Below are 72,089 nucleotides of genomic sequence, written 5' to 3' on the forward strand. Positions count from 1 at the left end.
GTATGTTAGGCAAACACTCCACTACTGAGCTACACACCTAGCCCTGGTTTGTTCATTTCCATAGCTCAACCTATTTTTGTACTTTTTATGTTACAAAAGGCAATCTTATTGTCTTGCTTTTAGCTCAGGCCGATCTGTTGTGTCTTTTACTATTACATGACACTTTTCTCTCCTGGCAATCATACTCTAGCTGCAGCAGTTATTTTTCTTTTTAATTTAAAAATATTTCAAGCATAAAAATAAGGGCAAGGAAGATATAACAGAAGCCCACATTAACTGTTATCCAGATGTAATGCACGTTAACATTTTGCCATAACTTCTTCAGATGCTTTTAATGATATGAAACACTGCAGATACAGCAAACCACAAATCTTCCCGGAAACAAGAATTATTTTAAAGTTAATACTTGCCCATTTCTTTATGTTATATCTCTACAACTGTGGTTTTTAAAATAATTTATGTAAATGGAATCATTACATATTAATCATTTGCTATTTTCCTTTTCTACACAAAATTGGTTTTGGATAATCCATACTTCTGTAGTTATTCATTTTCATTGATCCATAGAATATCCACCTGGACTGCTATGTATGATGCCATTCTATGAAAAATATTATAAGTTATCTCTTCCACCACTGATAGTCATTGAATTTGCGATCATTTTTTTCTATTATGGACTATCCTGCAGTGAACATCTTCATATATATTCTATAGGTAGTTATGTTGGAGATTCTATAAGATACCTACAAAAGAGTGGGAATTTTTGGTCCATAGAATATATAAAATTTTGTTCAATGTGCTAAATGACCCCCCAAAAGTGATTTTCCAATTTACAGGCTCCTTAGTAGTGGATGAGGGTTTACATTTCCTCACTTCCTTTCTAGAGTAGTAATTAAAGATTATTCACCAACTACTTCTAGTTCTCTGAATTCTAGACGTGTGGTGGCATTGCATTCTGTCATTGCCTTTGGAATCGGGCTTAGCCAAATAATTTGCTTTGGGTAATGAAATGTGAGCAGAGCCTTAAAAATCAGTGAGGAAAGTGGGGAATTCACCACATTCTCTCTTTGACTGCTTCAGCAAACTTAATGATCTAGATGATAACTTCTTCATCACCTAGGGCCTAAGTGAGGGTGATGTGAAGTAAAGCTAATGCCTCTGGTTGACTTGCAATAAACAAGTTATTTCAGGGATTGGAAAAATATCTGCTCCAATACCTGTTTTTGTGAAGTTTTATAGGAACACAATCATGCCCATTTGTTTCTATATAGTTAAGAAGAGCTGATTAGTTGAGACAGAAACCATGTGTCCTACAAGTTGAAAATATGTACTATTCCAACCTTTGCAGAAAAAGTTTGCTTAGCCCTATTTTAACACACTGCGATTTATGCATGCTTATTGCTATAGTTTAACATAGTACATCCTATCTGATATATCTCCACCACATGTAGAATTATTTTACTATAAAATTTTGTAAATCTGATGGGTCTTTTAAAGTATTTGTTCTCAGCTAAATAAATATTTTTCTTGAAAGCCATACATATATATCTCATTGAGCATCAGGAACTTCATAATTTAATGAGCCTTATTTTTTTACAGCAGTTTTTAATTTACAGAAAAAATTGAATAGCAAGTTCCCCCTTGCTATGATTTTGAAAGTCTATCACAATGGAGAAGGGATCTGGAATTTTTTACAAGTAACCCACTTCTTTTAAAAAATGATTGCACAAAACTATTTAAAAGATTGCTCTAATCAAGATATTTAAAACATATTCTGATTGTTTCATTCCTTGGTGAATAATTCTATCTACCTAGTCTAACTATTAAGATATTATTTATTCTTCATTAATTTTTAATGTCTATGTACTTATTATAAACATCACAGAATAAATTATTAAAAAGCATATATATCATGTAATATAAAACTGAAGACTCCACTGCTGCTTCCAGGATAGCTATTAAAGTATTATTAATATCAAGAGAAAAAGGGGAAAACACAAACCGTAGAGTATGATAAAGGAAATCCAAACAATCCAATTCATTTTTATGAAAATGGATCTCTCTTTCAGGGCTTTGGATTGAACACAAAGATGAGTGAGTTAACTTGGATATTTCTTGTGATAGCATGATGTATATGATTTGTGGTAGCATTTTATTACCTGAGACAACAAGATATGGTAGAAATACCTGATATTGAGGGTGATGAGTCCTGATCTGAGAGCCTGGTTGTGAGGACCTATCATTGCCCTGGCCCTGGCCCTGAGTCTTCAATGTCAAGGAAAGAAGCTGGAATTGATGAGTGGTTCCAATTTTGTTTTCCAGGATAACTCTTTTCTTTATTCTAATAAACTCTATAATAGTCTTCTGATATAAATAAAATATAGATAATCATTTCTTTATATGAAGTTCTTAGCTCAAATTTATAGTATTTATAGATCATATCATGGCAGTGAAGATCTTTTGATCATATAATACAAATTGAAACCATAGGTCACAATTACAGCAATAGCTCTAAGTATCCAGAAAATTATCATAAAGATTCCATTCCATCTCTGGGGAACATAGTTTTTGTGAGGCACATTTTGAAAACCACTAGACCCATTAGCCTTTTGAAGGGCTCATATGGCTTTAACATTGAGTTGGTGATGACCACTGCTACAGGAATTTGATCATTCTGTGGTTCTCATCATGAACTCTGAAGATAGCCTGTCTGCATTTGAATGCTGCTTCTCATTTATATGACTTTAGGAAAGCTGCTTAGTATCTCTGGGCTTCAGTTTTCTTTCCCGTAACATAAGGATGATGAAGTATCTAAGAAGAATATTGTGAGTTTTAAACAAGGCAGTGCATGTAAAATGCCCAGCACACAGTAATTTCATAGAAATACTAGTTTGTGATATCAGTGGCCTGAAAAAACGCTTTTGCCCCCAGTATCCTATATCCCATTAGTCACTAACTTTGTCAATTTAACAGCCATCTGAATTCAACATTCAAATCACTGCTATCGGCAACTTTTCATAGAGCCTCATAGATGTATTTCCATTCAGTAGAATAGATGTTGAGGGTAAACTGCAATCAAAGTGCCCCTTGATAGGTAGAGTGGAGACTACAAGGGCAAACTGAGTCATTTTTGGCATGTTGACCCAGGTATAGATATAAAGTATTATAGAAGTGCAAAGGATTCAGGACCTTGCACGGAATTGAGGGATTATTAAGTAAGTGAATTTTAAGAGACAGATGGTACATGCATAAATATAAATATTGACTGATATGTTTTCTTAATATTCTAATAAAAAATAGCACTTACCAAGATGGTAAATTTTCAGAGTTTATACAGCAGTAAGTAGCAGAGGTAAACCTTGGTGTGTAGTTTGTACACTTAACAATCCAGTTAATTTTATGTTTATTTGCAATATTTGATCACTTCACTGTGAGATGATTATATACTTCCATTATTTGACTATGCCATATAGATATGCTTTGGCCAAGGTTCTTTTTATTGGTTCTTTTTATTTATAAATGACAGTAGAATCTAAAAGCATAGGATATATCTTGTTCTAATTCCATCCCTGGTAGCTCTCCTCCTTCCCTCACTACTCCCTTCCGTCTAATCTACTTATGTTTCTGCCATTTACCCTAGTTATTTTTTTTAATTAATTTCCTGTGAATGTACAAGATGGTGAGATTCACTGTGATATATTCTTTTATACACACACACACACACACACACACACACAGAGGAAAGTTAAGTCAGGTTCATTCCACTGTCTTTCCTTTTCTCATTCCCTTAACTTCTCTTCATTCCCCTTTGTCTATTTCACTGAAATTCTATTCTCCCCCAACTGCCTTATTGTGGATTAGTTTCCACATATCAGAGAAAGCATATAAACTTCGGCTTTTTGGGAATTGGCTTATTTCACTTACCATGATAGTCTCCAATTCCATGCATTTACTGGCAAATGCCATAATTTCATTCTTCTTTGTGATTGAATAATATTCCATCGTGTGTATATACCTATATACCACATTTTATTTATATTCACTGGTTGAAGGGCACCTAGGTTGGTTCCATAGCTTAGCTTTTCAGAGTAGTTATACCAATTTGCAGTCCCACCAGCAATGTATGAATGAACCTTGTCCCCGGCATCCTCGCCAATATTTATTGTTACTTGTATTCTTGATAATTGCCATTATGACTGGAGTGAGATGAAATCTCAGTTTAGTTTTAAATTGCATTTCTTTGATTGCTAGAGATGTTGAACAATTTTTTTTGTTGTTTTTTTTTTTGTTGACCATTTATATTTATTCTTCTGTGAAGTACTTGTTCAGTTCCTTTGCCCATTTATTAATTGGGTTATTTGGCTTTTTGGTGTTAAGTTTTTTTGTGTGTTCCTTATATATACTGTACAATAATGCCCAATCCGAGGTGCACGTGGCAAGATTTTCTCCCATTCTATTGGCGCCATCTTCATACTTTTGATGGTTTCCTTTGTTGTAAAGAAGGCTTCAATGTGATGCTATCCCATTTAATGATTTTTGATTTTGCTTCTTGGGATTTAGGAGTCTTGTTAAGGAAGTCAGTTCCTGAGCCAACATGTTGGAGTGTTAGGCCTACATTTTATTATAGCAGGTGCAGGGTTTTTGGTATAATTCCTAAATCTTTGATCCAATTCAAGTTGACTTTTGTGTAGGGTGAGAGGGGTTAAATTTCATTCTAGTACATATGGATTTCCAGTTTTCTCAGCACCATTTGTTGAAGAGGCTATCTTTTCTCCAATACATAGTTTTGGCACCTTGGTCTAGTATAAGATAAGTACATTTATGTGACTTTGTCTCTGTCTCTTCTACTCTATTCCATTGGTCTTCTTGGCTGTTTTTGTGTCAATACTATGCTATTTTTGTTACCATAGCTCTGTAGTATAATTTAAGGTCAATATTGTGATGCCTTCAGCTTCACTTTTCTCTCTAGAGATTGGTTTGACTATTTTGGGTTTCTTATTTTTCAAAATAAATTTTATGACTGCTTTTTTATTTCTGTGAAGAACATCATTGTAATTTTGATGGGAATTGCATTGAATCTGTATAGCACTTTTGGTAGTATGGCCATTTGACAATATGTTTTTATTCCTATCAAAGAATGTGATAGGTCTTTCCATCTTCTAAGGTCTTCTTCAATTTCTTTAGTGTTCTATAGTTTTCATTGTAGAGGTCCTTCTTACCTTTTGTTAGATTGATTCCTAAGTTTTTTTTAGACTATTGTGAATTGGATAGTTTTCCTAATTTCTTTTTCAGCAGGTTCATCGTTGGTATATAGGAATGCAGTTGATTTTGTATCCTGCTCCTTTTCCAAATTCATTTATGAGTTCTAGAAATTCTCTAGTGGAGGTTTTTTTTTTTTTTCCAGTCTTTTATATATAGGATCATGCCATCGGTCAAGAGAAATCATTTGAGCTCTTCTTTTCTTTTAAATTTCCTTCTCTTGCATATTGCTCTGCCTAGTTCCTAGGAGTATGTTGAATAGAATTGGTGAATGTGAGCATATCCCTTTTTTGTTCCTGCTTTTAGAAGAAATGCTTTCAGTTTTTCTCCATTCAGAATAATGTTGGCCTTGGATTTGTCATAAACTTTATAATGTTAAGTTTTGTTACTTCTATTTCTAGTTTTTCTAGTGTTTTAAACATGAATGGATGCTGTACTTTTGTCAAATGCTTTTTCTGCATATATTGAGATAATCATGCATGTAATTCTTTATGTCTGTTTTTGTGGTGAATTACATTTATTGATTTCCATATATTGAACCATCCTTCCTTCCCTGGGACAAAACCCATTTGATCATAGGGCATTATCTTTTTAATGTGTTTTGTATGTAGTTTGCCAGTATTTTAATAAGAACTTTTTCATCTCTGTTTATCAATGATATTAGTCTAAAGTTTTATTTCCTTGATGTGTCTTTGTGTGACATTGCTATCAGGGTGATATTGGCTTCATAGAATGAGTTTGAAAGAGTTCCCTCCTTTTCTGTTTCATGGAGCAATGTGGAGAGGATTAGTATTAGTTCTTCCTAGAACTTGGTGAGAATCCATTGATCCAGGGCTTTTTTTTATTGGTAGGCTTTTGATGGCTTCTTTAATTTCATTACTTAAAATTGATCTGTTTAAATTTTCTATGTCCTCCTGGCCTAATTTGGGTAGGTCATAAGTCTCTAGGAATTTGTTCATATCTTTAAGATTTTCTAGCTTATTGGAGTATAAATTTTCAAAGTAGTTTCTGATAATCCTTTGGATTTCAGAAGTTTCTGTGATTATATTTCCATTTTCATCTCAGATTTTAATAATATGAGTTTTTCCCTTTTTTGTTATCTTGGCTAAGGGTTTATTATCAGTTTTTGTCTATTCTTTAAAATAAACATTTTGAATTTTTTATCTCAATTTCATTGATCTCAGCTCTGATATTAATTATTTCCTGTCTTCTATTGACTTTGGCTTATTATTCTTTTTCTAAGGCCTTCAGATATAATATTAGACTATTTATTTGGTATCTTTCTGTTCTTTTTATGTATGAGCTCAATAATATGAACTTTCCTCTTAGAACCACCTTCATAGTGTCCCAGAGATTTTGATATGCTGTATCACTATTCTTGTTTACCTTGAAGTATTTTTTTTATTTCTCCTCTGATTTCTTCTGCTATCCATTCATCACTCAAAAGTATATTATTTGATCGATAAGTTTTAGAGTGGTTTCTATTTTTTATCCTATCACTGATTTCTGATTTCATTTCATTATAATCTGATACAGTTTAGTCATGTGGATCCAAAAACTAGGTCCACCTACCTGTTGACCTAGGCTCTAGGACACTATTTTTAAGGACTGTAGCATCAGTTCAGTTCATGGATCATGACAGGTAGCCTACGAACTATATCTGTATAGTCTGCCAAAATTGGAATAGTTCTTACTTCTTTATATGCCCAGATATCAACATAAGGCTCTAAGAAACATGAAAAGACAAGGAGACTTCATACCACCAAAAGAACATAATCACTTTGCAGTAGCTGACCCCAAGATATGGAGATAAATGGACTGCCAAACAAATACTTCAAAGTAATTGTTCTTAGGAATTTCTGCAAACTCATAAATATGTGGAAATTAAACATTATGTTCTTGAAAAAAAAACAGTGGGTCAAAGAAGACATTTAGTGGAAATTAAAAGTATGTATCTTGAGACAAATGAAAATGGACACATAATATCCCAAAACTTATAGGATGCAGCAAAACATTCTAAGAGGAAAGGTCATAAAAATACACACCCAGGACTGAGGTTTGACTCAGTGGTAGAGTGCTTGCCTAGTATTGCTGTATGTATATACGTGGCCATATAATCAATGTGATCCTGCAACCTGTACATGTGGAAAAATGAGAATTCATACCCCATTTGAATCAAATGTATGATATGTCAAGATCATTGTATTGTCATGAGCAACCAATAAAAATAAATAAATAAATAAATAAAAGCTTTGTGTCCATCTACAACTTAAAATATTTTTTAAAAAACAAACACTTTTATCAAAAAAATTTTAAAAACTCATACTAGTAATCTAAAACTATTTACTTCATAGAACTAGAAAAAGAAAAACTAAACTTAAAGTAGTGGAAGGAAGTAATAATTAAGACCACAACAGAAATAAGTTAAATTCTCTTAGTCCTTATTTATATATACAGATTTTTTTTTATTTTTTCATGATTAATGCTCGAAAGGTTGTATATATTTGGATTTTATTCATGTCTTCTATGTTACCAAATTTATAGGCATAGGTTTTTTCACTGTAATCTAATATGGTCCTTTGTTTTTCTGTGGTACACATTATAATATCTGTGCTTTTACTCCTGATATTATTTTAATCTTGTCTCTTTTTCTTGTTTATTCTAGCTAAAGTTTTGCCAATTATGTTTGTCTTTTCAAAATATATCTCTTAGTTTTCAAAATCTTTTTGATTATCTTTCTAGTCTCTTTATTTATTCCTGCATTGAAAACACAAATGGACAAATGAAACAGAATAGAACACTTAAATAAATCCATATGTTTATGGGAAGTTAATTTTCAACACAGGTGCCAAGAATATAAATGAGGAAAAGAGTCTTTCCAACAAATGGTGTTGGGAAAATTGGAGATAAACATTCAGAAGTATTAAATTAGATCTTTATCTTATATACAAAAATCATCTCAAGATTAATTAAAGTCATGAATATTTAATAACTACTAGAAGAAAACACAGGGTAATAGCTCCATGATTTGGTCTGGGACAGTGATTTTTTTTTTTTGATAACTCCTAAAGCACAGGCAATGAAAGTAGAAATAGACAAATGGGATTACATCAAATTTAAAAGTTTCTTTCCAGTAAAGAAAACTATCATGACAGGGATAGCACTACTACAAAATGGGGAACATATTTGCAAACCATACATCTAATAAACGACTAAAATATCAAAAAAAAAAAAAATAAGGAACACATACAACTCAATAGCAAGAGAATAATAACCCAGTTTTAAAAAAAACAGGCCAAGGGCTTAAATAGATTTTTCCCAAAAAAGACATACAAATGCTTAGCAGGTACATGAGAAGGTGCTCAATATCACTAATCATCAGGGAAATACAAATTAGAACAATAATGAAGTATCATTTCTCTCTAGATACAATGGCTATTATCAAAAAGACAAGAGGACAAGCATTGTGACAATGTGGAGAAAAGAGAACCCTGTGTACTCTGATGGGAATGTAAATTAGTATAGCCATTGTGGAAAATAGTATGAAGTTTCTTCAGAAATTATATATATATATTTACTAAATTATCCAACAATCCAATTACTAGGTGTATATCCAAAATAAATTAAAATCAATATGTCAAATCGGTTTTTGCACTACTGTATTTATTGTAGCACTATTCAAAATAGCCAAGAAATAGAAATAAGTTGCATCCCCAATTGATAAATGGATAAAGAAAATGTGGTTTATGTACACAATGGAATATTACTTAGCCTTAAGAAGGAAATCCCACCATTTGTGGTGCTGTGGCAAAACTGAAGGACATTATGTTAAGAGAAGCCAGACATAGAAAGACACATAATGTGTAATCTCACTTATATGTGGAATCTGAATAAAGCTGACCTCATAGAAGTGGAAAGGAGAACGAGGGAATGCAGGGTAGGATATGGGAAGATATTGGTCAAAGGACCAAAATTTTCAGTTAGATAGGAGAAATAAACTCAAGAGACATATAGTAAAACATAGTGAGTATACTTAAAAACAATATGTTGAAAATTGCTGAGTATTGACTTTAAATTTCTCACTAGAAAAATAAGTATGTGAGGTAATGCATATGCTAATCTGACATTAACAATTTAACCATTTCAAAACATCATGTTGGACATGATAAATATATGCAATTTTGATATGTAAAGTAAAAATCAATCCAAGCCAGGTATGGTAGTACATGCCTATAACCCCAATGACTTGGGAGGCTAGGGCAGAAAGATCTCAAGTTCAAGGCAAGTCTTAACAACTTAGCGAGGCCGTAAGTAACTTGATGAGACCCTGTCTCAAAATAGAAAAATAAAAAGAGCTGGGGACTTAGCTCAGTGGTAAAGCACTCCTCAGTTCAATCACCAGTATGTACATATGTATGTATTAATAAATAAATAGATACATAAATATAGATGTAAATAAATAAAGAGAGATATAAAAAATAATTTAAAAAGGAAATAAACCCAAAACAAAGGTAGAGCAGACTCTATGTATGTAATTACAAAAGTGATGAAATGAAACTTAAGTGAGCACAGTTATGATCTATATACCCCAATCTCTCATGAGCACCGAGGATATGGAAGGTTACCTGTCTCTCCATTCTGTCAAGTAATGTCAAAAGACTCCAGCTTGTGGTTTGTAAGAGACTTGAATGGACAGTAACTAGTTCAGGACCATGGTTGTCCAAATATCAGTGAGATCAGGCCAGGGTTTATCCTTAAGGCCCTGTGAGGGTTCCCAGATACTTAGGGCCATCTAATTTCAAATGTCTCATATCCTCCTTCATCTTAGCAAAGGGAGGGAAATGAAAGAAAACAGTGGTTTGTTTCCATTCTTCTCTCTACCAGGAATCAGCAAATTTCTGTGAGAGGCCAAGTTGTAAATATTTTGGACTTTTTAGGCCATAAGGTCTTTGTCACTACAACTCAACTGTGCTATTCTAACATGAAAGCCACCACAGAGAATACATAATAAAATGGGATGGCTGTTTTCCAACAAAATGTTACTTATGAACAATGACATTTGAATTTTATATAATTTCCACATGCCACAGAACAGTATTACTTTGTTTTCTTTCAACTATTTAAAATGTAAAAAAACCATTCTTTGCTTGGCAGCCAGACACAAGCAGATGGTGGGCCGTATTTGGCTTATGGGCTATGCTTGCTGACCAGTGCTCTAAAGCAAACACATTCTGTAGTGTCAAGTGGAGAGTTAAGTTTATTACTTGTAAATTTGACTGGGGTTCTTTTGTTGAAAGACCATAATGCTTTTCATCTCTGCTAATCTCAAAAACGGAATTATACAGGCTTTACCGATCTTCAGCTCTCTCAAAAGTCTTGACATTTAGTAACAAATTTGTATTGAATTAGAATTCTTTTTGCATTTCTCAGTGGCATAAAAAGAAATTTTAAAGAGACTTTTCTCTTTCCATAAGAGCATGCAACAGTGCTAGCACTGTCCAAAAAGCCCCCCCTCCCTGCCTTTTTAGTCCTGGCTCTTAGTATGGGAGGACATGAAATACCTTCTTCTTGACATCTTCAAAAACAAGATGGATTTACGTGTGTCAAGAGTGATGTCTAGGTTGTCCTGCTTGGATGCAGAGAATAAACTCAGTGATTTCCCTAATATATGATTGTGTAATAGCAGAATAAATTTAGTATCACTCTAACTGGCTAGTTACCTTTTGAAGGTATTGAGTTGGTGCATTCCGGAGGAAAAAACACTGAATGTAGAATCAGGAGATGTGAGTTCAGGCTAGAGCACCATCACTTCCTGACTCAAGTTCTCTCATCTGCAAAGTTTGGCTAATGAGTGGACCTGCCTTATAGGAATGCCATGAACTTAACGTGCTTAGAATAGTGGAATGCCATGAACTTAACGTGCTTAGAATAGTATCTGCCTCCTTGTAAGCACTCAGGAATGTTTGACCTAGTATTGTATTATCCTCACCTTCAAGAAGGATGGTGATCATCCAATGACTGTAAGTGAGAAAATGCTCTGTAAATTCTGCCTGACAGTTCATATATTATCGTTAAAGGGATATCATACAAAGGCTCTAAAAGCATAGATGTTTCCCACATTAGTTCTATATTTTCATCTTCCTTTTTATCTCCATTCTCCACTCTATTCATTTTCTCTTAAACTTTGATTAGAATGCGATTAGAGATTTACCTTTTTGCCTTTCAAAACTCTTTTAGGGAATACCAGTCTAGGACATCATTAGTCATTTTTAGAGTTATCCAAAACCTTACAGTTTGGAATTTGGGCCATTTAAACTGAAATTCTACTGGTAACTTTTCTGATGAAAGAGTATCACATTTTGTTTGTTTGCTTAGAAAATGTGATCTAGATGGTGGACGAGGTGGTGCATAATTGTAATCCCAGCCATTTTGGAGGCTGAGGCAGGAGGGTTGCAAGGTCAAGGTCAAACTCAACAATTGAGCAAGACCCTGTCTCAGAATAAAGAAGACTGAGTATATTTGGGTGCGGTGGTGCACACCTGTAATCCCAGTGACTTGGGAGGCTAATGCAGGAGGTTTGTAAATTCAAAGCCACCCTCACTAAAAGTGAGGTGCTAAGCAACTCAGTGAGACCTTGTCTCTAAATAAAATGCAAAATAGGGCTGGGAATGTGGCTCAGTAGTCGTGTGTCCCTGAATTCAATCCCCAGTACCCCTTGCCCAAAGAAAACAGGACTGAATATGTACCTTAGTGACCTCATATCTGATAGTGTGACCTAGTATGGGAAGAGGGATGGCCTCTGCATTTCTCAAGGGGGATAGCATAGCTCCAGTACAGTTGAAACTGTAGGAATTTTACAATACTTGATGACATCCAGAATTCACTACTTTGGATGCACCCAGGGATCTATCCTTGACATTGATAGCCACATTCTTCTGCAGGGGCCTGGAGCACAGTCAAGGGTGAGGTGCAGCTCTTGAGTGGCTTCTTGATTATCCACTATCAATCAAAGCAAGCCCATGGGAAGATCCTGAAAGGATCATTGTAAAAGACAAAGCATCCTTTGGGGAAGACTAAAATATTCCTTAGAGGTACTCAGAAGGAAGGCCCTGCATTATTCAGGTGAGAATATGAGTCAGTTAATGTTGCCTGATTCTTGTGACTGTCCATTTATATTCAAATAGTGATGAGACATGGAGAGAATTTTCTGCTGAATAAAAGGGGTAATTTGGGGAAATTCATTAAAATTTATTTACAATTCAGTATTCTATTTTAAATATTTTTCATAAATCCTCCTATAAATAAGTATTTTTTTGTGTATTTACCTCTTGTGTAAAGCAAGACACACCTGTATTTGCAGCCAACTGATAGATCAGGCAAACTTTAGTAATGTCATATCTGCAGACTGTCTGGCAAAGGAGAGTTGGTACCATCTATCATAAAGAGCAGGATCCTTAGAAAGAAACAGGGATTTTTTTCCTCCAAATACTTTTTGGCATCTGGATTCAATCATTCTTTCTTTTGAATCAGATTGTACTGAAAACATATTTTATTTCAAAAGTAGTTGTTCAACAAGGTCTATTTAATGAATGGATTTGCTCTTTAAGTGCTATCAATATTCTTTAAACATGGTTCCATGTGAATTTTGGCACTTCGTTAGATAAATGTGTATTACATGTCTCCAATATGCAAGGTGCTAGAAAAAAAAAAAGAAAAGATTGGCAAAAGATTTTAGGAGCTTATGGTCCAGTTTAGTGATTCTTAAAATTGCAGGGAACTTCTATCAGCCCCTTATGCCCTTCCACCCTCCAATGCCACTAGGGATACATATAACAGTCCTTCAAGGGTAGACTTTTTCCAGTTGCATCCTTCTACCAAGAGCAGTAGTTTATGATTGCAACAATAATGAGTCACATTTATCCACTGGAGTGACGTACACCTTGGGAATGCTGTGAATAGATAAATGGTTATAGACTCCATGAAGTCTTTGCTCTTCCCTCTAGTTTAGTAGGCAAAATAAATGTGTGCATTACCTAAAATCCACTTCAAATTGTGCACTAGCACACACAGTGCACACTCACGTGTGCACACACATACACACACACGCACATTTTTTTAAAGAGAGAGAGAGAGAGAATTTTTTAATATTTATTTTTTAGTTTTTGGTGGACACAACATCTTTTATTTTATTTTTATGTGATACTGAGGAATGAACCCAGCGCCGCGCTCATGCCAGGCAAGCGCGCTATTGCTTGAGCCACATCCCCAGCCCCCTCTCCCCTCCACACACACACACATTTGAATGCAACATTTTATGAAATAGTTTTTGACTTATATGTGAGGCATTCTGGTATTTTCTTTCGACTGAGAAATACAGCACCTATCTCAAATGATGTTTCAATCTGCTAATCAATTGTCACCTAGAATTTGAAAAGTGCACTTATCTAGGATTTAGTAATGCATTTGAAAGACGGAAGTGAGGAAGACAAGAGCACAGGTTGTATTCCTGTGTTATTATCATAAAAATCATGTGCTTATATAGTACTAGTACATATAAGGTTGTAGGCAGTTATAAGAACTTTTCATGTATTAATTTAATCCTCACTGAAATCTTATGATAGATGCATGATTGTTATAGCTATTTTACAGATTAATATTGGGATGCAGAGAGAAATTAGTAATCTTACCAAGTTTCCTGACCCCAGAAGTTATGCTCTTAGGCCTCTTCTAACAAGTTCCTAGCCAATCATCTAACATAGCATGCTTTAGATCAGAATTAAGTAAGAACACTATAAAAATGAATGTACTGCACAACTAGGAAAATATACACAAAGGACATGATTTACTAGCAGGGTTGGGCAATGCTTCTTGAGGACAGAAAACAGCAATAAAAGTTGAATCAAGGCCCCAGTAGTGAATCTCTTACAGGAATCCTAAAAGGGTAGAAATGACACAGTAGAGCATACATGGTGAGAGCCAATCACTTTCTTCTTCTGTGTTTCTTTTTTTTTTTTTTTTTACACAGGGGGATGTACCAGGGATTGAACTCAGGGGCACGTGACCACTAAGCCACATTCCCAGCCCTATTTTGTATTAATTTAGAGGCAAAGTCTCACTGAGTTACTTAGTGCCTTGCTTTTGCTGAGGCTGGCTTTGAACTTGTGATCCTCCTGCTTCAGCCTCCTGAACAGCTGAGATTACAGGTGTGCGCCACCACACCCAGCTCCTCTATATTTCTTTAGGTCAAAAGAATCAGTGCACTGAAGCAAAAACAAACTAATTCAAATTTCCATTCCTGAGTTGCCTTATTTCAGATTTGAAGAAAGAGTCAGGGTACAGAAGAAAGCTTAAAAATAACAATGGCAATGAAGCACAGATCCAGTAATAATGAAGTTGAAGAATTTGCTTAACTTCTATGAGTAATGTTCATGAAGACCTCCATTTTCTTTATTTTATTTATTTATTTTTGTTTTTCATCCATTTTAATTTAGATTGCCTCTAGCCCATAAGCCAGGTAAATATGCAGCCTTTAACAAATCACACTATTAAAACTGAGCAATCTCCCTGGGTTCCCGTGTGCAACCATCCCTAATGAGCAGGTTTAACGGTGTACAGGAAAATAACACCAGTTCCCTAGGACTTTAAGAGGTGTAAATGAGAAATTAAAAAAAAAAGAAGGAAGGAAAGAAGAACACTAAACATGTTCTGTAGAATAAATTTGACGTAGTCTGAATAACTCATCTTCACTGCAATTTCTGAAAATTTGTGCTCATGATGGTGATCTCTTTGATACATGGGTAAACAATATCTAAATAAATCCTAAAAATTGAGTGATGGACAGCTTTGTATTCATTATAGCAAATAACTGGCTTTCATTCAATATGTAAACATGATGCAGGAACTGATTCTATATCTAATCTTGTCATGAAATTTCAAGGAAGCTTGTTATTAATAACCCTTGTCTACCAAGACCTCAATCCACATAAAGTAAGATACTTAGTCATATTCAGATAAGTGAAAACTGATTAAGAGGGAGAGTAGAAAGGATTGTTTGACAATACAGAAGAAACTAAAATATAAATAGAATATAAATAGAATTAAATATAATATAAATTCTAAAGCTTTCCCCTAGAAATACAAGCATTAACTGCTGGTATTTGCTATAGTTGACATACATCTGAGGAAAAATACTTTCCTGGCCACATGTTTTTATTGAGTATCTACTATATGGTTTGTACTATGGGGACTATACAAATGCAAAACTCAATTATTTCCCTCAAGTCAAATATATAATATGAAATGTTAGGACAATATAGAGAAAGAGTCCTATTTAGAGATAGGATTGCCTATATGAGAAGAGATAAATAGAATTAAACACCAGAAGAAGAATAATGTTCATTGAAAATCATTAGAATTTATAAGTTCTGACTTTAAATAACTAGAACAAGCAACTCCACCCCAAGAAGGAATCTTTACATTTCATAATAAAAACAAAATGATCATTGCATTGAACAAATTCTAATTGATTTTCTGTTAGTACATTCTGTTTATAAAAGGCTTCAAAAAGTTTCCTGGCTTTCCTTTATGAAAAAGTTGTAAAAGCTTCATAATGCACTTGTTTCCCTGTTGCCTATTTAAGGTGTTGAATTTTCAAAACCACTCATATACCATCATGTTTGTGTACAGGTCATGTAATATAGAATATGAGACCACAAAATGTAATAAATTGAGAATGTAGAAGTTTGGATCAAAATAGTGATATTGACTTAAAGAGCATGCATACTTTGAAGCAGCATATGACTATTAAGAGAATTTAGGGATACAAGATATGCATTTCTTACCTTTTGAAGTTAATGTGTTAGAGAAGCTGGTTGCATCTCTGGAAAATGTTAGAATCATTTGGCAGAACCTTAAAAAATGCCTGGGACTGTGCCCCAATCCCAGACTAATTGAATCTGCATCTGTGGAAGATAGTCCCTAGGTATCAATGCATCTCAGGGCTCCCCAATTTATTTTGAAGTGAACAGTAGAGATTTTACAAAGGAGGAGATGGGAAAACTAATGACTTTCAGGGCCAGTGTCAGAAACAGAATAGAGAGGTGCATAGACCAAGTAGTTTCCCTGTGTTTTCTTTGCTTAAGGCAAATGCTGGGTAACAAGCAGGTGGGATTTACCTGGCTAAAACTGCACTTGTTTTTCAGTCTACTGGTACCCCAGGCAGTTCTGAATGAATCGAAGTGCTTCTTAGAGTATCTTGGTAATTCTATCTATGGGTGTAGAGATAGTCAAGTCTTAGGAATTGGGACACATTTCTTTCATTTCCTGGTCCCCAACAATAATGTTAATTACCTGAAATGTACTTGAGGATCAGTACAAGGTAGGGATTAATGGGACGGGAGGGGAGGGAAAGGAGGAATAGGAAGGACAACAGAATAAAATAGACATTATTATTATTGTATGTATGTATGTATAACTATATATATATATATATATATATATATATATATATATATATATATATATGACTGCATGACCAATGTGATTCTGCAACCTGTACACTCAGAAAAATGAGAAATTATATGACATTTGATTCAAATGCATGATATGTCAAGATCATTGTACTGTCATGTGTAACTAATTAAAACAAATTTAAAAAGGTAGGAATTAAAACTGTGGGTTCCTTAGCCTGACTTCCTAACTTGTCATCGTTTCTCTTCAATTTAATAACTTTATGACTTTAACAAGGTACTCAATTTCTGTGGTTGTAACACTGTAAGTGCTCAATAAATATTAGCTGTGTCAGCATGCAAATTGAGGGACTGCATATGTTTGGTACCCATCAGGATAAAATAATTTTGTTACACCTATGATAGAATGCCAATAGCTATTTACTCATTCAGCCTGGAAAAGGAGACAGACAGGTGTTTTGAAGATTTGATTTTTTTAGAAGACAGGAAATAGACAATCTCTGTGTCAAAACTTGCATAGAAAGTACAGCCAGCCCTCCTTATCTCCAGGTTCAAGATCTGTAGATTCCACCAGACTCAGATGTCTAATATTCAAAGATGATTTGTAATAAACATGCATAGACATTTGTCTTGTCATTATGTCCTAAAAATACAGTACAACAACATATTTATACAGCACTTACTTTGTAATACATATTACAAAAGAATTTACAAATGATTTAAGGTAGTTGGTGGATGTATGTAGTTTCTCTGCAAATTTTGATGACTGTGGAGGGTTCTGGAAACTATCCCCTATAGACAATGATTAAATATTTATTTGATTCTACATGGTATCTGGGTATTTTTTTTTTGGTACCAGGGATTGAACTCAGGGGCACTCAACCACTGAGGCACATTCCCAGCCCAATTTTGTATTTTATTTAAAGATAGGGTCTCACTGAGTTGCTTAGTGTCTCGCTAAGTTGCTGAGGCTGGCTTTGAACTTGCAAAACTCCTGCCTCAGACTCCTGAGCTGCTGAGATCACAGGTGTGAGTCACTATGTCAGATGATTTTTTTTCTTTTTTCTTTTTCTTTTTTTTTTTTATGGTGCTGGTGATTAAACCCAGGGCCTCATGTATGTTAGGCAATTACTCTACCAACTGAAATATATTCCCAGGCCCAGTGATTTTTTTGAAAGCTGCAAAATTTATTTTAATGTGCAATTATAGTTAAGAGCTACAAATTTAGGTCATTTAACTAGTTTAGATATTGTAATTTTTAACTCAGTAGTTACCTTTATGTATTTTTATTTATATGTGCTGCTGAGGATCAAACCCAATGTTTCATATATGCTAGGCAAGCGCTCTACCACTGAGCCACCACCTCAGCCCCTTACTCAGTAGTTTAAGCCTAGAGGAACACAATCTCTATATGAGTCTTTTGAACTCTACTCAATTGTAGCTATTCATTGATACCATAGACTTTTGATGTAAAATCGATATTTTATAAAAACATGCCTTATGAAAGTCTAGGAAGTGACATGGCTTTATGCAAAAAGTCAATAGTCCAAGCAACAGCCTTTAAAAAATTAGTTGTAGTTGGACAGCATATCTTTATTTTATTTACTTATTTTAATGTGGTGCTGAGTATTGAAACCAGTGCCTCACACATGCTGAGCTAGTGCTCTACAACTGAGCCAAAACCCCAGCCCAGCAATAGCCTTCTTGAAGCTATTCGGTTAATAATACTTTATTTTAGCCTCTTTGTAGAGAAACATTGGTTTCATAGATCTCATTCTACGTGCTACATTAGCTTCACAGAGAATATAAAAGGCCTCATTGTCCTCAAAGCACCATGTTTTCTTGAATTGTAGAGTCAGTGACTTCAATAGACATGACCTGCTAGTCATCTCAAGTGAGGGCTGTCTCCTGCTGGTTTGGGTGGGATATTGTCATTATACAAAACAAAAGGTTCAAAAAAGCCATAAATTTAGTGCACACCTTAACTTTTACCTAATGAACGAAATGGGAAGTACCAGGTGGACACATTGTGATCATTATAGCCCCAAATTCCAACTCATTGAATAGGTTTTGCTGTTAAAAATATTATTAGGTCAGGAAATTTTAGTTAAACAAAGTTAAATTTTAAGGTTGTCCATAATAATTACTACCTTTGTGTCCTAGGGCAGCTATTGAACTTTTCTAAATATCATAATCATGAGAACAGTCCTGACCACATAGAGTTGTTATGAGATTTAAATGGGATTATGTATCTGTCAAGTTTATCTTATCCATAATGGTAATGCCTAATATATACTCAAAATTATAATTGTTAGCTTTCTATAATCATTACCATTATTTGGATTTTATAAAAAAAGTATAAAATATGGTTCCTGTTCTTAGAGACTTTGGGATCTACCTAGGGAGAAAACTAAGTGATTGTTTTAGCCCACGCTTCAAATAGTTAAAGCAGTCATGAACTTGGGACAGTACAAGTTGTTAATTGTCACACAAATTATATGGAAAATCATTGGCCTGGCACATCATGGCAGGCTAGCTTGGAATAGTTAAGACAATACTCTCTTGACAACTTTATCTTACTCTCTCTTGCACTTGATAACTTGTTACTAATTATCTGTGGCTTAAAGCAAATCACAGTGCTTTTCCAGATCTCACTTTGTCCACCTGTAAAATCAAGTGGTGGTACTTATCTGGAAATAACATTCTAGGAGTCTTTGTTAGAGAAAGATTTAAATTTGAATAAATAGTCATCAGACACAAAGTTAGATAAAAATTATTAAATATGGAAATACCAGATGTATCAAAGCGAGAGTGAATAATTCTTGCTGGCTGGAACACAGTGTTCAATTGGGGAAATAGTGGGAGAAAAAGCAGATGAAATTCAGTTTCTGGAGCAATTCAAATGCCATGTTAAGAAATTTGGACTTTATATGTAGGGAGAAGAGTTTTAAGAAGATTAATCTGTACTGGTAAATAAGAAGGATTTGGCCCAGAGAATAGGCAGAGAAATCAGTTATAAATCAGTTACCATTAAACCTACACTGGAACTAAGGGAGGGTAACAGGGAAATAGAAAAATCAAATGAGCAAGATATTATGAAGTTATTTGTACCTGATTGTTCCTTGGTTTGAACAGGCAAAAAGAATTGGCAGATGATTGAAAATTGAAGAGTAGGAAAATTGAAGAGTGTGTTAGGAAGGTTACCTAGTTTGAAGTAAAGGGAAGAGGATAAAGAAATAAGCCTTAGGGAAAATTGGTTAGTGTGATCCAAAATAGAATCTCAGTAGATATATATTCAAAAGACAGGTGGAGAATGGGGGTGGGGGAGGACAGGGTATGCCAGGATTATAAATTTGGGACTTATTTGCATGATGTGACAGGTTAAACAAAAGTAATAGATGGAAATCTGTTTTTAAAAAGTAAATTAATTAATTTAATTTTAGTAAATGGTTATACATAAATAGTACCATCGGCCATGTACATGCTAAGTAAGTGCTCTACCACTGAGCCACACCCCAACCCATCTTTATTATTTTTTAATTATTTAAATGAAGGGGGCATTGTTTAGTTATACCCAATGAATGCAATAAAATAGAAATACTTGGCTTTAGGGATGGAGGATAAAAATTCTCCCCTGTATATTTATTTGCCTTACTTCAGTTACTAAAGTCAGTGTCTTAATTTGGGTTCTTCCAAAAGTTGACTGAGGTGAGGATTTACTTGCAAGTTTTTTTATTGTGTGGTCATCACTGGAAGTGTTGGAGACAATGGGGAAGGAAGAAAGGGAAAGAAGGATAATAAAAAAAATAAATAAATAAGCATGCATTGATGAGGAGTTTACGTCTATGACTAACTAGGACTCAATTCTGCTGATGATCCTAGGGAGATTGTATGGATCATGTTTCAGAATTATCCTATCAAGGGCTGAGCATGGTGACACATGCCTGTAATCTCATGACTTGGGAGGCTAAAATAGGAGGATTGCAAGTTTGAGGCCAGCCTTTGCCACCTAGTGAACAACTTAGTGAAACCCTGTCTCAACATGAAAACTAAAAAGGGCTAGGGATGTGGCTCAGTGGTTAAGCTCCCTTGGGTTCAATTCCGAGTACCCTCCTCCCTCTGAAAACAAAACAAAACAAAACAAAACAAAACAATTATCCCACCAAGGACTGTGGAAGCTGGTATATTTATTTACTACCCTGTATCCCTCATTTTTTTGAGAGTGGCTCTGGGATGTTATTTCCTCACACTTCTAGTCTGCCCCTGACCGTGGTAGAGACCACTCTCAAACTGAGAGGCATTGGAAGCCATTTCCATATATTAGAACTATTGGCAGTTTACTGCAACATAAGTCAGAACTATATGGATGAAGTGCCAATAATTATAGTTCATTTTTACGTTCTGTCCACATATAACTGGTACTGAAATTAGATGTTAATGGAATCTTTTTAGGCAACAGGAAACCTCATGATTAGGTTATACTCACAAGAGGTAATGGAGTAATCCCATTGTTTCCTTTTAGATTTTTAGTGCACTTATATAAAATCCATGTAAGAAGTCAAATAACTAAATTTGCATTTTTAGACCAAAGTGTGTGGTAAGAGTCCTTTTCTTTACAATTCTATTGACAATAAACAAAATTGTGTGTGTATGTATGCATGCACATATGCACATAAAAGCATTATAGCATCAGATAGCCATATGTTCACACCTTTTCTAGAAAATAACTGTCTATTAGCATCAAGAGAAACTGTACTCATAGGATATAAGGGGGTGTGGAGAATAAAAACCCTGATTTTATTTTGATGTGACCTTGTTGGATGTGTGACTAGAGAACAATTTACCCATTCAAAGGAATCTAATGGTTTCCTCCTTGGCATTTAGTCACAATACTCTGATTGTAGCATGCACATAAATGTTCCTTACATGGCATAAAATGACCCACAGATGATAACTCTAACAAACAACTTCTATTAACGTGGCCTTAGACATAAACAAATAACCTATCATTTTTTTTCAGTTGTTAGATTGGCGATCTGCTAGTCATTCCTGACAAGGTAAAAATAGTTTTCCACAAAGTGTACGGCAAAGGCCTTCATGTGGAAATGCAGATTCAAACAGTATGCCCACTCTGATGACAATGAACCATAGCCCCACATCATAAGTAGTTTGTGTTTTCATTAATGTGGACCAGCTGGCAAGATACCCTGCTAACCCCCTAGAAGACTGAATATAGAAATAATTATTTACCAAGGTACAAACTGCCAAGATTGCTATAGTGATGAATTGGCACATGTGTAGCTTATAGATGATGAATTAACAAGTTTTGCTCCACTAAGAGATGCTTAATATGCACATAACATGATTTATGAATTTTTTGGTTTTTGTGGTTTACATACCACATCTTTTGAAGAACTCCATTAAAGTAAAATAAAGTAAAAAAGAAAGTCCAAATCATATGACATGATGCAGTTCATAACAACACAGGTGTTTGAGTCTTTTCATTTAATTTCAACCAGTCCACCCATTCATCTCTATTTTTGAGCATCTCTAAGTGTGTTGCTGTCAGCTTGTTGCTCTAATGCTTATAACACTTTTGAGAATGTCAGAAAAGTCACTGCTCCTTTAATCTCTGCAATCAATCAACCTTAATTATAACTGACCAGGGAAAAAGAAGGCCTCCTGAAAGAAGATTTTAAAACTTGGATTATTTAGAAGATATTGTCAGAAAACTAAATAGCTGAGAAATTTAATTTCTCCAACCCTGGCTCGCGTTTCCTGAATAGAAGCCATATGTCATAGTAGCCTGAATCTTCTCAAAATGTGATTACAATACATTTCTTTCTGAATAAGATTGGTCCAAGAGACAATTGTGTTCACACTCAAGAAGTATAGTAATTAAAAACAAATTTAAACAGGAGTTTTTTTAAGGACAGTTCTGTTTGGGATACCTTTTGGAGGAATGGACAGAAAGCCAGTCTTTCTTCCTCTCAGCTATAAAGGTTTCATCTGTAATTTAATTATCCCAAAGCACAGCCACAGAGATAATTTGTACTTATTTTTAAATATATTTTGGAAAGAATTTTACAAACTTCCACTGCCAGGCAAAATTAAATACATAAGTAAAGGGTATAATTACTGGTAAAACTATATGTTATAGGGGGAAATCCCACCGAGAATTTATATATATATATAATTAAAATGTGTGTATGTATATATGTGTGTATACACACACACACACAGACACACACACACACAATGTAAACACAAAAATAAGGATTGAAAACTAGAAGAGCTAGGTACAGTGCCCATGCCTGTAATCCTAGTAGCTTGGAAGGCTAAGGCAGGAGGATCACAAGTTCAAGGTCCTAAGCAATTTATCAATAGCTTGTCTCAAAATAGAAAATTTAAAAAGGGCTGAGGATATGGCTCAGTGGTTAAGCACACCTGGGTTCAATCCCCAGTTTAAAAAAAAAAGTAAAACCTAAAGAAAAGGCATTCACGATGGCTTCTGAGTATAGAGGAAAGAGGCTAGAAGGGAAATAGTGGGAAGATTTGGTAAAGCACTAGAGCATAATAGCAGTATAAAGGTCTGCAAAGTGCACTGCTCTGGCAGTCAGTACAACTGGGTTATAATTTAGGCTCTATGCACATGACCAAATTTATACATTCATATTCTCCCTCTGGTCTTGGTTTCCCCATCACTCAAATGAAAGAGGTTTAGAGTTTTCCTTTTCAAAAATTAAATACTTTATTAAATGCTATTATTTCAATATCATTATCATTATTAGTGTTGTTGAAATGTGTGCCTTATAGAGTCAAGGCATTTATAGGCAGACCTTATATCCATAAGAACTATATCACTCTTATACAAGGCTAAGGTCTCCTGCCCTACCCTTTCCAACTCACACATAAAGAGAGTAGATAAAACTTCCATTTACTCTAGTGACTTTTGCTGAACATTTAAAATGTGAATCCAATTTTGTATGTTATGTAAAACATATGCCTAAATAAAATTTTCTTGCAAAATCAAGCCTTTCATATTGGAAACTGAAAGAAATTTGATCCAATTGTGCTGTCTTTCCTTTTTTCTTTCTTTCCTCTGCTTTTTGAATGTGTGACTCAAAGGCCTTACCATAAAGGCTGCAGATATAGAAAGAAATATCTAAGTATCATAAAATATAAATTCTCCAGTAATTAATATATAACTGCAACACATTTTCAATTTTAAGCCAAATGGAACTTTTCAATTAGAGGAAATGGTTTAAAGGTTTATTTGAGAAAAGAAATGCTCAATATACAGCCAAGGAAAGTGTAGCACAGAATGATCATAAGGCACAAAGAATGATTAATTTAATAAAAGGGTCTTTCCTTACTTGATATCCATCTGGAAAAGCAGATCAGATCATTTTATTAAATCATTTTCCTAAATGAATTCTAGTTGTACTAATGACTTCTTAGAAGAAAATGAGACTATATGTATATATGAGACTATATGTTTAATGTAAGGGAGGAAGATAGACTCTCAATAATAAGATCGAAAACTCAGAAATGATAAAAGATGGATACAGAAGACTATATAAAAATTAATAGAGAAAAACATGAAATCTATAAACAAACAAAGGCAGAGCATATCCAGTTTCTTTCAAGGTTAATATATAACAAAACTATTGTATAATCTCACAAGCAGGATATTAATATTGTACTTGTATTCTTGATATTTGCCATTCTGTCTGGAGTAAGATAAAATCTTAGTGTAGTTTTAATTGGCATTTCTCTAATTGATAGAGATGTTGAAATTTTTTTGTATATTTGTTGACCATATTTCTCTGAGAACTGTCTGTTTAGTTCCTCTACCCATTTATTGATTGGGTTATTTTTTTTTTACTGTTAAGTTTTCTTGACTTCTTTGTATATTGTGGATAATAATGCCCTATCTGAGGTGTAGGTGGCAAAGATTTTTCTCCCTTTCTGTAAGCTCTCTCTTCATACTCTCAATTATTTCTTTTTCTGTGAAGAAGTTTTTTAATTTGATGCCATCCCATTTATTAATTTTTTTATTTTACTTCTTGTGCCTTAGGGATCTTGTTGAGGAAGTTAGGTCCTGAGCCAATATGTTGGAGTGTTGGGCCTACATTTTCTTCTAGAAGGTGCTGGTTTTCTGGTCTAATTCCTAGGTCTTTGATCACTTTGAGTTTTGTTCAGGGTGAGAGGGGTTAACTTTTATTCTACTGCATATGGATTTCCAGTTTTCCCAGCATCATTTGTTAAGAGGGTATATTTTCCCTAATGCAAATGTTGGTAAGGATGTGGGGAAAAGTGTACACTCATACATTATTTGTGGAAATGCAAATTGGTGCAACCACTCTGGAAAGTAGTATGGTGATTCCTCAAAGTACTAGGAATGGAACCACCATTAAACCCAATTATCCTACTCCTTGATTTATATCCAAAAGAGTTAAAAACAGCATACTGCAGTGACATAGTCACATCAATGTTTATAGCAGCATAATTCACAATAACTAAGTATGGAGCCAACTTAAGTGCCCTTCAACAGCTGAATGGATAAAGAAAATATGCTATATATACACAGTGGAGTATTACTCAGTTATAAAGAAGAATGATTCTATGAGATTTCCTGGTAAATGGATGGAACTGGAGACTATCATGCTAAGTGAAATAAACCAGTCCCACAAAACCGAAGGTCAAATGTTGCCTCTGATAGGTGGAAGCTAACCTACAATAAGGTAGCGGGCAGGGAGTGAATAGAAGTTTAGTGGATTAGAAAAGGGGATGAAGGGAAGGGAGGGAGGATAGGAAAAGGAAAAAGTGGAATGAATCTGACCTAACTTTCCTGTATACATATATGAATACCCACAGTGAATCTCCCCATCATGTATATCCACAAGAAATTAATTAAAAAATAATAACTATGGGTAAAAGGAAGAAAGATCAATAGAGGGAAGGGAGCAAGTGGTGGGCAAAGGGAAGGGGGAGGAGAGTTACTGGGGTCTGAATTAGAACAAGATGTATTCCATGGCTGTATAATTATGTCAAAATGGATTTTACTATCACACATAGCTAAAAAGAACTAATAAAAAAGGATATAAACATTGATTCAGTCAAGATACAGAATAGTGTCATCATTACAGCATTCTTTCTGTAGCCCTATTTAAAACCATATCTAACACCTGCTTACATGCACCTTCTTTTTAAGCCATGAAGTCCAGCAAACTGTCTTCCATTTCTAAAATTTTGTCAACTCAAGTATGAATATGAATAGAATCATGCAGTGCACACCCTTTTGGAACTGACTTTTTCACTCAGCATAATTCCTAGAGACTCATTCACATTGCTGAATAAACATATCAACAGTCTTAATTTTTATTGGTGAGTAGTAGTCTATGATATGTATGGCTATTTTCAGTTTTCCTATTTACTCACTGAAGGGAATCTGAGTTACTTATACTTTCTGACATTACAAATAAGGGTATCACAAGCATTCATGTACATGTTTTTCTGTGTGAGCATGCCATCATTTCTCTGGGGAAAATGCCCTGGGCCATAATTGCTGGATCAGATGGTAGCTGGAAGTTTAGATATTTATGAAATGTCTACGCTATTTTTCAAGAGTGACTATACCATTTTATATTACCCACATCCTTACCAGCATTTGGTATTATCACTATTTTTTATTATCCATTCTGGTAGGTATGTAGTGATATTCAATTCTGTTTATTTGTATTTCCATGTTGGCAAATAATATTCTTCATCTTTTTATGCATATATTTACCATCTATATGTCATTTTATGTGAAATATCTGTCCATGTCTTTGGCCCATTTTCTTTGTTTTTTATTGCTGTATTTTTGGACTTCTTTATACACTTTAGACATAGTTCTTTGACAAATATGTGGTCTCAAAATATGGTCTCCTAATCTGTATATTATTTCTTTAGTATTTTTATAGGGTCATTCATGGAAAAAATTTGAAGTCCATCTTATCAGTTTTTCCTTTCATACTTCATGCTTTTGGTTTCAAAACTAGCATCAATTTGTCAAAGAAGGAACAAAGATTTTCTTCTATAATAATTCTGTTAAATGTTTTCTATTTTTAAATACTTGTACTTAAATCTGTGATCCACTTTGTGTTGTATTTGTGTAAGACATGAAGTTTAAGACCAGGTTCATCTTTTTTAAACCTATTTATAGCCAATAACCCCAGCATCAGTAATTGAAAATACTCTTCATCTTTCATTGAATTGCTTTTGCACCTTTGTAAAATAAGTTCAGCATATCAGAGTTGGTCTATTTCTAAGTTTTCTATTCTATGCCATTTGTCTATACTTTCACTCTTCTACATATACCACATTGCTGGTGGACTTAATTATTCTAGCTATATCATAGGGGTCAATAAAATGTAGAGTGACTCCACCTATCTTTAGTCATCATTGCTTTAGTCATTATAGTGAATGTAGTTTTGCTCACAAATATTAGAAAAAGCTATGTATCACAATGAAAGGGCATGCCTGGATGTTGAAAGTAATTGCATTAAACCCATAGTTCAATTTGAGAAGACTGTACATCTTTACTGTATTGAGATTTCCAATCTATAAACACAGTATGTCCCTTCCTTTATAAGGTGTTTTTCATTGGTATTTTATAAATTTCATCACACAAATCCTCTATATGTTTTGTACACTTAAGTTTTAGTGATCCTTAAGAATTCATTTATACTCATATATAATCTGTATGCACTTATTCCCCTTTATTTAATTTGCTGGTAAGAATTTTCAGAACATGTTGAAGAGGACATCCAGACAGTGGGCACAGATGTCTCCTTCCTGATCATACAGGGAAAGCATTAGTGCTTCACTGTTAATTATAATGGATCTGTAGTATCTTTATAGATGCCTTTTTAAAAGGCTGAGGAAGTCCTCTCAGGAAATCCCTTTCATTAGGAATGGGTGTGTGATTTTTCAAATGCTTTTTCTGAATGCAAGGAAATAGTCATCCAGTTGTCTTATTTAGTCTGTTATTATGATTTATTTTAGAATGTAAAACTAATGTTACATTGTTAGGATAAGTTCCATTCAGTAATACTATATTTTGCATATATTAGTATATTCCCATATATATTTAGTTAGCTAAAATTTTATTGATAATCTGTGTATCTATGTTGATAAGAGGGATTCCTGCCAATGTCTTACTCTGGATTTAGTATCAGAATAATGCTGGAGTTATACAATGAATTTGGGTGTAATTTCTTTAATTTTCAAGAAATATTCATGTATAGAATTATAAATATATATTTTTTCCTTTGGTACTTTAATGGTTTCTCTGTTGTATTTTCTCTTGCATTGTTTTGGTGAGAAAAATCATGTCATTGTCTATTTTTCCATACATTATTTGTCCTCTCTAATTTCTTGCCTACTTTCACTTTTTTTCTTAAGTGTGGCTTACCAGAAATTTGATTTTGTTCCTTCTTGGTGGATGTTTTTCTTGGTTCTTGTGTTACTGGTTTTTGTGCTTCTTGTGATCTACATAGTTTTCATCAGCTTTGTATGTCTTTGTCCATTATGTCTCTGAATATATTTCCATTCCTTCCTTCCTTTGGGTACTCCATTTCATATATATTAGACTAATTTGCCCTACAATACTCTAAGATTTGGTTCATTTATTTTTGTCATGTTCTCAGAAGTTTATTCTGTATAGTTTTAATCACTCTGATTACTAATCTTTTCCTTTGCAGTGTCTAATCAGTTGTTGAGTCTATCCAATATATTTTTCTTCTCTGACATTGTAATGTACATCTCTAGAAATTCAAATTATATCTTTTTTATATCTCCTCATACTTCACATAACATGTGCATGTTCTCTAGCTTATTGAGCATATGGAATATAAATGTACTAACTGTTTTAATGACTATCTAAAAAATCTACATCATCTCTGTTATTTTTGGATCTGTTTCACTTGATTCATTTTTCTCTTCATTATGGTTCATATTTTCCTGTTTATTTTCATGCCTGCTCATTTTTGACTTAGACATTGTGATTTTAACATTGTAGTGCAAGTTGTTTACATATCTGTACACAGATCTATACAGAACTGTGTTCTAGGACACTATTAAGTTGTTTGGAAACATTTTAATTCTTCCCAGTCCTGTTTTTTACATTATTTATTTTGGAGGTCCTGAGCAGCATTTACTATATGGTTGATTTTTTCCCTCACTACTGTGGTTGACCCTTCAGATTACTCTGTCCAGTGCCTCCTGAATCATGAAGTAGCTATTTGGAGTAGAGAATCTTTCTAGCTCTTTTTGAATTTTGTGATTTTTTTTTTCTAAAATACTTTCCTGTCCCCTTTCTACCCCAAACTTTGTGTATGTTTGTTATACACATGTAATGGAAAATACTCAGTTCTAACCTTGATCTCTGGAGTTTTCCCTCGATACATCTGTCTGCTCTTCAATACCCTGTCTTCCTTACCTCTATTTGTTCAGTCTTCCATGAATCTCCAACTCCTGTGCTCAAGGAATGTGGCAGATTTCAGCTGGCTATTCTTCTTTGTGCTGCAGCCTGGAAGAGCTTTCAAGGTAGTAAGCTAGGGACAATCAGGGATCCTTCTCTCAGGTATCAATGTTTTTTTTTTTTTTTTTTGTCTGCTATTTAAACTCTTGAAAAATGTTATACATTTAGGTCATATTTTGATATTAGTTGTTTGAGTAAGTTGGCTATTTTGGTTCTTATTCCATCTTGTAAAGAAGAAGAAATCTGTTCTATACTTTCAGTAACAATCATACATGGAACTTTGTTCCACAGGGAGAATTTATTTTAATGAACAGTATTAAAACTCTTGGCCAAATTGTATTGTTATATGGTGTGCCTGTGAAATATGTAACAACAAATCCTACTATTATGTACAACTATGACATACCAATAAAAATGCAGAAAAAAAGAGTGCAAACTGAAAATTAATGTTGACTGGGTAGAATGCTACTTAGCCAATTATCTCTTCCTTTCATCTAGTGTCTTCAGTACCCCTTGCTAACCTCTGGAGTCCTACGGATATAAGAGATAAAAACTGAATAGTACTCTCCCAGAAAAATCATGGTAGTACAATATGTTATTGGCTATAGATATCTTGAAGAGGACTAGTAAAGCTTTTCTGGATTTGCTAGATTGTCCCCATGTGGGAGTAGAGGCCTACCTCCTGCCCCATATTGAAGCAGGGAGCCTCTAGTGATACCGGGGGGATCTCCCCACTTCTCCAGCACACAAACTATCATAACACAAGCTATCATAAATCTGTCTTGGAATTGGAACTTATGAAATACAGCCAAAGTCTGACAATAATTTATGAACAAAATAAATCATGACATTTTTATATCCAAGGTGGCAATATTTTTATTAACATGCCTGATGCCCCTCCTTCCCTTAACACTCGTTTGATCCCCCTGCAGCTTCTGTGCCCTCCACCTTTATTATCCATTACAAATCTATCCACTTCAGTCTGCACTCCTGCTCTGTGAAGGAAGTCTCCATCATCTCTCACATGGGCTGTGGCAATAGCTTCCTTGCTGGTGCCTCTTCCCAACTTGCCCTGGTAAAACCCATTCTGTTCTCAGCAGCCAGGGATCCTTTGAGTAATTCAATCTGTGGTTGTGTTTCTTTTTAACATGCTTACATCAGTGTTTACTATTATATAAGATTATAATAGTAATCTTTTTATACATGCATACAATCCTATATCTACTATACAAGTATCACACAGAACAGTTCCAATCAGCCTAAAATTACCTTGTGCATTCTCTTTGAATTTGACCATTGCCCTCCTCTCAAATTCATAGTAACTATGATCTATAGTTGTAAGTCATATAACTCTTCCTGAATGCCATATGAATAAGTTCACACAATACTGTCTTATAAAAGAGTAACTATATCATTTTTAATTGTAACCAGTAAGGAATAACGGTTCCTGATGTTACTTATATTATCCATTTGGTATTTTTATTTTTATTTTTTTATCTTTTTTAATAATTTTTATTGTTGGTTGTTCAAAACATTACATAGTTCTTGATATATCATATTTCACACTTTGATTCAAGTGGGTTATGAACTCCCATTTTTACCCCGTATACAGATTGCAGAATCACATCAGTTGCACATCCATTGATTTACATATTGCCATACTAGTGTCTGTTGTATTCTGCTGCCTTTCCTATCCTCTACTATCCCCCCTCCCCTCCCCTCTTCTCTCTCTACCCCATCTACTGTAATTCATTTCTCCCCCTTGTTTTTTTCCCTTTCCCCTCACTTCCTCTTGTATGTAATTTTGTATAACCATGAGGGTCTCCTTCCATTCCCATGCAATTTCCCTTTTCTCTCCCTTTCCCTCCCACCTCTCATCCCTGTTTAATGTTAATCATCTTCTCATGCTCTTCCTCCCTACTCTGTTCTTAGTTACTCTCCTTATATCAAAAAAGACATTTGGCATTTGTTTTTTAGGGATTGGCTAGCTTCACTTAGCATAATCTGCTCTAATGCCATCCATTTCCCTGCAAATTCTATGATTTTGTCATTTTTTAATGCAGAGTAATACTCCATTGTGTATAAATGCCACATTTTTTTTATCCATTTGTCTATTGAAGGGTATCTAGGTTGGTTCCACAGTCTTGCTATTGTGAATTGTGCTGCTATGAACATCGATGTAGCAGTGTCCCTGTAGCATGCTCTTTTTAGGTCTTTCGGGAATAGACCGAGAAGGGGAATAGCTGAGTCAAATGGTGGTTCCATTCCCAGCTTTCCATGAAATCTCCATACTGATTTCCAAATTGACTGCACCAATTTGCAGTCCCACCAGCAATGTACAAGTGTACCCTTTTCCCCACATCCTCGCCAGCACTTGTTGTTGTTTGACTTCCTAATGGCTGCCAATCTGACTGGAGTGAGATGGTATCTTAGGGTGGTTTTGATTTGCATTTCTCTGACTGCTAGAGATGGTGAGCATTTTTTCATGTACTTGTTGATTGATTGTATGTCCTCTTCTGAGAAGAGACCCCTAACCATATCTTACCTGCCTATAGTTACCACTAATTAATCCCTATCAGGGAATTAATTCACTGATTGGATTAAGGCTCTCATAACCCAATCGTTTTACCTCTAAACTTCCTTGAAGTGTCTCACACATGAGCTTTCGGGGGACACCTCATATTTAAACCACAACACCTACTTAACACCTTTTTTCTTAAATGGTTGGTAGCTTTGATGTTCCATCTAAAAATGTCATCACTTAACCCAAGTTCACTTAGGTTTTATACCCATAAGTTTGACCAAAATTTAAAATATTGCTAAATATGTGAGAATATAAAAAAATTCATATGCATTAATTAATGAAATCAGCAAAACATTTTTGGACAAATTAGCAACATGTTTAAAAACATAAAATATCTCTACTCTGTTCATTTTGATCTCCATAATAATATGTCTTTCATATATGAAATCTCATACATATCCCAAAGATGTTATGTTCAAAGATGTCGATTGCTGTTACACTAATAATGGCAACAAATGAGAAACAACTTATGTGTCCATCAGTACATTTATATCATTTGTTATTGTACATAAATGATTAAGAAGTCTATGGAATAATTGCAAAGTAAAATATATCCATATGTGCTGTTATATAAAGATCCTGCATCCATTTTAATAAGTAGCTGTTGAGAGCCACAGCCGAAGGGGCTCCAGCAATTATTGGGAAGGGGTATATATTGCCCAATACCCCTTCCCAATAATTGCTGGAGCCCCTTCGGCTGTGGCTCTCAACAGCTACTTATTAAAATGGATGCAGGATCTTTATATAACAGCACATATGTATTGGATCATCTTCCTATAAATTTATGGGGACGAGATGTCCTAGATCAATTAGGTTTGACATTAACAAATAACATCAACCAAAATGCACCCACTATTATGACTAGACAAGGTTTTAGGAAAGGAAAAAGATTAGGAAAACAAGAACAAGGTATAGCAGCACCAATACAAATAGATCAAGGAACAGACAGACATGGGTTGGATTTTCAGAAAGGGCCACGGAGACAATAAAAATTACTTGGAAATCAGAAAGACCAGTATGGGTTCCTCAGTGGCCCCTGACTAAAGAAAAGATACAAGCAGCCCATGATCTGGTCAAACAACAATTAGCGGAAGGACATATACAACCTTCTGTATCTCCCCATAATACTCCCATTTTTGTCATCAAAAAGAAATCTGGTAAATGGAGATTATTGCAAGATTTAAGAGCCATTAATAATGAGATGGTTATTATGGGACCTGCTCAATCGGGGATTCCTCAATTGTCTGCTTTGCCAAAAACTTGGTATGTTTTAGTTATAGATATTAAAGATTGTTTTTTTTTCAATTCCAATTCATCCTGAGGATAGTCCACGTTTTGCATTTACTATCCCTGCACTAAATCATGAAGGTCCTGATCAGAGATATGAATGGAAAGTACTCCCTCAGGGGATGGCTAATAGTTCAACTATGTGTCAAATTTATGTTAACAAAGCAATCCAGCCACTTAGAAATCAAAATCCTGAACTACAAATATTTCACTATATGGATGATGTATTATTAGCACACAAAGCTAAAAACACATTGCTAGAATGTTATGCCACACTTACAAACTTATTAAAAAATTATAATCTAGAGATAGCAATAGATAAAGTACAATTAAATTTTCCAATTAATTATTTAGGAGTTCTATTATCCTCAACCATGGTCCGTCCACCAAAAATTCAAATACGAGTAGATCAACTCAAATCACTTAATGACTTTCAAAAGTTATTAGGAGACATAAATTGGATAAGGCCTTATCTCGGTATACCAACAGGAGAGTTGGGACCTTTATTTGATATCCTAAAAGGTCCATCAGATCCAAATTCACCCCGAATGTTAACGCCTGAAGCAAGAAAGGCATTAAAAATCATTGAAACATATATGGAAAATATGCATTTGGATAGAATTGATCTAAGTTTGCCTTTATTATTTATTGTACTACCAACAAAAAATATTCCTACAGGAGTATTTTGGCAAGAAGGTCCATTATTATGGATACATTTATCTTATTCTCCTAACACTATTCTTACTAGGTATCCTGAGGCTGTAGGACAATTAATACTCAAAGGAATAAAAGCAGCAAAGGGAGTGTTTGGAATTTCTCCCAATAAAATTATTAATCCATATACTATGAATCAAATTGATGAGTTAGCTAATGAGTTAAATACTTGGGCAATAATCATGTGCAAATCTAATGTTTCATTTGATAACCACTTACCATCTAATCCTTTATTGTCTTTTTGGTCATCGCATCCTGTAATTTTTCCAAAAATGACAAGAAAAACACCTATCGGGAATGCTCCAAATATATTCACTGATGGATCAAATAATGATACAGCAGCAATAGTTACACCTGATCAAACTTTTACATTTTTAGTCCCCAAACAATCAGCTCAAAAGGTAGAGCTTACGGCAGTATTACAGGCTTTTGTGATGTTTAAAAATTCTGTATTTAATTTATTTTCCGATAGTCAGTATATAGTTAATGCTATAGTATCCCTTGAAGATGCTGGTAGGATTTCCCCTTCCTCTACTATTTTCTTTTTGCTTTCCACTATACAAAGTCTAATCTGGGACAGAAAAGATCCATTCTTTATAGGACATATCAGGGCACATACAGGATTACCTGGAGCCCTTAGTTTGGGCAATGATTTAGCAGATAAAACTACACATGACATACATATTTTCTCTACACTAGAAGAAGCTATAAATTTTCATAAAAAGTTCCATGTCAATGCTAATACTTTACAAAAGCGTTTTAAAATAACTAAGGAACAAGCTAGACAAATAATAAAACAATGTCAAAATTGTGTGACCTTTTTACCACAAGTTAATCTTGGAGTCAATCCTAAAGGATTGATACCTAACCATATTTGGCAGATGGACGTCACACACTTGCCAGAATTTGGAAAATTAAAATATTTGCATGTTACAGTTGATACTTCTTCTGGATTTTTGATGGGCTCCCTTCATGCCGGAGAAAAAACTAAAGATGTTATAGCTCATTGCTTACAAAATTTTGCCACTGTGGGCGTTCCAAAACAGTTAAAAACAGATAATGCCCCTGGTTATACTTCTACCTCTTTTAAACAATTTTGCTCATCATTTGGCATTACTCATATAACAGGAATCCCATACAATCCACAGGGACAAGGCATAGTTGAAAGAGCTCATCAAACTATTAAAATGTACTTATTAAAGCAAAAAGAAGGAATTGGGAAGGGGTATATATTCCCCAAAGATAAACTTAAAATAACCCTTTTTACTCTAAACTTTTTAAATTTGGATTCATCAGGGCTTAGTGCTGCGGAAAGGCATATGTGTCCAAAAAATGTATATAAGCCCAAGGTGCTTTGGAAGGATATTCTAACAGGACAATGGAAAGGTCCTGACCCAGTAATTGTCTGGAGTCGGGGGTCTGTTTGTGTGTTTCCACAGGGAGAACAGCAGCCGATTTGGATTCCAGAGAGATTAACTAAGGTCCTGACCCAGTGATTGCCTGGAATCGGGGGTCTGTTTATGTGTTTCCACAGGGAGAACAGCAGCTGATTTGGATTCCAGACAGATTAACTAAAGCGATTTCTACAGACCAAAAAGAAGATGTGATATCCAGAACTCCAGTTTGGTTATTCTTACATGTGCGACAGAACCAGAATGCTTTTTTCAATATCTATTTTATTATTGCCCTTTCCCATATTTTTTTTTTGAGCTCATACAGACCTAGGTTAATGTTTCGCTGATCAGTCCTATTTTTTGACTATAGAGTTTTTAAACATTGCAATGAAGATTTCACCTGTAAAAAGTTATAAGGCCTTTACTATTATGTTATGTGTCATATGTATTATGTGTGCACACTTGTGTTTTGTGTTTGAACGTACGTATGTCCATATGTCATATATGATGAGCGCTCATGAAAAAATGGATCCAAATAATTTTTTTTTATTCACGTGATTTAAATGGTTTAATTTAAATTGGGTAAACAGCTGTTGAAGATTGTTTTAAAATGTGAACAAAAAAGGAGGTTAACAGATCTGTTTGTTTACTTTCACCTTTCCTTTTCATTATATTTAATAATTCTCTTAAAGATAATGTAAATTGTTAAGAAAATTGTTTTCTTTTAATGCCTTCTGGAATGTTATATAATGTTATATAATTTTTCTTTAGCCATTATTGCCAGAATTCCTATCTTCATCCCAGTACATGAAGACAAAGATAAAACCAATCTACAGCTTCTGCAATAGCCATCACTGAACTGCTTGCAGAACTTGCCTGGACTATGTATCACTTATATGCATTGTGAACTCACTTGTATGCATTGTGAACTATCTGTTGGTGTAGCAACTTCTGGTAGTGTTGGGGTATTTATGCTGATGGTGTCATCGGTGGTACAATTTTTCCAAAAGGAGCCGTCAGCTGGCTTGGTGTATCTTCCTCCCTTCTGTTTGTCATGATCGTTCAGCTAAAATTTGGGGGCCAACAGAGGTGAGGCAAAGAACCTCACCCCCCGCCCCCCTGCTGATACGAAGACCTCTACACAGGTGTGGCTGTATACTGGACTGGTAGTTAATGACGGGTAAGATCCAATTACTATGGTACCAACCTAAGACAGGAGGCTGACGCCTTGAGGTCAGCTCATCCAGTAACGGGTAAGGACCATATGTACTATTGGACAACCTAAGGCAGACACGGTCCCTAAGCCACATGCTTCTTGTTTAAACAGAGAGGGGGAGATGTTGAGAGCCACAGCCGAAGGGGCTCCAGCAAACTTTCAGACTGCCAGCTGATGATTGGCTCACAGCGGCCCCAGCAACACCTAGCTGATTGGCACCTCTGTGGAGATGCTCATTGAGCTGTTTCCCTGCCCTTTCAGACTACCAGCTGATGATTGGCTCACAGCAGCCCCAGCAACATCTAGCTGATTGGCTCCTCTGCGGTGATGCTCATTGGGCTGTTTCCCTGCCCTTTCAGACCACGGAGCTGCTCATTGGGGGACTTTTTTGGCTCCGCCCATGCGACCCAGCCAATCGGATTGTGGGAGAAAGAGGTTGTTGGGGTGTGTGCTTGTGGGAAGCCGGTGGTGGCAGTTGGGCTCTGAGGGTTTTTTCCTGAGGAGCTGTTTTGTTTATCTTGTGTGGTTCTAAAAATAAAGTTAGTTTCTTTTGACAAGTGGCTCCTGAATTGTGCCCAGCCAGACTGCGGCAAGTAGCTATCATCTTTTATTAGGGCTACCATTGCAAAGTACCACAACCTGAGTGAGATAAACAACAAAAATGTGTTGTCCCAGAATACTAGAGTCTGGTAGTTCAAAATCAAGGTTTTGGCAAGGTATCAGAAGGAAGAATCTATTCCATGTCTTTGTCCTTGGTTTATAGATGACTGACTTTGCCCCACCTCTCTTCACGTTGTATTACTTCTATTCATCTATGTCCAAATTTCCCCTTTCTATAAAGATACCAGTCACATTAGATCAGAGCCCACCATAACAACATTTTAACTCAATTGCCTCTGGAAAAAAACTGATCTCCAAATAATGGTACATTTTTACTTCAATATAGGAATCATGAGAGAACCCAATTGAACCCTTAACAATAGCAAAAGCAAGTGGCAGATGTATTTAGATATCATTATCCATGCATTGTGAAAATGTATATTTTATAGCACATCTAGTTTTTTAAAAGCATGAAACCAGCTTTTAAATTGTATAAATCTCCTTTATTAATTGTGGTTATTTCTGAGTAGGGGCTGGGATTTAAAGGAACTCTCTAAAGGAATAATTTTGATTTATATGTATTTTTAGAACTTTTTGCAACAATAATATGTATTTTTTCTTTGTAAGTAAAATACTGAAATAAGTTGAACAACAGAGAACATAGCTATATAGAGTGACAATATTTGCCAAGGAAACATTATTTACATCCCAGAAGGACTTTGGTTTTTTTTGTTGTTGTTGTTGTTTTTAATTAAAGGAACTCGGCTTCTTACAGATATTTATTTACATAGTAATCTCTATGTTTTTTTTTTTCTCATCTTCAAGGCTTATGAAGGAAGCTTTGGTTTTTTACCACCTAGGTAAGCTTATTCATCAGTGTTTGTGTTCGGTGGCTTGTTTCAAATAATACATCTTGTTAAAGCAAATATCAGGATGATTTCAAAAAACCTTTCTTTGACTTTAAGGTTACATCTCCAAAAACAGATTATGTGACAGACTCTACCTACCAGCCTATTTGAAAACCACTTTGAGAGTATGTTGAAGATGCTTAGGGGAGTCGTTGTCCAGAATGAACAATTATATCAAAGGAGCTTTCCTTATCACTGAGAATCCAGGGTAAGGGATGGAACATCGAAGGGACTTCTGAATGTAGTAGGAATGCTCTATTCAGAGGGAGAACAGCTGATTCTCTGTTCCACTAAGAGCATAGCATATCCTTCATAGGAAGCTGCTGGGACAAACTGGCAGCCCGTCAAGTTCTAGAGATGGATGCGAAAGCACACAGGATACCTGAAGAAGGGTGAAATATAATGTGAAAGTGTGCTGGGGCTGCAAAAAAATTGCTGTCACCCAGGTAGAGTCAACTCTTAAGGCAGCCAGCCTAGGGTTCAAAACAGAAGGATTATAGATAAATAAAGCCCATAAAATCCCAATTGTATTTTGTTCTCATTGTTGCTTTCTTTCTTTAGATATAATTTAATAACTTGGCCAAGGCCCTACTTTCTGTTACGTGGTTCACATGTAGTGAGAAATGACCTAACAGATCAAAGGTCTGTGTCAGGATAGGAGGAGTGAGGACAGTATCGGCCTAGATGAATTAAGGCCAGGAGTCAATTCTTAAGCCTTTTTACTTACTATTCAAGTGATCTTGAGGAAATTACCAAGCACTGTGAGCCTTAAAGTCTTCATCTGTGAAATAGATTTGAGATGCCCTGGCTCAGGGGGCTGCTGGAATATATGTGCTGTAAATAAAATACCTGGCATAGTACCTGACATTGATTAGAATTTTTAAATAGTTCTTTCAGTATGACTTTAACCCAGATCCTACTATCCTCTCCTGGAAAATCAAACTGGTGTTTTTATTATACAGAACATCTCAAGAGAATATATAGCTTAATAGGTCACAGAATATCAAAAAATATGCTTCTTAAATTAAACACATTGAGTTTTCTATCTTACAGTAGACATCTCCTTCCCAACTACTTCTCCATTCAAACCAGGATAAGCCATTCATTTATCTTCCACTAAAATTCTAGCCCTTGGTTAAAGTTGACCAAATTACTCTCAAAATAACCTCATTAATTATCCTTTCAATAGATTGAACTCAGGCTCTTCTGGGACAGGGAAAGAGTGCCAGCCCAAAGGCTTCTGGGCACCATTTCAAAGGGGTAACATCCTATTTTTCAGAAAACTGTAATACACTTTCAAAGTGGTTTTCAAATAGGCTGCTAGGTAGAGACTGATTATCCACATAATCTGCTTTCGGAGGTGTAAAAATCAGAGACAGGGTTTTTGAAATTATCCTGATATTTGTGACAACAAGATGTATTATTTGAAACAAGCCACCAAACACAAGTGTCATATATAACAATTCATTTGTCCACCGGGTTCAACTGCACCAGTGTTGCGAGGGGGCAAAATTGTGACGTTTGCAGTCGAGGGGAGAAATAAAGAATGTCCACGTGCTTCTGCCCCTTTTAAATGTTTTATTCACTCAAATTACTCAATACAGTTTCACTCTATAGGTTCTTAATCAAGAAAACAACAATCCTTAATGCTAGGCACTGTAATAGACATAATCAATTCACAGCAAACAATTCTAGATTAATTCTAAGCACTGCAAAACACAGTTAATCATGACAGGCTAGTGACAGACATTCCCTCTTTGTGCTAAGTTCAAAGGTCTTAAGTCTTAGGCTTTGAGTCCAGCAGATGCACACTCATTCAAATTGTGGTGATCAGGTCTGGAACCAAGGCAGGATTTTCCTGGTGTGGAGCAGATGACCACTTGAGGAGGGGCTCGTAGGGAGAAGTTGCAGCTCTCACCAAGGTCCAGATTAGGCAGTAGAGTTTGAGAGTGGTGAGGATCATGCAGAGGCTCAGGAAGGATGACAAGTGATGGGATGTCAGGTCCTCATCAGGCTCTCCAGCTCGAGTGCTTCCTTGTTTTGGCTGGCTGAATCCCTGTTCATTTGCTCTATCATTTATACTAAATTTGGGGGCTTTTGAACCCCCCTTTCAATCCTTATCAGTTACCACCTGATTTCTCAGTGACATCATTTACCCTAAGGTCAGAAACATCTGGTCTGATGGTCTCCACCCTGATCTTCTTGTCTTTCCCTCTTATCAGGTGAGGACAGCCTGCCAGGGGCTTCACTCTCTTTATCAGGGTGAGGGGAAGTAACTTGTTTGAGGCCATACTGGAGGGATCTGTGGATGTGCCTGGTGAAACTGCAGGTCTTTTAAAATGAAGTTTTTTTTTTTTTAAAAAAAATGGAGTTGCTTAGGCTCAGGCCTAAGGCCATCCTAACAATCAGGATAAGTGCACTGGATACCTTCCATACCTTTCCTAGGCAGAGATTTCTCTCTGGTTTATCGAGGATTCAAAAAGAATTACTCAGAGCAGATTTCTATTCCAGGCTTTTCTCTGCCAACTAAGACTCATCCACAGAGTATAGCACTGGACAACACCCAACCTAGCATAAAGTTAATTCCCAGGGAAGGAACTGTGGATTTCCAAAGCCTCAAACAACCCTGGCTAAGGGCATTTAAATTTGACTTCTTAGATCTGGAATCTCACCTTCTTACTCCTTTTTCATGTTCTTTAAGTCTCAGAGGACATCTCGCCATCTTCTTCTCATGACTGCTGTTCCTACACTCTCCCATTTCATGGGCATTGGTACATCTTGTTTGTCCCAGCATCCCCACTATTAACATATGAACACAGTGTCTTCCAAAAGCAAATGCTCAAATACTGTGTGGTAAATAAAAGAATTAGTCACACTTTTGTTTAAGATTAAATTCCTCCTACTTTATTGAATAAGCCAAATATATCCAGGTATATATCTTTAATTTCACAGAACAATGAACTAAAAGGGACAAGGGAATGCAAACACTATGTTTTATGTTTTTCCAGTATTATTGATAAGGTCATTTACATTTTTAAGAAAATTCCTGTTCCAGTGCCATATTATCCTATTCCAGGTCACACAAATAAGATGAAAGATTTCTCAATTTGTTTTTCTAATACACCAAATTATTACTTTTGAGCAAGAAAAAAATAATAAATTCATGAATAATACCCCTAAACTAAGATTCAAAAGCTAATTAAATATGCTATTAAAAGGAAAATTATTTGAAAAATATACTCTCCCAAAAAGATAAATCTTGACATCACACATATAAACCAAGAACACAAAGAACACTGCCTTCCCTCCAGCTCCACCATGGCCCTTCGGAACTCAGAACCTTTACTGTTCTTTTCAAACAGTCTGAAAAATCTGCCTCAGATTTCATTCAGGCAGAAGTTGTTGCACATGATACTGCAGCTTGCACTGTCATAGCTGTAGCTTGCACTGTCATAGCCGCAGCGTCACTTGCACCATCAGTTACTGCCTAGGCTCTCCCACAACTCTCAGAGCCTCTTTGTACCAGGTTGGAAATGAACCAGGGATGATATCTTTTAGCTTGGTTAAAAACTCCAGAATTTTTTTCTTATTAGTTTCAGTATGGGCTCTTGAACCCCACTTGAACTCATAGCATACAGGATCACTATTGGGCACCTGATGGTATTCCAAATATTTTTTTTGCACCCACTCTTTGGTAATGAGCTTCCTAGTATCCCCATAAATGAAATGCTCCTTTCCAGCATACACCTCAATTGCCTTCAGTACCTCCCAGATTTTCTCCTCAGTGGTGCAGCTGCCCTCCATAAAGATCGTACTCAGGATAAGTATCAGGAGACCAGTCTTAGGCATGCCCTGGTCATCATTTAGCATTCCATGATAGGTGAGGTCTAGTGTGTCATATATGATATAAATGTGGTTGATAGGGTCCACTTCTGTCAGAGCAATGCCAAAGACTAGCTCCATGAACTTACAAACTTTCCTCAAAATCATAGGAAAGTGGTCTTTATATTCCTTGATGATGATTTTTAGTATTTCTGCCTTTGTAATGAGCTCCTTGGATTTATACTTGAAGAGGACAAACTGTACTAACTCACCCACTTTCTTGTCTAGCACATCTCTAAGGGGTGATTCACTACCCTCAACTTCTTGGCTGATGGATTCTACTTCAACCTTGGTGTATGAAGTGGAGGAAGAAGAGGAACTCTGAGGACTCTGGGGAGTACTCAAAATTGCAGCAGTAGACACCTCCTTTTCTTCCATGGTGCCTGGGATCATAGAAAAGGAACAAGAGAGAGAGGAGGGAGACGAGGAAGAGGAGGTGGAGGGGAAGGAAAAGTGAAAAGAAGATGAAGTGGATGAGGTATCCTCTTGCTCAGCTGCAGGAGCCTGCACAACCACCAACTCTTCTGCCTCATTCAGATCTTGGAAGTCTTGCTCAGAGGTGAGGCGTGGACGCTTAGGAGAGGGAGGCATGATGATTCCTCCTGCTGGAAGCGGTAGGTTGGACTGAGAGCAGGAGTGTTGTGATAGGATCCCACAAGCCTGGGGGTGAGAGGGACAGTGTTAATGCCCTCAGGTGAAAAACTTACCCATGATGACATTGATGAAAGCTCACTTACAGATTTCTTTAGTGATGTCTGAGAGCCTCACAGGTTTGCTGTCTTTCTGGTAGGCCTATGCCCTAAGATCCTGTAGGAGGACATGAGAAAGTTCCTCATGACACAACCAACTGGCAGAGTGTGAAGCTCCAGGGTTCACAGTGGGGAAGGTGGGGTCCATTGCTGTGGGGTTCCCTCTGTTTGAGAGCAACAGGGCCCTTGGCCCATATTCAGAATGTGCCTCACCTTGGTTCCCAGCACTGAGCCTCCTCTGCTCTACTGACCTTATATTGCAGACTGAAATCTTCACTTCCCAGGTCCTGGCACCCCTGTAAGATGAATTGAGGGGTCCCCTGTAATTGTAGAATACCAGCACATCTCCAGGCCACCTGGGACTGATAGAGTGGAGTCAGACTCTGTGAGACCCTCCACCCCATAGTTCTAGGGTAGATGGTCCCCTCAGTGTTCACTCAGATAGGGCCACATCCCGAGCACTGCGCTGACCTGAAGCAAATTTATAGGGAGTTCACATCTCTTAGGCCAAAAGGAAGATGAAAGGTAGCAATACTTCTTGACTACTTTACTGTGAATCTTCCCAGGACTGACAGCAGGGGTATGTCAGGCTAGTGTCTCATGTGTTTTAGTGTAGATGTGACACTTTAGCTTCCTTAGTCCTCATATCAATACCTAGCAAGGCTTAGGAATCTTCTCATTGCTAATCTGACCTAGCTCTAACTGTTGACTTGCCCTCATCTGCTCAAATCAAGGCCCTCATTTAGGGATACCTGTGAGTCAAAAGTGAAGAGGCAGCTCAGCCTGATGGGATTGAATGAAATTTACTAGAGATATTATGAAGAGCATGGTAGGAATCTGTGGTATTCTGTTCTGAAGTGCAAACTAACCTCAGTACTTCTCAAAATACTATCTATTCCTAACAAGGTCTACACCTCCTCTGTTGTATGTATTGAGGATGCATTGTTCAGGCCAAGGCTATCATCTTTGTGTTCCACTGGAAAACTGACAACCCTTTCCTGGGCAAGGCTAGGCTGGGTCCTCAACTTCCTGTTGTTATACATCACTTAATCCTCCCCCAAGGTTCTTACCTTGATGGTTGTTTACACCTAGACTCTTACTTATACTGACACAAGTCTAGCCCTCACACAAAAACCTTCACCATCTTTAGATTCCCCACAAGGAAGCTGGGAAATTAAACAACCAGGGACCCTGTCTAGAACTTCCAGGGACAACTGATCAGGGATTATGTGGCTGGGTTCCCACATTATATGTGGTAGGAGGGGCTTTTGGTTCTCTTCTTTTACTTCCTTCTTGATGATTGGGCAGGACTAGGGCTCCTCCTTGTGTTAATCAGAGGTCACGCCCCTCAGAATCCCCAGGTGGAAGCTGGGAAACCTTGGAGTGGTGGGAAACTTTGGAGTAGCGACACCATCTGGAGTCTCCTGGGAACTACTGGAGGGATAGGGTGGGACTGAGGCCTGCTTTATCTGTGGGAGGGGCTCCCCCTTGATGATTGGCCAGGACTAGGGCTCCTCCCTCTGCTGATCTGAGGCCACACCCTCAGAACCCCCAGGTGGAAGATGGAAAATAACACATCCAGTGACTCTTGTCTCAGTCTTCTCAGGGCTGTCAACAAGGAAGGGGCAGGGCTGGAAAGGGCTATGTATGCTGTGGGAGGAGTTCACAGTTCTCCATTGGGGTCCTCCTGTTAAAAATTAGCTACTCCTAGAACTCTACATCTGATGATGTGAAAGCCACACCCCTTAGAATCATCAAATGGAAGTCAGACACTACCACACCTAATGAACTTGCCTGAGGCTTCCCAGGGACAACTGCTCTGGCTGAGAGGGTCTTGAGAGGGTCTGGAGCTCCCTATATCTGAGGGAGGAGGGGCCCTCAATCCTCCCTTGGGGTCATCCCCTTGATCATCGGCCAGCCCTGGGACTTCTCCTGGGCTGCCCATATGCAGGCCCTTCACAAAAAGGCTCACCTCCCTCAGACGCCTCACGTGAAAGCCAGGAAACCTTCCGAGCAGCGACAGTGCCTGGAGCCTCCCAGGAGCAAACAAGGGGAAAAGGAGGGGCTGAGGCCTATTTTATGTGTGATGGGGGGGCTCCCCTATGATGATTGGCCAGGACTAGGGCTCCTCCCTCTGCTGACCTGAGGCCACGCCCCTCAGAATCCCCAGGTGGAAGCTGGGAAACCTTGGAGTGGTGGGAAATGTAGGAGTGGCGACACTGCCTGGAGTCTTCTAGGAGCTACTGGAGGGATAGGGCGGGACTCAGGCCTGCTTTATCTGTGGAGAGGGGCTCCCTGATGATTGGCCACACCCTCAGAACCTCCAGGTGGAAGCTGGGAAACCTGAGAGTGTTGGGGAAATGTAGGAGTGGCAACACTGCCTGGAGTCTCCTGGGAGCTACTGGAGGAATAGGGTGGGACTGGGGCCTGCTTTATCTGTGGGGAGGGGCTCCCCCTTGATGATTGGCCAGGACTAGGGCTCCTCCCTCTGCTGATCTGAGGCCACACCCTCAGAACCCCCAGGTAGAAGTCAAGAAATAACCCATCCAGTGACTTTAACAGAGGCTTCCTGGGGCTTACAGCAAGGGCTATGTTGGACCACTGTTTTGTCTATGTGAGGGAAGGGTACACCTCAGTCCTTCTAGTCTCTCACCTTACCAGAGGTCTGGTACTCTGACCTCTACTAAACTGAAGCCATGACCCTACAGAGAAAACCTCAGCTCCATAGACTCTTAGTGATAACATGGGGGGGAAAAAAAAAAGCATATCCAGTGGTGTTGCTTGGGGCCTCCCAAGCATGAGTGCAGAAGCAGGTCAGTGAAGGAGCTGGGAGGAAGGGCATTATTACTCTTTATTTGTTTCAGTCATCTTTTCTGAGAGTCCTCAGTTTGACTCAGTGCCTCTCTCTGGGTGTGAATCCTATCCCTCTCACAAGCCCCTCCCTTCCCTAAGATGATCCAAGTGGAAGAAACGGAGTGTCACTTCCATCTACTGTGCATCAACAGGGCTTCTCAGGAACAGGCCATAGCTTTGGCACCCTATATTTGAATTGATGGTGGCCCTCAGTCTTCCTCAAGGTGGGGAGCCTCCTCCTCTTTAATGATTGTTTGATACTAAACACAGGACTTGAACTATCTCCCTCCTCAGATCTGAAGCTGTCTCCCACAGAATAAAGTTTCTACTTCCCTCATACTCCTAAAGAGAAACTGAAGTAGGCTAGTGTTGCTACCTGACCTTCCTGCCTGGTGCTTCCCAGGGCTGAAGGCAGAGCTGTTTTTTTGTGGGTTCCCCTCTTTCTGGGATGGAATGTCCCAGCACTCCTTCCTCTGGTGATACCTGGAAATGTCTGAGCAGTCTCTTCTCTCCTGATCTACAGTAGGATAAATGAAAACAAGGTCTTCATGTCTTTTGACCACCCTAAGCAAAAGTCAGGAGATGCCAGCATGCTTCACGGGCTGCTAGGACTTATTGTGCATAGAGAAATGGATTCTGTGTTTCTTCGTTTTCTGGGATGTGGAAGTCTTTGTAGTTGTCTCTTAGAATCCTTATCTTGGTGATTGACAAGTTCTGGGTTTCCTTCTCCTTCCAAAGTTTTACTATATGATATGGGGAACACACATGATTTAGTTTGGAGAAACCTGACAAACATAACCTCAAAAATTGATGAGGTTCACATCATCATTAATAAGTCATGTAGATACTGTGCACAGTGGATATGATATAGGATATATGGAACTTTCTCTACTCTTGTAATTTTTCTGTGAATTAAAATTATTCTAAAGTAAAGTTTACAGGTAAAAATGGTAATGAACTAGGTAAAGAATATGTATGAAAGCTCTACAGCAAGCATCCTAATGAGTTGTAGACTTTTACTGTGAAATTAGTAACTAAAAGAAGATACATGTTATCACAATTTCTATTCAATATTCTAATATGGGGAGTAACCAGGATAATATTGCACATTTAGGTCATTCGTTAATTCACAGATCATTTTAATTATGAATCTTCTGAACTCCTTCTCTGACATTGCATCAATTTCCCTGTCCATGGGTTCTGTTGTTATAGTGTCCTGGTTTCTTTAGGGCACTTTCCTCCCTTATTTTTTCATGTTGTCTCTATGTCTTCCTTTCTTGAAGTGTGTATCTGAGATATTACAGTTTTTCCCTATATTCTTGTAGTATCCATGCAGATTGTCTGTACCTACCTTGATGTTGGGCTTCCAGACCCTGCTGGTGTCCCTCAATGGATGCTACTGCATCCTGGATCTGGGTCCCACGTCAGTTGGAGTGGGTGCCGCTTGCAGTAGTCTGCTTGTCGGAAGGGGTGGTCTTGCACCAAAAGCTAGGCTCTGGCAGTGCTTGCCCTTCCCCGGGGGGGGGGGGGGGGGGCAGGTAAACCAGGCCTACTGAGAGCCTAGATTCCTAGTGGGCTGGTGAGAGCGGTCTGGGCTAGATCTCGGCTCCTGTGGTAGTTCACTGGTCAGAAGGGGGTGGTCCTGCACCAGAGGCTAGGCTCTGGCAAGTGTCTGCCCCACAGGGAAAGGGGTGGACCAGGCCTGCTATGCACTTGGGCCCTGTATAGGTGGGTGTGGTTGGATCTGGGCCACTGGGCTTGACCTGGTTGGAAGGGACAGTCCTGCACCAAAGACTAGGCTCTGGTAGGTGTCTGCTCCACCTGGGGAGGGGTGGATCGGGCCTGCTATTCACCTGGACCCCACAGAGGCCAGTGTGGGTGGACCTCCAGGATAATATTGCAAAGCAGAAGTAATTAAAGGGATACGAAACAATGCTTCTATGAGGAACACATGATTAGGCTCTGTATGAAGAAAATCCAGAAGAAGTAAAGTAAAATGATTCAATTCATAAAAGAGTTCATAAGTTTTCTAGGCATGAAATAAACAAAGACTGAACTTAATTTTCTTACAGAAACAAGTAGAAGGAAAAGAAAAATAAAAGTAATACAACTCATAAGTATCATACCAGAATATCAAGTACCTATGAATATATTTACCAAAAATGGTTGAACAATTTACAGAAAAAATATAAAAAATATTACTAGATAAAAAATCATGAAACCTTATACAAATATTTAATAAAATGTTATGAAAATAGTCAATATTGCAAGCATGTTAGTTCTTCACAAAATTAATCTATGGTTTGACTACAATGTCAGTTTTAAAAAGCCAAAAGATTTTGTATGTGAATGTGTATGTAATCTTGATATGATGTTTCTAAAATTGAAAGTCATACATATGGTCAAAGAGAGCCAAGATATTATTGAGAAAAATAAAAGCTAAGAACAGTAACTCTACTGGGTACTAAGAATTACTAAAAAGGTACAATAATATATTTATATTTTGGGAATAGTGTTTGACAAATAGACCACTGAAGTTTAGTAGAAAGTAATGGGAAATAGCCACTTAGAAACCAAACCTTGATTTGTGACAAAAGTACAAGTGCAGAGTAGTGTGGAAAGAACAGTTTTAAAACTAAATAACAGTGGAATAACTGGTATTTATGTAGAAAGCAAGCTGTAACTGGAATTCTCCCACCCACTAGATGAATGAATCTTTTCTGGGTACATTAAATAATTTTTTAAAAATTGTAAAATTTAAAAACATTTTTATATTATAATATAAAATCATACACAAAAGCAAAGTGGTTATTAGTTTATTTTATCACCAAGAAAGCTGGTAGTATGGGCCATAGGGGATCGATAAGTCTGGAAGAGAAAGGATGGGTTTCATCTGGGTCATCGGGCATGTCAGTGATCAAATGGGTGGAGGTGATATGAGATGGAGGAAAAGATAGGAAAGGCAACTCCTTCAGACTTGGGCCTCAGACACGGATATCCTTGATACATCTATGGACCTTTATTTTCAAAGAGCAGGACAGAAACTTAAAGCTAGCTTGGAAAAAAGTTATCCAAGTCAATGATCTGTTCATTCCACCTCTGCACCAGCCCCTCTGTTGATCTCAAGAATTCTGGAGATGTAAGAAATATAACTTGGACAGTACTATTCCATAAAATCATGATAGGGTGATATTGTGCTGGCTATAGATACCCTGAAGAAGCCTGGGAACCCTTCACTTACTAGGCAATCACTGCCAGATTGTCCCCATGTGGGAGTAGAGGCCTACCTCCTGCCCCATATTGAAGCAGGGAGCCTCTAGTAATACCGGGGGGATCTCCCCACTTCTCCAGCACACAAACTATCATAACACAAGCTATCATAAATCTGTCTTGGAATTGGAACTTATGAAATACAGCCAAAGTCTGACAATAATTTATGAACAAAATAAATCATGACATTTTTATATCCAAGGTGGCAATATTTTTATTAACATGCCTGATGCCCCTCCTTCCCTTAACACTCGTTTGATCCCCCTGCAGCTTCTGTGCCCTCCACCTTTATTATCCATTACAAATCTATCCACTTCAGTCTGCACTCCTGCTCTGTGAAGGAAGTCGCCATCATCTCTCACATGGGCTGTGGCAATAGCTTCCTTGCTGGTGCCTCTTCCCAACTTGCCCTGGTAAAACCCATTCTGTTCTCAGCAGCCAGGGATCCTTTGAGTAATTCAATCTGTGGTTGTGTTTCTTTTTAACATGCTTACATCCATGTTCATTGTAGTGTAAAGTTCTGTTTTAATAAAAGCATAGAATCCTATATTTAGTCTCCAATGATCATACAAAACAGTTTCATTGCCCTCAAATTCCTTAGTGTTCCCTTAATATTCACTCATTGTCTCTCCTAATCCCTTAGTACTATGGTCATTTTTTTTTCTGAATCTGTAGTGATATGTTTTACAGAATGTCATATAAATAGGATCATGCAATACTATCTTTCTGAAGAGGCTATACAATTTTTCATTATAACCAATGAAGAATGAATATTTCTGGTCCTCCACATTTTCCTTCGCACTGGGTAATTTTTAGAGTTTTGGATTTTAGCCATTTTAAAAAGCGTGTAATTTTTCATGGTTTTTATTTACATTTCCCTAGTAAAAAGTGATGTTGGGCACCTTTCATATGTGCTTTGTGATCTGTATAACCTATTTGGTATAGTGACTATTCTAATCCTTTGCATATTTCCATTGCTTTTTAAAGACAACTTGAGGTATTCTGTATTTATTTAGGATGTGTTCTTTGGTCATATAGGGAGTTTATAAATATTTCCACCTAACCTGCACATTATATTTTTCACATTTTTTATAATACTATCTTTAAAAATTTTAAGTTATCAGTGTGACTTATTACTCTTGATATTTATGATGATTGCCTGGCTGAGAGAGCATTTGTCAGAATTATCCATTGTAAAATCACTTTCTACTTTTTATATCATACTCTATTTATTTTATTTTTTTAGTTATACATGGCAGTAGAGTTTATTTTGACATATTTATATATGTATGGAGTATGTCTTATTCTAATTAGGATCCCAGTCTTGTGGATGTACATGATGTCAAGATTCACTGTGGTGTATTCATATATATATATGAAAATCATGTTAGATTCATTGTACTGTCTTTCCTATTCCTGTTCCCCTCCCTTACCTTCAATCCCCTTTGCCTAATACACTGAACTTCTATTCTCCCCCTGTCCTGTGTGTGTTAACATCTACACATCAGAAAGAACATTCAACCTTTGTTTTTTTGGGTGATTGGCTTATTTCATTTAGCATGATAGCCTCCAGTTCCATATATTTATTGGCAAATGCCATGATTTCATTCTTCTTTATGTCTCAGCAATGTTCCATTGGGTATATATACCATATTTTCTTTATCCTTTCATCTGTTGAAGTCCTCCTAGATTGGTTCCATAGCTATTGTGAATTGTGCTGCTATAAACATTGATGTAGCTCCATGTATACCTGTATGGTAGTTTCAGAATTATTATTGCATATGTGACCTACCATGGGAAAGAACTTTATCAATTACAGTATGGCTCTTATTTGCAGGTCTTTTGACTTTAGTCTACAGAATCCAATCACAAAGTTACTCACTTCTGAAGTTGAAAGTTTAAGACCTTTTGTCTTTATACCCTTGGGTGAGGTTGTTTGACACATTTGTAGTACAAACAGATGGTTACTTCATAGTATTTATTACATTCTGGCACCCCCAATATCCTATTTACATGCAATGAGATTCACTCGTTGTGCTATAATGTTGTATGGCTTTTGACAAAATTGTTATGTATCCCCCATTGTAGTTTCATATACAATTTTTTTAATATTTATTTTTTTAGTTATAGTTGGTGCTGGGAGCCATCAGCCAAGTAGGTATGACAAATTCCTTGCCAGCTTACTCCCATGCTGTCTAGTGGAAGGACTTCTGAAAGGTGACCTTGCTCAAGGACCAGGGCAGGATCCGTGTTTAGGGTGTTCCCCTTTAGAATAGGGCGGTTTAGCATAATAGGAGATTAGGGTGTTCCCCCTTTAGAATAGGGCAGTTTAGCATAATAGGAGATTAGGGTGTTCCCCCTTTAGAATAGGGCGTATCCTGCTGCTGAGTTCCTCTTGAGTGCTTAGGGTCAGACAGTATATTTTGGGAGACAGAAGCCCATACGGAGTGGATTTGGGCAGAGAACGTGGATTCCCCCAGAACGTGTTTGTAGACTGCCGGTGTGAGTTCGGGAATAAAGAATTGCTGTTTGAATCTACAAGCTGTGTGGAGACTCGTGATTTGTGCCCAGCCAGAGACTGCGGCAAGTTGGACACAATACCTTTATTTTATTTATTGATTTTTATTTGGTGCTGAGGATTGAACCCAGGGCCTCGCACGTTCTAGGTGATCACTCTACCATTGGGCCACAACCTCAGCCCCCAAAATCATTTTTTATTATTATTAACTGACACATAGTAATTGTGCATACTTATGGGGTACAGTGTGACATTTCAGTAAATGCATATAATATGTTATGATCAGGTCAGGGTAACTGGCATATCTATCACTTCAGACATATATAATTTCTTTGTGTTGGAAGATACTCAACATTTTTAATTTGCTCTTGGTCATTTGTATATCTTCCTTATAAAACTGTCTTTTCAGATCCTTTCCCATTTTTGCTTTTTTTCTGAATATGTTGGGGAGTGGTGCTGGGGATTGAACCCAGAGCCTTGTGATTATAAGGCAAGCACTCTACCAACTGAGCTACATCCCCAGCCCTACAAAAAAAATTTATTACTCCTATAAACCACTTTTGCTTAACATATTTTATGTCTTTCCCAAGCAGTGTGGTACTTTTATTGTCTTTTTACTATTACCTTTTCAAAAATATTGTGTAATTGGAAGCATACCATATCTTCTCAGATGGCTCTATTTCACTTAGGTATTCAAGATTCATCCATGTCTTTGCCTTAATATTTAATTCCTTTGTATTGATTTATTGTATTCCATTGTATTGATGTGCCCTAGATATGCAACCATCTAATGACAGATATCTTGGTTGCTACAATTTTGGGTAATTATCGATAGAGCAGCTATAAATATTCATGTGCAATCCTGGAAATGGATTTTCAACTCATTTGATTATATGTCTAGGAACAGGAAGGCTGGATGGTGTGGTAAAGTGATCAGCTTTGTAAACAACACAAACTGTCTTTCAATGTGACTATACCATTTTGCATTCTCATAAGCAATGGATGGGAATTCCAATGGTCTACATTTTTGCTAGCAATTGGTTTTGTCAACGTTTTGAATTTTAACCTTTCCAGTAGGTGTGTAGTGGTTATTTCGTTGTTTTCTTTTAAATTTATAATTCCCTAAAGACATATCAAGTATCTTTACATATAATTATTGGTCTTCTCTATATCTTCTGGGATTTGGTGTCTATTCATGTTTTACCCAATTTTAATGGATGGTTTATTTTCTTTTTGTTGCCTTAAAGAGCTCTATGTGTATATTAAATAAACATCCTTGACCAGCTCTGTTGTATATCAATATTTTCTTCCAGTTAGAAGCTTCTTTTCTCCTTCTTGTAACATTGTCTTTTATAGACAACCAGTGTTAATTTTTAGTAAATTCAACTAACCACTTTTTTCTTTCATGGACTTACTTCATGCTTCTAACATTCTATCTGAAGGTTCAACAGCAAACATAAAGCAAAGTAAATTTTCTCTTATATTTACTTTTATAAGTGTCGTAATATTGTACTTCACATCAATTTCTATGATTATTTTGAGTTAATTTTCATTAATAGTATAAGTTCTGTCTAGGTTCTTTTTTTTCTTTTTCATTTTGTCTATTAATTGTTCAGATACCATTTGTTGAAAGACTATTTTCTCCATTGAATTAAAATTTGTCATAGTTGAAAATCAATTGATTATATTTTTATGGTCTATCTGTGAGCTTCATTCTAATAGTTCCACATATCTCTGTATATATTCTTTGATAAGATATGCATCCTTATGGCAGCTTTTTTGTCAATCTTCAGATTGGTTAATACGAGTTATGGTTTTCTTTTTCTTCAATATTTTTGACTATTTTTATTCCTTATTTTCCCATGTGAATTATATAATCAGGTTGTTCATATCTAGAAAATAGCTTCCTATAATTTTGATTGAAATTGGGTTGAATCCATAGATAAATTTAAGAAGAAATGACATACTAACAGCTTGTGACTTCTGATCTGGAACCATGGCATATCTGTTCATTTATTATTTTAGAACTCCACTCAATTTTTTAGTTAGTGCTTCATAGTTTTCAACATGGTGATCTCACAGAGTTATACCTAAATATTTCAATTTTTGGTGGTATTGTAAATGATATTCTTTAGTTCAAATCCCAGTTGTTTATTGCAGCTGTACTGTAAAGCAGTTGATTTTGTTGGTTGACCTTGTATCCTGGGGCATGATGTACTTATTTCTTTTAGAAGTTTTGTTTGTCTGAGAAAATTTTTGTATCTCTACTTTTTAAAAAATATTTATTTTTTAGTTTTTTAGGTTGATACAATATCTTTATTTTATATTTATGTGGTGCTGAGGACCGAACCCAGTGCCTCACGTCTACTAGGTAAGTGCTCTACTGTTAAGCCATAACCCCAGTCCCTGTGTTTCTACTTTTAATAGAGAGTTTCATTAGACAGAAAATTCTTGGATGGTGAGTTTTTTTTCTTTCAATGCTTTAAATATTACATTTTGTTCTATCCTTGCTTGTGTGATTTCTTGGGAAAAAAAGTCTATTGTAATTCTTAGACTATATCTCTATAGGGAAATTTCTTTTTCCTCTGACTTCTTTCAAGCATTTTCTCTTTTTCTTCCTTTTTCTATTTAAAAGTCATATGTATAGGTGTTAATGTGTATGTACATGTGTATCAAAAATATGTATACGCATATTTTGTAACATGGGTTACCAGGCAGTGTATGACTGAATTGGGGGAACTGGAAACCAAACAACATAAAGAAGAATAACAAAAGACCACATAACAATGTAGTTGAATATGATCACAAATAATGCATTTATGTAAAATTATATATTTGTAAATAATTTTAAAAATAAACATAAAATATAAAACTATTTACAAGAAATGAGGTTTTAGAGATTGTTGATTAGATGAAAAAGCCACCCACTTAAGGTATTTCTTTCATTTCAATTAGAAGTGAAATAAAATGAGCTTCCCCATGACCTTTACTCAACCCTGTGTGGATTTGAGTAAACTGTTGGTCTCTGGAATTGCATAAACTAATGTCTTTCAGCCTAAGACAAGCCTGAGCCTTCCTTTGCTGAAGAAATATCAGATAATCCATCTGAATTGTGAATGTGGATTCTTTATTGCACAAAAATAGGTTGCACACATTTTGACATTTTTTGATAACAGAAGACTTTACTGCTATTGTTACTTTTTTTCTGTATTAAAGAATATGTCCATGAAATGTTCAGGCTAGTGTAGATGCTTCCCTGAAAAACCTGAATCATTTGAATTCACAAAGTATAACTAATCACTCAAAATAGATAATTAATACCTTTGCTAAAATTAATTCATGCAAATTACTTAACACTGACTCCATTACAGTAGTCACTAAATGTGTTTCCATTAATATGTTATGCATTTACTTTATTGATACATATTTATATATGTACATATAAAGTTTTTCTAAACACAAACACACAAACACACACACACACACACACACACACACACACACAAACACACACGATGTGCTAGACTGTCAGTGCTCAGAATATAGCAGTGAAAATTTCCTATCCTTTTCAACTGCATATTGTAATAGAAAGTGATACACTTAAAAAATGAGCCAGGTGATTTCCTATTGTGTGATATCTGAGACAGTTTAAGTAAAAACAATCTAGGTAAGTCACCTAGGGAAGCACCCCATAGGTCAAATAATGATAAATTTCTCAGAATGAGTCCTTGAAAGAGTCCAACCCTGTTCAGGCTTCTTTGGAACTGGAGCATGGGGTGGGTATGGGAATAGGGACAGTTACAGTGTCATTATATTCATTGTTCCTACTTAAATTCAGCTCTATTTCTTTAGTAAATACTCTGTGGAATTTTGTAAGTCTTTGGTTAATCCATAGAGTTTTGGAAATGTTGATTCTGATCATTTTTTGTTAATTTTCTCATTGCTTTTATGGATGAAAGTTTTCCAGGGTTCCCTGTTCAGTTTTACTCACGTGTCTTTAATTTTTTCAATATTTTTTTAGTTCTTAATCGACTCTTAAAATTTTTTTTTTATTTACTTGTATGTGGTGCTGAGAATCAAACTCAGTGCTTCACATGTACTAGCAAGTGTGTATATGGGGAAAACAGTTCATACTATGTTTATGATAACATATTATGTTTGTGATGAATGCATCATAAGTTGAAAACAACTTAAATTGAAAATACATCTACTTGCTCTTTAGGGGTCTTATTAAGGAAGTCAGTTCCTGAGCCAATATGTTAGACTGTTGGACCTATGTTTTCTTCTAGTGCAGGGTTTCTGGTCTAATACCTAGGTCTTTGATCTACTTTGATTTCATTTTTTGTGCATGCTGAGAGATAGTGGTTTAGTTTCAGTTTTTAAATTAAATTATGTATTCTAATTTGTTATACATGGTGTCAGAATGCAATTCATTTCATATTATACATATAAAACACAATTTTTTAATTTACTGATTGTATACAAATTATTTTCACACACCATTGTGTCTTCATACATGTACTTAGGGTAATAATGTCTAACTCATTCCACCATCGTTCCTACCCCCTTAACCCCGCCTTTCCTCTCCCTTCCCTTTGTTCTATCTGAAGTTCCTTCATTCCTTCCATGCTCCCCACCATCCAATCGCCATTATGAGTCACCATTCTCATATCAAAGAAAACATTCTGCCTTTGATTTTTTGGGATTGGCTTACTTCACCTAGCATTATATTCTTGGACTCCATCCATTTATCTGCAAATGCCATGATTTTATTCTCTCTTAATGCTGAATAATATTTCATTGTGTATATATACCAAAGTTTCCCTATTCATTCATCTGCTGAAGGACATCTGGGTTGGTTCCACAATTTAGCTATTGTGAATTGTGCTGCTATAAACATTGTTGTGGCTGTGTCCCTGTACTATGCTGTTTTTAAGTCCTTCGTGTATACACTGAGGAGAGAGATAGCTGGGTCAAATGGTGGTTCCATTCCCAGTTTTCCAAGGAATCTCCATACTGCTTTCCATATTAGCTGCACCATTTTGCAGTCCCACCAGCAATGTATGAGTGTGCCTTTTTTCCAATGTATGAGTGTGGGGGAAAAAAATACTTATTGTTGTTTGTATTCTTGATAGCTGCTATTCTGACTGTACTGAGATGAAATCTTAGAGTAATTTTGATTTGCATTTCTCTAATTGCTAGAGATGTTGAACTTTTTTTTCATATATTCGTTGATTGATTGAATATTATCCTCTACTGAGAAGTGTCTGATCCTTGGCCCATTTATTGACTGGGATATTTGTTTGTTTGTTTGTTTGTTTGTTTGTTTTGATGTTAGGTTTTTGAGTGCTTTATATACCCTAGAGATTAGTGCTCTGTCTGATGTGTGAGGGGTAAAAATGTGCTCCTAGGATGTAGGCTCTCTGTTTACCTCACAGATTGTTTCTTTTGCTGAGAAGAAATGTTTTAATTTGATTCCATCCCATGTATTGATTCCAAGACACAGTATAATGAGAATGCCTACCATATAGAATAACGATAGAATTTTAAAGGCCGCAAGAGAGAAAAATCAGATTACCTATAAAGGAAGACCAATTCAGATCTCAGCAGATTTTTCAACCCAGTTTCATTTTGCTACATATGGATTTCCAGTTTTCCCAGCACCATTTGTTGAAGAGGCTATCTTTTCTCCAATTTATGTTATTGACACCTTTATCTAGTATGAGGTAACTGTATTTTGTGGGTTTGCCTCTGTATCTTCCATTCCATCCTATTGGTCTCCTTGCCTATTTTTGAGACAATACCGTGCTGCTTCTGTTACTATAGCTGTGTAATATAATTTTAAGTCTTGTATTGTGATGCTTCCTGCTTTACTTTTCTCACTAAGGATTGCTTTGGCTATTCTGGGCCTCTTGTTTTTCCAGATAAATTTCATGGGTGATTTTTCTGTTTCCATGAAGAAAGTCATTGGAATTTTGATGGGAATTGCATTGAATCTGTATAGCACTTTTGGTACTTGGACTTTTGGACAATATTAATTCTGTCTATTCAAGAACATGGGAAGCATTTCCATCTTCTAAAATCTTCCTCAGTTTCTTTCTTTAGTGTTCTGTAATTTTCACTGTAGAGGTTTTTCACCTCTTTTGTTAGATTGATACCCAAGTATTTCTTTTGTGAGTTTATTATGGGTGGGATGCTTTTCTTAATTTCTCTTTCAGCTGATTTGTCCTTGAAGTATAGGAACACAATTGATTTATGAGTATTAATGTTGTGTTCTGGTACTTTGCTGAAATTCAATTATGAGTTCTAGAAGTTTTCTGGTGGAGTTTTTTGGGTCTTCTAAATATAGGATTATGACATCAGCAAACAGCTAATAGCTCTTCTTTTCCTGTTCATATCCCTTTTATTTCATTCTTTTTACTAATTACTCTGGCTAGAGATTCAAAGCCTGTGTTGAATAGAAGTGGTAAAATGACCATCCCCTCTTACTTCTGTTTTTAGAGGGATTACTTTCAGTTATTCTCCATTTAGAATGATGTTGTCCTTGGGTTTGTCATGTATAGCTTAAAATCACAAATCAATAAATGGGATGTTATAAAACCAAGACACTTCTTCACAGCAAAGGAAATGATAAAGAATGTGAAGAAAGAGCTTATAGAATAAGAGAAAATCTTTGTTACCTACACCTCAGATAAAGCATTAATTTCCAGGATATGTAAAATCCTCAAAAAACTTAATACCAAGAAGGAAAAAAACCCTCAAAACAAAAAAAGCAAATTACCTGATTAATAAATGGGCAAAGGAACTGGACAGCATTTTACAGAAGAACTATGAATGGCCAACAAGCATATGAAAAAATGTTCAACATGTCTAGCAATTAGAGAAATGCAAATTAAAACTACACAGTGATTTCATCTCACTTCATCAAGAATACAAGCAACCATAAATATGTTGGTGAGAATACAGGGGAAAAGGTACATTTATACATTGCTATGTGAATGCAAACTGGTGTAACAACTATGGGAGGGAATAAGTATGGAGATTCCTCAAAAACCTTGGAATGGATCCACCATCTAACTCAGTTATCTCATTTCTCAATATATATCTAGAGGAGTTAAAATGAACATACTACAGTAATGTAGCCACATTGATGTTCATAGAAGCTCAATTCATAATATCTAAGCTATGGAACCAACCTAGGTGCCCTTTGATAGATGAATTGATCAAGAAAATGTGCAATATATACACAATGGAGTATTGCTTAGCAATAAAGAAGAATGACTTTATGACTTTTGCCAACAAATGGATGGATCGGGAGACTCTCATGCTAAGGGGAGTAAGCCAGTCCCAAAAAAACTAAAGATTGAATATTTTGTTTAATATGTGGAAGCTAATCCACAATATGCAAAGAGAAGGGAAGAATAGAAGTGCAGTAGATTAGACAATGGCAAATGGAGGGAAAGGTGCAGGGATAACCTAAGGAAAGATAGTGGAATGAATCTGACATAGTTTTCCCATGTATATACATGAAAACAACACAGTGAATCCCACCATCATTACATTCATAAGAATGGGAGTCTTAACTAGAATAAGATATATACTAATTATATCTTGTATAATTATATCAAAATGGATTCTACTGTCATGTATAACTAAAAACAGCCAATAAAATTTTAAAATATTATAAAAACACATCTAATAAACATGATCACTAAACATCTGTCTTAGTAATATGGTACACTGCAGATTATTAGTTGTTTCTCTTTGCTTTTGCATAGTTGACTGGGACCTGTGACTCACTGTTGCCGCCCAGCATAGGAAGAGCATATTGTAGCCCAGAGAATATCGAAATTCAAAATTCGAAGTACAGTTTCTCCTGAGTGTGTATCATTTTTACACCATTGTAAAGTTGAAAAATCATAATTCACACATACTGTCATAAATTGGGGGAAATCTGTATATTATTTGGTGCTTTTTGCAGTTTCAGGGAACATATCCCCTGCAGGGAAGGGGTACTACTGCAGTGACTTGTTGTATACACACCATGGTGCCCATGACCTGTTGCCATTGGTGGTCTTCAACCTTGCACAATCCCCAGATATCTCTCAGAATGTTACAACTCTTGATTCATATCTATCAGCTCAGTCTCAGTGGCTGAATTTGAAGCAGGACAAGATCACTCTCCTCTAATCACAATAGAAGCTCAACACTTGTACTCAATCTCCATTCCAGAGTTCTCACACACACACACACACACACACACTCTCTCTCTCTCTCTCTCTCTCTCTCTCTCTCTCTCTCTCTCCCTGTCTCTCTCTCTTTATGATTTTTCTACTCAAGGGAGACTTTCATCTTTGGGAAGGATAAAACTTTAACTCAGTTGATTTTTTAACCATAGAAAACTAATAGAGTCAGGAAAATTGGACTAATATCTAAAAATACTAATAGATTATCTTTTAAAGGAGAAAACATAGAAGACAAAAATTAAGAAATGGAAAGTAAGGTGGAACAGGAAAGAGGGGAAAGAGATGAGTGTGAAGATTAGATCTATGAACAGCCACAAAGGAGGGAGGGCCGGGGAGACCTAGCTAAACATTATGTGATGCCCAGCTTTCAAAATCCTATGTATGCTATCTTCTCTCTGACTGTCCTTTGAAATGATAATTAGCAGATTAACCACCTTTCTCAGTTCTTTAAGAACTTTTTTCTCTTTAATTTGAAGGTCTTTGTTCTGTGAGATCTAAAACTAATTCCATGAAAGATTCAGAATAATCTCACTTCCTTGGAATGCTTTTGGAATGCATTTGAGCATATGATGGTTTGGGAAGATGTACTCTTACAATTTGGAACAGTTGTAATCACTTCCTTTGTGAAATTTTCCTAATTTCCTAAGACTTTGCTTGTTTTCAGCTCCCCGACTCATGCTTGCATTGCTCATGTTTATACTGTATTATCTTTTACTATCATTTAAAAATTATCACTTTAATTTCAGTGTCCCCTGATAGATCATTAAATTCTCTGGAACTGTGGTTAAGTTTGGTCTTATCAGTGCCTGGCATATAGTTAAGAATTTAGTAAATGACAGTTGAATTACTCTTTCATTGCTTGGCCAATTTATGAAGTGGATTTATGGAAGATCTGACTATGACTTTGACATGCCATTGAAAAAGAAGACTGCCTCCTAGAAATGAAAGTCAATTAAAATATACATGTAATTGGCAATTCTTGATTCTTCTTGCAGTTATTAAAAATTGCAAAGCCAGATGCAGTGGTGAATGCCTGTAATCCCAGTTTCTTGAGAGGCTGAGGCAGGAGGATGGCAAGTTGCAGGCCAGACTTGGTAACTTAGCAGGACCCTAGCTCAAAATAAAATAAAAATAAGGGCCATGAATATAGTACCTGTTAGAGTGTCACTGGGTTCAATCCCCAGTTCTTGAAAAATGAATCGCAGGACTTAATTGTTAGAATCGAATGCAAAGCAATGGGAACATTTAAACACTTAGAAAAAGCCAAATTGGTAATCAAAGCTAAACAATTTTTCCTTAATTGTTGATGAAACAGAGAAAAGGTGAGACAAAACAGAGAAAGGGATCAAGAGAGGGAAAGGCACCAACATATTCCAAATTTAGAAGGAATGGAAGTTGGGAAAATGGAAAGAGAACAAAAATAACTATAATCCCTTTACTTTAACTTTAGCAGTTATTAAATTACTCATCATTTTAAATTAATTGATATCTTTAGAAACTTGATTTATTAATAATCTAATCTTAAGTGTGTTATAATTAGTTAAAACATGGTAGGTTTTTTATAATAAAAGTATTTTTAAAATTTGGGAAAGAGGATAAATAGGTATGTTAGCTTTTCATCTCTGTCACTAAAATACATGACATGAACAACTTAGAGGAGGAAGAGTTCATTTGGGGCTTATGGTTTCAGAGGTTCAGCATGGTTGGCCAACTCTGTTGCTCTGCACACTACACAAAGCAGAACATCATGGCAGAAGTGTGTGGCTCAGGTCATGAATGCAAGGAAGGAGACAGAGCAGAGAGTAACAGCGAGAGCAAGAGCCAGAGACTGTGTGTGTGTGTGTGTGTGTGTGTGTATGTGTGTGTTCAAGGTACCAGGGACAAAATATAAAAACCAGAGATATTACCCCAGTGACCTACTACCTCCAGCAATACCTTACCTGTCTACAGTTACCACCTAGTACAGTAGTCCCTTCAAATTATTAATGGATCAAATGGATTAATCCACTGATTAGGTTACAGCTCTCATAATGTAAACATTTTGTCTCCTACATCAACACTGGAACTTTTAGTGAGGCATCTTGTATCCAGATCATACCAATGGGTATTATTAAGAGATCCTGAGTACAGGAAAATATTCCTATATCTCATAGCTGTTTCACATGGAATGATATGTGCCTTTAAAACATCCCATTATCTTTTACTCTTACTTCATTCTGAAATTTTAAACAGGGTAAATTCTAACTTTAAAACAAGAGAAAAAAAAGTTCATCTGTTTGTCTTCTCTATGCAGAAATTCTTCCCCAAGACTAGTGTCACTATAGTACTTGTGCAGACTCATGGTTCATATGGCTCTGGAAGTTGAATGCATTCCTAGTAATAATTATGTGAAATCTCTTACATTTTAAGAAATTGGTTGAGGAAATGTTTCCAGGGACATGAGCCAGAGTGTTGTCTCTGGGGGTCCCAATGGACCAGATTTGGTTACCAGCCATATTGAGAATCTAATTAACAAAGAGAGAAATGGTAGTGAAGCAACAAATAAATTTATTCTTGGTTTGGCCCAAAGTGAAAAGACAGCTACTTTAGACATCTTTCTTCTCTGTATGGACAACAGCTTTAGGATTATATAGGAGGAGAACAAAAACAGAGAACAAAGAAGTATGAATATGTACAATTTATCAGCATGAGATAAATTTGGGAAGGAAAAAGAAATTTAAAGAGTTTAAAAGGACTGGGTACTTCTTTAAGTCTTCTCATATTACAGAGCCTTATTATAGAAGGAGACCAGCAAATAAACATGGATTCCAACCAGCAGAATAAATGTTATGAAATGAAGTTGTGATTTTAAAGGTGAGTTTAACAAAACTAGTCAATATTACTGATATCCAAGTTGTACATATGTACCTATGTGTATACACTTGCATGGATGTATGGGGGAATAGATGGTATAGGGCCTTCTAAAGGAGGCCCTGCCTGTACCTGCCTTTACATCCTTACCCTCTTTTTCATGGAGTGAGACAATTAGAGAAGTGATCATACTAGAGGTGACATAATACAATGTGTGTTAGGATGAGGGTGTGGAGTACAATGCATGATCCAGACAAGAATACATCATCTCCATGAGAACATAAGGAAATCTTAATGAAAGAGAGGGCTTTGTACTTGGGGTTAGTCAGCATGAAGTCATCCCACCACACCATTTTTATTACTTTATAGCAAAATCCATTAGCCCTAGATGCTCTACAATAATAACAAATTTCTTCTGTTTGGAACTATTATTTTCTTTTTTTTTCCTAACAAAATGATACAGGAAATTGTCCTTTAACCTCCTCGTAGGTTCTCATAAAATAATAAGGAATCTTGGTAAGAACAGCTTTGAAACTACTCTTTGCTACCTATAAATAAGGAAATAAATAACTACAAAACCACAAGTACATTTGGATCCTGTTGTTGCACTCATAAATGAGTGACACAAGGATTTCCCTCAGGTAAATCTGTTCCTGCAATATTACTTGATTGACATGCTGCTCTTCTCTCATTTTTCTCATAGTTATTGTGAATTTCTGAAATAAAAGACAAGATAGCTTTTAAAAAGATATAGATAAATCAGCATTACTTATTAGACACTTGAGAGGGCCTCTGGGAGCTGGTAGTTTTTATATCTTGGTATGTTTGTGAGTTGCATGGGTATATTTATTTTGTGAACAATCATTGAGACATCCATTTATGATATGTGAACTTTTCTGGGTGCAGATATTATTTCAAAAAAAGGCTGCAGAGGAAAGTTTAACAAGACAAAGAAAAGAAAAGCATAATTAATTTGGCCTTACATTCTGTGGTTGCTCTATGAAGTTGGCATACCCATCATTCCATTCTGCCAAACTTCAGATACAGAGTCTCAGAAAATAAAGACTAGATCCTTGAGGATTCTGTAAATGGGGCTCCTCTGATTCCTTTTTATGCTCTTAAGAAGATTTATTTAGAGTTTGAAGTTCATGATAGCTGGATACTTCAGCTTTGTACAGACAATCCCCCTCTCCTGCCACTCCATACACATGTGGTACTTACTAATTCTGGCCACCTCTTCCAAAGAGTTGGAAAAATTCTTCCTTTTCTTTGTTATTAACAACTTCCTCTTACCCTTCTTGACTCCACCTCTAGATTCCTTTTATTGATTCTTTATTGAAAGCAATATCTTAAATTTCAGATCTCCCAGAGGTCTCCTTTCTCCACTGTGGCTCTTCCCTTAAGAAACTTAAAGAACACTTTAAAAGGATTGGGTACTATTTAAGAAAATTTTGTAATCTTTGTCTATTCTGTTAGGGAACATTCAGTTAGGAAACAGTTTTGATTTGGATTTAGGGAATTTGCTTTCTGTTTACATGTCTTACCTCTTTGAAACATTCTGCATCCTTTTATATTTGAGGGACCAGGACCTTTAGAGGTGAAGTTTGATTATCCACAGAGAGCTAAATATTTCATGATCCAAGGGTCTTATGAATATTTTGTTTTATTATTATTTTCATAAACAATTTTCAGTTTATATTTTGGGAGCAAATCATGCTTAAAGCATCTGCATAAATGAAAACAAAATCTGGCACTTTCCAAAACTTGCATATTTTCTTTCCTTCAATTTATAATTTGCACTAAAATGGTTGTTCCCCTGCTACCAAAGCACAATGACTAGCACATGGTAAACCCCAACAAATGCTTGCTAAAGAATGAAAATTGATATCTCTAATTCACTTTCTTTATTCCAAATAACACTGAGAATTAAGAAAATTAAGCAACCTTCTCAATGTGCTGAGAAGTGATATGAATTCAAATAATTAAGAATATCACACTTTTATTGTTGGTTATCCCTGGAGAAAGAGGTTGAGTTATGGGAAAAACAAAAGACAGAAGAGTCACAAAGAACGTTTTGGTTCAACTGGTTCAGTTCTACTTTGTCATTGCTGGTTTGCCTTCATTCTGGTAATCGGGCTGCCAAATATAAAGATGCCTTTACTGCTTGGCATTCACATCTGAGACTTCACTTCAATGTTTTTAGTATTTTATTTAATGTATATTTATGTAAATTTGTTATTTAAGAAGCATTGTGGGTTTTAAACTGAAATTTTATTATTCTTAGGAATATGTTTCCTGAAAAATAGATTTGTGTGATGTAATGAAAGTCATTGGACAATAATTGTTTTGTTGACAAGAAAGATATGAGCCGAGATCCTTGCATTCAAATGAAATTACTTCTATGTTTTATAATACATTTACTATTTTTCTTTAATTCTTATGTGTTTTGACTTCTCTGCAGCATTTGACATTATGATAACCTTTTCCCTTGTCAGCTGTCTTCCCATGAATCCCAAAGTACTTTGTTCTCCTGTCCATCCTCTAATTTCCTACCTCTCTGATAGTTCCATGCGTGACTTCTCTAGTCCTCAGAGCATAAATATTTCCCAAAGTTTTGTCTTTGGATTCTTCTCTTTATCCCTATGGGCATGTAGTTTATCACATATGGACAAGTGCATCATTCCTAAAGAAAAGGGGGGCAATAAAACACCATGCCCAGAATGCCCCTTTTGTGTTCCTAAAAACCTAGCCAAGGGGACAATAAGTGCAATCTTGGGCCAGAAAGACCAGATATTTGAAGGACACTGGCTTTCTCTTATGTATACCAAACCATACTAGTTAGTTTATTTGTAGAAAGCTACTTTGTTTCATATATGCTAGGATAGTTGCTTATTGGGATGCTGGTCATAAGAAAACTAAGCAAGCTAATTCTGATGATGTCACTGTTTCTGCAGCCTAAGAAATAAAATCCCTCTGAGTGGGGACAGGTGAGGAATTGGAGACTCTGTGGGAAGATCACATGTCACTTGTCAGCCATCACCACTGCACAAAGTGCTGAGGGGGATGGAGGCACTGCTTGATGAAGCACCTTGAGGGATAGAGGTGCTATCTGTACAGCCTATCGCCACTGAACTCTACTTGGAACTGTCACTGATCTCCTGCGAGCTTCCCCCAGGGCCATATGTCAACCATGCAATCTCCAGCACTTTCTTTGGCTTTACCAACAACCTACCCCACTATCCTGGCACAACTGGTCTGTAAATGTGACAAGTATAAGTTTTATGTGGATATTTCTCAAATCCATCCCTTGATTGATTTTCCTGATGCTGGAGAACAAGTTAATTTATGATCAGAGAATGGGATATTTAAGTTTAAGATTATAGAAACGAAGCAGTTTCAGGTGTTGACAAGATCTGGAAGATGGTCCCAGGAGTGAGTGACTCAAAAAGCATAGAGATAGCCAGGCATGGTGATGCATGCCTGTAATCTCAGCAGCTCGAGTGGCTGAGGCAGGAAGATTGCAAGTTCACAGCCAGCTTCAGCAACTAAGCGAGACCATAAGCAACTTAGCAAGATCCAGTTTCAAATAAAAAGGGCTGGGATGTGGGTCAGTGGTAGAGTACCCCTGAGTTCAATCCCCAGTACTACACCCCCTGCAAACAAAGGTGTAGATGTAATGAACTTTGACGATGAAGAAGTCAAAGCACTCAGAAATGTTCTTTGGATTATTTTAAAGCTATAAAAGAAGATAAGTGTTTGTGAAAAGATCTATGAAAGTGTGCTAAATAATTTAATGTCAGGAAACTTCAATAACAGTCTGGGGAGTAATATCTTTGGCTTTCTAGGTCAAATGGTCTCTATTGCAGTTACTCAATTCTGCATTCACACATACTGCATAAATAAGTGGGCATCACTATATTCCAATAAAACTTTATTTTAAAAATAAAGCAGAATATATGTGGCCCATGAGCAAAAGTTTGCTTATCCTGAAATAGGGTATTGACCAATAAGATAGTAGTTAGAATAACAAGAAGGTTCAAAAGGTAGTATAAAACTGTATGCAATGTGTCTTCAAAGGCAGCAACTTTTACATGTGCTTGGTAAGGTATTGACCTAGAGTTACGACAAAGACACTGTTTCTTGACCTTGAAGTAGTTGGAGAATGGAAAACACGAGCAGCATCTATTTTGAGAGGGTTTTAAGAAAAGTGATGAATATCCAGTATCAGTAAAGACAGGAGAGGATGTCTAATCAAGAGGTTGAGGATGTAGGAGAATTATAAACAACAGAATGGAGATAGGGTAGCAAGGTCAAGATTTTACTGAGGTCTTCTAAAGGCAAGAGCAATGCTATTTCCATCCCCATAGAGTTGAAACACAATTTCTCATTAATTAAATGCTTTCAGTGCTTTGAAAGGCATGCATTCTTCCCATCACTTCCTGAATATAATTCAGTCAGGCAAATTCTGTTTCTGTTTTCACTTTTATAACTATTCAAGGCTCTTTATATTAAGACTCACACAGGGGAATGTGGCCGTCACCTTTTGTTTATGTACATATGTATATGTATTAACACACTGCATTCCCTAGGTATTGGTAAAAAATCACAATGCTATGAATAGTAATAATTATATAATTTATAACATAGCTTTATTTTTAAGTGGATTATAATTAATCTTCAAGTTCTTTGATATTCACTGTGGTAACCATAGAAAAACCTATCTTTGAACTTTTGGTAAGTTCCACAATGATTTATTATTCAAAATTATAGCAGAGTAAATTTTAGCTGTAAAACGTGACCTTTTTAGTGTCCTATTTCCTGAAGCCTAGTCCAAAGTTATTTGACTTCACACAGTGATTCAGTATCATAAATTGTTGCCATTCTCTTCAAATCAAAATATATTGAGCATTGCTATTTTATTATGGAGCAAAAACAACAGCAAGACAAATTGAATACAAACACACACACACACACACACACACACATGCACAAACACACGGGCACATTTGTACATCACATTCCCTAGGGATATTCTCTCAAGAAGATCTATGGCAGAACTGTTATTCTACTTTTTGTGGGAATTATTTTGTTGGAAACATTATTCAAGACAGTATCTCTATCACACTCAAATCTGATGAGACTTCCATGCTAGACTGCCATTCCCACTCTGTGTTATGCATTATGTTTCACAGAATTGTCCATCTTGTGGTAGATTCTATAGTGTAATTTGGGTGTTTTATATTTAATGTCAATACAATAATATTTCACTAGTTTTTAGTGGAGATAGTACTATTTGCCTTTCATACACTATTTAGTATACTCTTCACAACAATTCCATGAATTACTCTAATTTTCTATGTACAGAAACAAAAGCTCAGAGATGCATGAGAGAGTACATAGCCAGAAAATTCTGGAAACAGATTCTGATCTAAAGTCTGCATGACCTCAAAACAATAGTCTTTCTATAACACTGACTCCTCTATTGTAGTTCATAAAATATTAAATAATACATTCTGCTTTTAGATTATGACAAGGAAGCTGGGAGAAATGGAACTATTACATAGAAAAATATTTAAATAATGAGAAAATGCAAATAAGGGGGGGGGAAAGAGATGAAATGTTACCTGTAATCACATTCCACTGAGATAACTGCAGCAATGGTCCTGAACAACAAGGTTTCAAAGAAGAATTTCAAAGGGAAGTTAAAACAGACAAACACAAAAAAATGAATGCACAAAATACCAGATCTTAGGGCTGCAGCAAAAGTAGTTTTAAGAGGGAAGTTTATAACAATCAATGTCTATTTCAAAAAAAGCAGAAAGATCTCACATAAACAGTATTTGGATAAATCTCAAGAAACCAGAAAAACAAGAACAAGCTAAATTAAAAAAGTAGAAGTAGAAGGAAAGAATAATAAAGATTAGAGCATGTTGGCATCTAATAGCAAGGCTTATTTAGAGACAGCAAGAAGTTTAGTATGTCTAAAGCAGGATTTTGTGGTAAGAGATGAGGAAAAAGCAGATGCCACCCTGTAGAAACCCTTGTATGACACATTAAAGGATCAGTGAATGTCTATGATCAGGGCAACTACGTGTTCAAACTTATGGTTTTGGAACAAATCATGATAGCACATGTATTTAGGGCAATCTGGAGAGTGTTCTCATCCTCCTGTTCCTCTCAATTTCAGAACAATAGATAGAATTATATTTCAGTACAATAGATGAAATTGGCATGCACATTTATACCTGTAATGTCACATAGTTTTAGTGATAAACTATGTGCACCCAAGGAGTTTACTTTCTCTCAGATGATTAGTAGGCTCTTCCAACACAAAGGACAGGACCAACAGGGCATTGGGCCCAGACCACTCAGACTTATCTGTTAGTTCTTGTTCTACCAAATCTTAAGTCTCTGCTGAGCCCTTGGGCAACCCATTTTTTCAAATCTTTGGTGCCAATTCAATGCACAATTCTGACACTCTAGATTCAGTGTGTTTAGTGGTAGTTGCCAGCTCTAGCCAAACCACTTTATTTACTTGGGGGAGTAAAGTTTTATAGTGATTCTGGATCATTTATTGTGAATAAAATGACACACTCCTTTTGCTAAACCCTAGATGCAGCCATCAAACGGTACTTTGAAAACTTGTTTTTCTTAACTGCTTTACCTGCATTTGGCACGACTCAATCTTAAGCATTCTGCTACTCCCACAGATCTTGTATCTTTTGCAATTAAAGAAAAACAAGTTTTCAAAGATTATACTGTTGGAAGTTGTACACAAAACTGTCAGCATTTGGGCTTTGACAAGATAACATTCATATTATTTACCTAATTCCAAAACACACAATATCTCTAGTATGGTAATTATTTAGGCTTAATAAGCACATTTGAAATCAAATAGAAAAAAGAAAATTTAATCATAGTTCTAAGTGGCTTAAAAATGGTCGTGATCCTTTCTGTCACCAATGATAACACTCACATTTTGGGTTCTACACCCATGAAACTATGGCAACAATGTCAAGATATGTCTGAATTAAGTCTTGGATCAACTGTTTCTACTTAAAAGCGGTGTGACATTGACCAAGATCCTGGACATCACTGAACCTCAGTTACCTCATTCAAAAAGCAGGAATACTGCCTACTGTGTGGAATTTGTGTATTTCATGAGATCATGCCTCTGGAGTGCTTGATACCTAATAACTTCTATAAATTGATCTTAGTTGTAGACAAAAATTAACATTAACCACAGAAAGATATTTTCTGGCACCTTGGATTTATACTTGTAAATAAGACAGTGTATCAGGGACTGGATTTACCCTCCCTCCTGAACCAACCAAAAAAATTGGAAAAATATATGAAACAATATTATGTGAAAATTAGAAATAAAGGCAATAAAGAATAAGGATCCCTAAGAGATGAGGAATTATTAAGTTGAGCCCTAAATATTTTTCATCTGTATATTTCTATGAGTGTTCCAGCATACAATGCAAGGAGAGGAAAACAGATTTTAATTATAAAGTTGAGGAGATTGTGTTTAGAATCTAGCAAAACCAAGAAAGCTGCCAATGTCTACAGGACAGAGTATCACTGAGGAGAGAGCTGCATAGAAATGGCTCAAGGGATCTGCAGAGGATTTTGCTCAAGTATTCAGAAGATTACTAATCAGAGCATGCATGGAAGGAAAAGAGTCCAAACCCTGGAGATAAAAATAAGACAAGAAAATCATTAACCAACTCTCATATAGAGCCCTTGAATAGTGTTACAATCAGCCAGGCTGGAAAATTTCATAATTCATGGTGCATTTTGTTGTTTACACAGAGGAATTTTGCCTCAGTGGTAAGGAATGATCAGTCATAGAGTGAACACAATTCTAGTTCTGCCAAGCAAATTAAAAAAGAAAATATGAAAGGAATAAGCTAGTCCCATATAACTGTTACTGCAATACAGAGCAAAGCTTACTAATATTTATAAGACTTTAAAAATGTTGGCAACCAAAAAGATAAAATTTACAACATATGTGTTAGGGTTTGGGTCATGTGTTGAAGGCATGATTCCCAATGCACCAATGTTGAGAGGTGGGCTTTTGGGAAGCGATTGGATAATGTGGACTCTAACCTTATCAATGGATTGATCCATTTGATTAATTAATAATTTAGACTACTGGGAGGTGATAGAAACTGTAGGAAGTGGCATCTAGTTGAAGGGAGTGGGTCCTCACTCCCTTGTATGCCCTTGGGGAATACAACCCCAGCCCTTTGTATTCATGCTTTTCTTCCTCCTCTTCTCCTTCTTCCTCTTCCTCCCTACACCCCTCCCCCTGTCCTCTCCCTTTCCTCTCCTGCTTTCTGGCTTCCATAAGTTGAGTACCTCAGCTTTACCACACCTTTTCCACCATGATGCACTGCCTCACCACAGTTGTATACCAATGGAGCCAGCTGACCATGGGCTTCTGAAACTGTGAGCCCAAGTAAATCTTTCCTCCTTTAAGCTATAAAGTTAAATAATACAATATGTTATCTAAAATTATCAGACATTTAAAGCAGTAGGATTATATAAACTGTTATGAGGAAAACTTTCATCAATCAAAATCAGTCTAATAGACAAAAATACTAAGACACTTATTATAACTGTATTCCCTATGTTAAAAAGGCTACTTACAGACATAGGGGTTTAAAATATACTTAAGTCAAACTTCAAGTGATAAAAATCACAATGTGTGAGATGAATATATTTAATAGGATTACTAACAGATCACATATTACCAAAGAAAAGATTAGTGTATTTGAAGTCACTACAGATTCTACAAATACGAGAAGGAAAATAAAGGAATTTCAGGAATAATTTTTGGCTCTTCAATTTGAAAAGTTAGATGAAGTGGACACTTTACTTTAAACATGCAAAGTACCAAAATTTAGTGAAGAAACAGCTTGAATAATCATGTTTATATCAAGGAAATTGAACTTTGGGGTATACATATAAAAGTAAACTACATGCCAAAATAATTTAACTGGTGAATTGTAACAGTTATTAAAAGAACAAACAATACCAATAATATCAAGTTTACACAAATTATGTCCTTAATGAGATGGGGAGAGACTACTTCCCAAATCTATAAGGCAAAGATTACTATGACACCAAAGGCAAACAAATATAGTACAAGAAATGAAAACTGCATAGTGATACCTTTTATAAATATATGGACAAAGATTCTTCACAAAATGTTAGTGAATCAAACCCAAAAGCATATTAGTTAGACAGATAATAGACAATCAGCAACTGAAGTAAAATACAATACCATTTGTAGTAATCTAATTTAGGGATGCAGCTCACCAACCATGAGTAAGACTTCTGCACTGAAAACTGCAAACATTGCAGAGATAAATTAAAGAAGACCTAAATAAATGCAGATGCATACTTTACTCATGATTTTTAAGACATACCAGTATCCACAAAATGATCTATAGATTCAACATAATGATAATTAAAATAAGAGTAGTTTTTGTGGCAGAAATGAAAATATTCATTCTAAAATTCATATGGAAATTCATACATTTTCCTAGAATAGCTAAAACAATTTTAAAAAGAGAACAATATTGAAGAATGAACACTATCTTGTTTCAAGATTTATTATAAAGTAGCAATACCTAAGATGGCATGTACTTGGTTTAACACAGAAAAATAGATCAGTGGAAAGGAATAGTAATTCCAGAAATAGGTTCACAGGTATATGACAAAGTGATTTGTGATGAAGTTATGAAGAAAAAT

At 36.1% G+C, this 72,089-nt stretch overlaps 1 pseudogene; it reads right to left on the minus strand.

Moving 5' to 3' along the window:
* Positions 1-41,446: 41,446 nt before the first annotated feature.
* On the minus strand, positions 41,447-42,432 carry LOC143638702 (melanoma-associated antigen 10-like; annotated as a pseudogene).
* Between the last annotated feature and the right edge of the window lie 29,657 nt (positions 42,433-72,089).

Source organism: Callospermophilus lateralis, chromosome X (assembly GCF_048772815.1).
Source record: "Callospermophilus lateralis isolate mCalLat2 chromosome X, mCalLat2.hap1, whole genome shotgun sequence".
NCBI classification, from domain to species: domain Eukaryota; kingdom Metazoa; phylum Chordata; class Mammalia; order Rodentia; family Sciuridae; genus Callospermophilus; species Callospermophilus lateralis.